This window comes from Calonectris borealis, chromosome 4 (genome assembly GCF_964195595.1).
Source record: "Calonectris borealis chromosome 4, bCalBor7.hap1.2, whole genome shotgun sequence".
Classification (NCBI taxonomy): domain Eukaryota; kingdom Metazoa; phylum Chordata; class Aves; order Procellariiformes; family Procellariidae; genus Calonectris; species Calonectris borealis.
The window spans coordinates 12189802-12261890 of NC_134315.1; the positions used below are offsets into that span (position 1 = coordinate 12189802).

Consider the following 72089-nt stretch of genomic DNA (forward strand, 5'->3'; position numbering starts at 1 on the left):
GTGTCTGCAACCAATTAAAGTGTTTCGCTCATTTCTATTGATGGCTCTGAAATATTCAGAGGGAAAAAAAAAAGGGAAAAAATGAAAAAAAGGGAAAAAAATGTTACCTGGTCAACAGTCAAGCAATTATAACAACCCCCACGTAGCGGGGGTGCAGCTGTGTGATGGACGAATGCGTGGGCACGGCGAGCGGCACTGGAGCGGTTGTGCCGTAGGGCAGACACGAAGAGCCGCTCAGCGGGATGGGGAGATGCTATGTCGCTGCTGCGGCCATTGCAAGCTGAAGAACATCAGTGACCGGCAGTGAAGCATTAACCGTGACGGTCTACCTGCAAGTGGCCTGATGCTAATGTGAAATGGCATCTGAGAGCAGCTCCATACAACTTTCTCAGCCTCCCTAAGTAATTGGTAACCTCTGAACCCTGCTCACATGAGTAGCTGGGGAGAGCTGCTCCCAGTTAGGCAGAGAGGTCAAGCCAAAGCCTGATTGTCTGGACCTTCAAACATGTGACCTTCTTCCTCAAAACTTTCTTTCTCACACCTAAAGATCATGCCACTGGCCCCCAGAACTGCACTTTGATCGGTGCTTGGAGGGCTTTGTTTACCTTATGTATTAAGCCCAGTCAAATGTGCTTGAACTGTACAGTATCAATTTTTCCCAGGTCCTTTAAGTTTGGGCAAAGAGAAACTAGCCTGTCGTAGCAAACTTCTACCTTACTTAGTGCTGATCTTGGACTTTTGCAAAACTGACAGTATCACTAATCTAATCCTGCTGTCTGCAAAGAGGTTTAACACTTGGAACATCCAAATGAAGTTTAACCAGAGCAATTTACTGAACTTTTAGGTCCAGCATTTTTCTGGGGCATATCCTGATTTTAGATTGAATATGACGCTATGTCCTGATTAACCCAGTGTTGTGAAAAGTGGAATCAAAGCCTCCTTCTAGGCAGCTACCAGTTACCAGGCATTCCCAATCACACTTAGCATTTGACCATGCATGCACTAAAGTTTTGCCAGGGCTTTTGAGAGGCCAGATCAAGTCTTTGTTTTTTAAACAGAAATGTAAAAGAATGGAAGTCAATCTCTGTTTAGTTCTTATGGGCTTTAAATATTTTTATTTGGAAAAACATCCAAATATTCTAGCTGCAGCACAAAATGGTTATTTCTTATTTGCTTCCACTACCAACATTTTTTGGAAATACACTTCACTGGCTGATCATGCTTCTACGTTCCAGATAAAGCTTTCGCTACATGCTTTTCTCTGGCAGAAACTCTTCTGTTGCCCAGCATCCTCAACTCTGGCTCATGTTAAATATCTAATTTCCTTTAATAATTAAGATGTCAGTTTGGAGGCAATTATTGCTATTTCCTTCCTACTTATTCATCTGCTCTACTATCAGCTTCTTTTCCTGCATTTTGATTTCTGTTCTGGTAGAAATCATTTTCAAAGCAGGTCATTAATAAACTGGCAATTGTCCTGCTCACAGCAGTATTAAGGATAACCGTTCTGGAATTCTCTGATGCTGAATTTCACATAGCAATCACTGGGAAGCCCTAAAATTGTTGCAAGTTTTACCAGTACAAAAGGACATCCCAGCACTCTAAAAATTTGGTACTCACTTAACCTAGTCAAATTCTTTTACAGTTTAGAAAGCCAGCTGCCTTGCAGTGACCGTCAATTTTATTGTACAAATCAATTTGTCTCCACTGATGGAAAATAATTGCAAAGCAAACAAATTATCCATGCTACATTGAACCCTATTCACTCCGGGGACGCTGAGCTTACAGCTTGAGAAGATTTTCCTCTGCCAGTCTCAAAAATAGAGCTTGCTATTAAAAAAAAACCCAACAAAACATTAAAAAATCTTACTGCTCTTACTCTTACTGCTGCTGGAGAACTTCAGTATATTAATTTTGCATTTGTCTAAGCATTAAGATGCCATTACATGGAACTTTTCTGAGTATATTCAAACCCAAGTCTATGATAGGGCTTTATATCCTAAATTTTCAGTACAAAGAGCACTGTTGTTGAAAGTGAAGGATTTGGAAGCTGCTGAAGGCTTACAAAGTCACTCAGGATCTTATGTAAAAGCACAGTCCAGCAGCTTTTTATATAGGCCAATATCCACAGAGGGATTGAGACTCCTGAATAGACTGTAGGATTGGAGTGCGTTTACTCAAATTTCACTCCTCAAAACCACCACCCTGTTTTCATCTGCCACTGGAAACATTTAAATTCTGTCAGCACGCCTAATCCTGAAGCAGTTCTGCTCCTGCAAACCCCCCAAAGTACCTCCACTTAGGGTGCAGGTCTGGCTGCCCTGCTTGGAAGATGGAGAACATCAGCTTGGACTCTACAAAGTGTGGGTATAGGTGTCGTTTCCCAGCAAACACCCACCAGTACCTAGGGTTTCCCAGTAAGGGTGGACAGCCCCTGGAGCTGGTCCCAGCTGGACTGCCCTTACTTGAGCAATGCCATGTTCCCTCTTTCTCCCTCTGGTGTAGCAAATATTTAAGTACTTTGGTGAAAAGTAGAACAAACTTAACTCCTCCTCAGGAAGACTGTCAGACATAGGTTTCATACTCCATGTCCCTGTGAAGTCTCTCCGAGGACAGGGTAGCCTCCAAGGTGGTGGCTCCAGCCAGCTCCTGGGAGGGTTGAGATGAGGTCAGCACCAAATCCCGGTAAGACTTTGAAAAAAGAGAGACCTACCTTTAGGGTAAGGTCTGCTCATAAGCCCTAAGGAGAGAGAGGCACTTCATCCAGCTGGGAAGTTGTACAGCTGCCAGAAGAAATACCTTGTGCCTTCAGCACTCCCTACAGGGTCCTGAAAGTCCTTGATTAAAATTTTGTTGCCTTTGGGAGTCAAGGTCATAGTATCTACTGTAAGTGCATACCATGAATGACAGTCCTAACTGAAGATGTCCAGCTTCAGACCATATAGTCTTTACAGGTTCTTGCCCTAAATTCATTGAGTAGAGAGCTCAGTGCCAGGCCTTGCAGAGTCCTCCAATATCCAGTGGAAAAAAAAATTATATCCAGTGAAAATAAAAATAATAATAATAAAAAATATATCTTTACTTCCATCTGCTTAGATTTTGGGTGCTGAAGGTGAATCTTCTCCTCATTTGAAATACTTTCTCATTTTCCAGTTCTAGCTCTGTGGGGCTATTTATAACCAATATTTGGTGGTATGGAAGAAAAAAAACTGGGTACTTTCAGTATTCTCTACTATCAGTAAATTTCAAAAGAATAGGATCACCTTACTTATTTTTAAATAAAAATGAGAGCTATATAAGCAGGGCTCTACTGCTGGTGTTTCCAGTCTGTCCCAAAAATCACCTGGGTAGTAACTTCTTGCCCCAGTCATTGAGGCTGCATTTCATTCCAGACGTAACTATTTCATTTTACTGCCTCAGCATTTCAAATAGAGATGCCACCCGGTAAGAGATGCAGCAGTAAGCTGCATTTTTCCCAGAGATGACATTGAATATAGCATTTGATGAAATACATCCCACATGGCTTCTGTTTTTTAAAGGTGAGGTTTCTAAGAAATTAGTCCTGTGGTGTCATTCTAAGTGAATATTAAAGCCTATTGGATTGTCCATTTTTCTTTATCATTTAGTGGAAAATTTTAGCAAAATATATCAAATTGTATTGATATAAATTTGTCAGGGATAGGTTGGAAGAGATCTCAAATTTTCTAAATTGTGGAAATAGGCACTCATTATTAGAAAAAAGTTGTAAAATTACCTCTGCTGATGAAATAGTTATGGTAAAAACCCTACTTCTTGTTTGACACTGTAGAACCTACATGAAAGAAAAGCCTCAGGAAAGCTCTAAATGCACAAAATGGGGCATGGACTGGGGTAGAGCTTCCTTCTTCTTAGGTGTCAAAGCCAACAAACCTTTAGACAAACAGCAGCCAGACTTCCTTAGTTCCGATGTTCATCAACAACCTCAAGCTACTTACCAGACATGAAAGAAAAAGAGAGGCCAAGAAGTCACTGGAGGGAGTTACAAAATACTTGGTATCATACAGCCTAAATTCTTTAACAACACTTTTAGTAAATGTTCTTGCTGCCAAATGCAGTTTGCTTCACCATCAGATCTGTCTTCATTAATAATGCGTAATTCCACTTCAAAATTATTCCTATAAAGCAGTTTCTTAATAGCGGGCATTAGCTTTGTGCATTGCTACAAAAGTCAGTAGAACTTGTTTTTTGTGAATGTATGGAGTTCTTTATCTGAACATTTGTAATTTAAAACATCACTAAGAACTACGAGAATTCCTGACAGAAATCCATCCCGAGAGAGGCTAAAGTCAAATCACTGGAGACACATTTCTATGATCCTGACCTGGGAAGAACGTTGCCCAATCTAGTCTATGATGGGAAAATATTTGAAACAGGGACAAATTTCTCATTGACCTCCTCTTCCCCCACTGAGCTGACATTCTTCACCTCCACTTCATAATTTTTCATGGAAGCAGAAGAACAACACGTATTTTCTCCATATGTTTCTGTTCAACCTCTAGTTGCATTTGCAGAGAGGTTAACTTTCCAAATAAGAACGGGCAAGAGTATAAGCTCCACATTTGTATAAGAAATAAGAACGGGCAAGAGTATAAGCATTCAGATGCCTGGAGGAGTAGGAGGTCTGAAAAAAATGGAGAGGTTTTAAAGAATACACTTTTCATGAGATTTCCAGGAGATCCTTCAACTGCTCCCCAAATAAAGTGAAATATTTTTGCCTATCTTAATCATGTGTCACTTGATATCTACTTTCTGCTGAAATTATGTGAAGTTTTGGAAATTAATATCTGGGAAAAAAAAAAAAAGTGTGAAGAAAAAAATAGACAAAAGGATTTGTTTCACCCACTCATTAACACCCCAGGAATGGTCTGTGAGCCACCTTTATTATCACTGTAAGCTAATACTAATTATTATATATGTTAAATTATAGATTAAATATCATAGAATAAAACTTGGCTCCTACTGGACATTTTAGAAGAATTTCTATTTAATCATCAGGTATTTCTCTCTCTCTTTTTGCATCTCATTTATCTGCTAAACACTAAAAACGTTAATTATGTGGTTATCATAACATCATTATGTAAAAGGAACCAGGATGAACACTAAGCTCAATCATGTATAAAGTAAACAAACCGCAAACAGGCAGATGGCACATTTGGGACCTGACTCTGCCCTGTGAAGTAATTTACTGTTTTAAAACTGAAAGAGCAATGTCTGCATGGTCTTTGTCACTGGTTTAGCAAAACCATTTTAAAACCACCTTTTTGCTCAAACTGGTACAACCCTGCTTGCAATGGCCATGCTTCACAGGCTCTGTACATAAATTTATGAAGCACAGCTTTCAGACCTATGCTGATTTAACATTCAGGTAACTCCTTTACCTTCAAAGTGTTTCCTCCCAATTCCCACCTGCAACTCTGAGGGCTAAGGAAGCCCATTGCACTCATTTAATATTTCATTAATTGCATTTTAAGTCCACGGTATAACCACGCACTGCTAGTGGGAGGACGAAAGGAAACACTGTATTAAGATAATATTGATTCGTTTAACCAGCATAAAATGAAGAAAAGGTCAAATTGGGGCAAAGCTGGTGCAAACAAATACATCCCTGGCAGTTAACTGTTGTGATTCAGTTACCGGCAACTGCAGGAAGGGCATGGGAAAAGACTCTCCAATGCTCACTAAAGTGTGCCATTAGTCTGTTCTTTGGAGTCATCAGACTGCCTCGAGTTGGGTTTTGCCCCCTAGGCAATCATCACAATTAATTGGGCATGCAATTTATCATACACTAATTAAGTGTCTTCTACTGCATTTATCACTGCTTGTAAAGTGAAGGAGCTCATTCTGGCTTTTTGTTTGTATCACTGGCAAAGCAGTTTAAAGCACATGAATTCATCACTTCTAGATGGGTATTAGATTCCCAGCGACTGAGCACCCCTGCACCCAGGAGGTAATGGCCGTCCACCCCAGTGGTCTGGGGCAGATGTGTTTGCATTTGCAAGAGTATTAGACTGGTTTATGCAGGAAAAGACGTTGGTACACTTACGGGTGTGTGGCGGCGTGTGTGTGCATGCATGCTCATGCAATTATCTCTACTTTCCACTCACTTTTGATCAATTGCAATCAAAATTTGAGAGAGGGAGAAAGATCTCAAAAGAAAGGAATCCTGTTAAGGCTCCCACTGAGAAGGTGACTTTACAGTGAGTTTAGCCATGCTTGGACATGGGGGGATCTTCTTGGGAACTCTACCTTGAGACACAAAACAATAGGACACCAGACATCTTGGTTCCCGTGCTCCCAGAGTTATGTGTACTCGCCGCTGCTCCTCTGTGCTGTTATAACTTTCTGCTGCCCCAGAATATTTGCTTTGCTCATGCTGATCTGGGAGTCATTTTGCAGTCATTAAAGAAGATGGCAATTTCAAAGGAAATCTCCCTTGAACCCGACTCCCTATTTACAGCTATGTCACTTTTAAAGACAAGGCAGATTAGTGGTACCTGTAGAGTCATGGTGGGGTACAGTTGCTTCTGAAAGGTGTTTTTTCACCAGAAAGCTTTTGAGCAGAATCTCTGCTGGCTTATTCCTACTGACATTGCTAGTTACGCCAAGAGCATTCACATTTGGCTGCCTTTGCTGGTGCAACACATCCTACAATGTTGAGCCAGTATAGACATCCCAGTCTCCCCACCATTGTCTAAGAAAATAAGACCTGAGCCAACTCCTTGGCCCACCACTCCAAGGTCAATGTTGATGTAGCCAGTCAGACATTTGAAAAGCTCCAGGGAAGTGTGTACAATATTTTCTATTATTCCAGAGTTTAGTTGTGTGAAATTGTCTACAGAGGAATGAATTACATAAAGTGATGAAGGATGGAAGAATTTGAATCTAAATGATAGAGGAAAAAAAAATGTTTAGCATTGTTTCTGTAATTGGCATAAGAAAGCGATCTATTCTCCAGCAAGATAAGGCAGCTTAGCTACTTTATTTGATTATTAGGGCATCTTAGCAAATACTTCTGAGTCCTCATAATGACTACTCCCATATGCCCCAAAGGGTTGTGTGGTCTCTTCTCTTAGTCTGCGCACTGCAAGGTTGACTTTACACACAGAAAATCAAGATTGCAAAAGCATTCCTCAACAAGGAGACATTTCCCATTTGGTCTTCAGTTCCTCATTGTATTTCCCACCCACTTAACCACAACATTTATTTTTATAAACCAAACCGCCAGGAGCATGCCTGCACCACCCTTTTGCATTTTTAACATGGACTAAAGAGAACGAAACTGTCTTGTGTTATGCCAGCTTCAAATCTCTGTATTTACCTCGCAGTTCAAATAGATTTTCAGTCATTGTTAAGGGTGGAGGATGTATTTAATGGTATAGCTATACTGCACACTACTATGTTGAGTGGTGATAAGTTGCCCAAGTTACCTGTAAGCCAAGTACATGCGGGCACTGGAAGTTGTCTAACCATAGCCGCATTGAGCTTTTCAAAGCTTTTTTCCCCCTCATTTTTTGACATGCCACAAGTTTCTCCCTTTTGCAGCAGAACAGGAGCTGAATGGATACTAGCAACAACAGGAGGAAAACAGAAGAGTCCTTGACTTTTACTCCACCCCAAGATGTGTCCCTAAAGAAATACAAGACTTAAAGTTATCACACAGGCTAGTGTAGCCTGAAAAACTTTTTCACAGCCTAGGGGCTAATATGCAGTATGTGCTCCATGTCCACCCTTTGCCAAAATCCAATAGCCCATGCCCACTCAAGAAAGCATTCAAGCTTACATTCAATGAGGGGCAAGTGGCCAGTTCCCACCAGAGGGATTTCTGCATCACAGTTTCTGAAAGTTGTTCCTAGTCTCAGCAGTGGGGCTTAGCTTTATTTAGGTAGTAAACTACAATATCATCTTAATAAAGCTAAGAGCATTAAAATGTCTGCAACTATGGAAATCACTGCCTCAGAGTAGAATTGAAGCAAAGTACTTGACAAGAGTTTAACATAACACTTGATATTAAATAGCTCATGAAGACATCCACAACTATATAATATATTAAGACGTTATTGTAAAGGAGATACTGGTTTTTATACATCAGAATTGTATGCCTTTATATAAGCTCACAAGTTAAGATTTTCACCACTATCCATTACTGCATTTTTTCCTGTAACGGAGAATTTCTGAGAAATTCCTGAGCAGACAGATGTTTCAGAGGAATGAATGTAGTATATCATGTTGCCATTATTTCCCATCTATGAAGTAGGCAGAGGCTGGATGAGAGGAGGGCGGAGGGAGAAGCAGCAGGGAAAGCACTGCAGAGCAGTGTGGACCTGCCTGGGAGCATATTTACTGCATGGGTGGTGTTACTGGTCAGCAACCCTTAAGGAAGTCTCCCCTCCTGCCTTAAAGATATTGAAGCAGTAGCAAGATACACTTGAAATTGGAATTCTCTTCTGGATTTTATAGAAAGTTAAATGGGTGTTCATGATTGTACCCACAAACTTAAAGGCTAAACTCTTCTAAAGGGCAGACATTTTAGGCCAGATGATTGTCCCCGTCTCTAACAGATTTATTTATCTATTTGATGTTTCAATGTACAATGGTCATCTTTGTGTAAAGAAAAGCTAAGCACAATAGCTGATACACCTTCAGGATTCTGTCAAAGAGTATCTGCAAAAACAGCAATATTGTACCTCTGCTAATTGAAAACTTGGCTGTACAAGACAGTAGCCATGCAATGAAAACATTGCATGCTCCTTGCACAGCTCCTTCCCTGTCTCCTGAATGTTTCTACTTGTCAAGTCTTACCCAAAATGCTTTTCTAATCAATCGTTTAGGGTTTTCATAAGAAATTACACTCCCTGAGTTGTAAAATATTCTGGACTCAGACTAAGTACCGGTCTGCATGTTCATAAAAAACATCATGGTAAGCCACAGAGACTGAGGTCCATTCTGTTTCTTCTTTTTGTGATTGAACCAGACAGAGCTCTGCTCTCTTACCAGTGCATATATGCTTCATACCTGCGATTGGATTTTGGCAGAGTTTTTACATATAAACATATATTTCTACATGATAAAGCGATATAAAAAGGATGTGAAATGGTCCTTGGTAGAATTTGCCAGTATCCTTTAAAGGGTGAGATCCTCAACTATCACTTAACCCTTGGGTATTTGAAGATTTCTTAGTCAGTAAAGTTCTCCAGTAACCTACACACCTGCTTCTATGTGTGCAAGAATTGTGCCAGAAATAACCCTTCTGTTGCAAAATGTCTTATCCCCCACTTGGGATCCAGCTAGAGTTGGTATGAAGATGTTTGCATCTAAGGTAGTCATCTCATAGCCAATGGAGAGAAATACATGCAATTTTGGGACAATCCATCCTATTTCAAAGCAGACATGAAGTAGACTTCTAGTTTAGATGGATAATGACTTGAAAGTGCCTAATTCCCTGCATTAGCTATAAACTAGAGCTGTTGTCTTGGTTGCATATATTTACATTAAAGTCTAGTGAGATGAAGCCCTCCACAGGTGGTCCACCTTTTCACATGTCCAGTCTGGTAAGTGTATTCAATACACTTTAATAAGAGTGAGCTACCCCCTGAAAACAGAGAGCAGAGCCATGATATAACATTCTGTCTTTTTATATTTTTTTTAAATGAAAACATATTTAAACAAAAAACATAAGAAATATCAAGCAGCTTACCCAGGATGGCTTAGTGATCAGAAAATGGTCCAGTTAGAGGGAAAATATGTGACCAAAGCACTTTTCATGGAGGGAGGAGCTGAACATGTAACAGTTATACTGTAAATGTTGGGCTATTGAAGACAGGGCTCTGCCTTCTCTAACTGGGTTTTCATCACAAGTTGACACAGCCACTGGAGTTTTTTGGATGAGTGCTGATTGGACCAAGCCTTTGAGGGGAGGTAGTCAGAGGAAAATCCAACTTGTGAATCCCAGCAGATACTGAAATATGAGCCGTACCCCTGAGCATGCCAAGACTGACACTTTTGAGCAAGCCAACAAGTAGACATTTAAGTGAACATTATTAACATTAAACAAAGTAACCTGCATACTTTTGGTACACAGGTTGGAGTAGCTGAGCAAGGGTTCTGAGATTTTAAAATCTGGTTTTGTTCAATTCCTATGCCTAAAATGAAATGGCCTTCTGGTCAGAAATGGGTTTTCATATGTCCTCCACACAAATAGGACAAAAGTTTTCTTAGTGATTTCAGCTGACTGCAGTGATTTATTTGCTAGAGGCAGTTTGGTCTGCATTCAGTTTTTTAAGTAAGTTTCTCCTTTCTCCATTCCTTTCTTAACATTAATGAAAAAATAGAAATTTTGTCAAAACAAACTTCTGATTTCCCAATTACGTACTGGAGGGCAGAAGCGTTGCCTTGAGCATTGCATTAGTCACACAACAGTGTCGTTTTAGCTTTCATGTCTCTCTGTTTTGTTTCCTTCCTGGTAGCCCTGACCACTAAGCCTTACTGCTGCTTTAACCTGCTCAGATCTCACCTCTGATTTCATTAGTAATTCTGTTACTGAAAGCTTGCACCTTGTGAACTGCCTAAGTTTGGTATTTTACACCAATAAAAGCAGCAGAACTAACTAAATCACTTGTACAGTGCTAATTTTTGGCAGAAAACTCACATATTCATATTTTGGCCACATCAATGTTTCATTCAATTTAGCTGATAAAAAATTAAAGAAGAAAAATACTTTAGGTTTTGTGACCCACCTGCTTTTGAAGCCTTTATTATTTGACTTGAAACAAGGCCTATTTATCAAATCTTCAGAAATCAGAACCAGTTTAAATAAAGGCGATATTACTTTTTTATTCCTAATGGCTCAAATATCTTTTTGATAGCAATAGAAAATAATAAGTAATATATTGTGTAACTTATAAGCCATTATTGTTTATATATGTATTATATAAAAATATGCCTCCATGTATATATACGTGCACGTGTGTGTGTATATATGTATGTATGAGTGTGCGTGTATAAATTAAGAGATGTTCCAAAAGAGCATTCTAGTTTTTGGAGTTCTGATTTGTGACCTTTTAAATTTAATAAATATATAATCCCTTTTCCAGTCTAGCTTTTCATTTAGAGGATTGTCCATGTGGGTAAGAAAAAGAGTAAAACACATTGTAGTTAGTAAAGGCTCCTGGCATTTCTTAAAGCCTAAGGAGCACTCGCCCTATGGGCACAGGGATGCAGAGACACCTGGGGACCTGCCTCAGTGCTGTCCCAGCCCTGGCAGCAGGACATGATGCCATCCCAGAGCTGAGCCCTGACGAAGAGGCTGTTTTATTTGTTCAGTTGGGCACAGACACAACCATCTTGCTTTATTCCGCTCTCCCCAAAGTGCTGGTAAGATACCAGCTCAATTTAAGCATCTTTGCTTGGGGAATGTGGCCAAGGCTGCGTTGAGAAGCACTTTGCAGCACTGGAATTGTGAACCAAATGCAACCACATCACACAACCTTTGTCTGCCTAACTCAGGCCCTGCCTAAAGCTGCTAATGTCCAGCAAAACACTCCTATGAAGGTGAGGGCTCCCTGCTATGGCAGGGGAGGATTAGCTGCCAGCCACAAGGAGCACCGCATGGAGGTGACCACCAGTCTGATCTAGACCAATGTTTCCTGCATTCCTCTCTACTGATCTATCTCAGCTGTGGGTATGACTTCCAGTTAGTCCAGCAAGAGTTTTCCTGTGGATGTAGTTGCAGAAGTGCATTTTTTCTTCTTCTCCCAGGGAAATAGCTCTACTAGCCTTTGGACTAGTTCCTTCATTCCTCTTGGGTGACAGCTGTGCCAGTTGAAGGCCTCACCACCCTCCTGCCTTGTTCACACCACCCTGCCACCCAAAAGGTCACCATGCCCCTGGTCTACTGATCACCTGCCCCGGCTTCTTTTGGTCAAAAAGAGCCAGCCTGGAAAACAACTCTGTGCCAGCTTGGTTTTTGTAAGAAAGGTTTACATTTTTGCCTGAACTGGTTGATCAGAAAGGATGATAAACCCAGCCTTATCCATGTCTGATAATCCTTATCATCAGATGAATTTACTTCATAGTAACTCCTGTGCAGTCCAGTTTCTTAATTTCTCCTTGAAGTTTGTAGTATATTTATGATTAGACTGGGTATCATTTTCTCTGGACTGCACAGGAGATAAAGTATTCTCCAAGGTTGAGCAGCAGTCATACCATCCAGTCCTCCAATATACAAGCTATTGTTTTTAGAAATCATCTTCTCCCTGCATGAATACTACGGCACAGAGCCTGCCTTATCTGCCTAGGCTCAGCGGCAGAAGGAAGCAACAGGCAAAACTAATTTGGGATGTTCACATAATGCGGTGTGGAAGGGTCGCGGTGGTTGCCCTGCTACAGAGTGGGCAGTGCCGTGTGTGCCAAGCAGCAAAGCTCAAACAGCTACAGCACATCGCTGGCTGTAAGTTAGGAAATACAAAGCCTTCAAAGTTAGACAGAGGTTTAGAGCCTTTACTTACCGAATTTCTGTGCCAAAAGTTACAATTATGTTCTTAAAGTGTCTTGTAAATTTACCCCTTAAACTGTTCAGGGTTTAATTTCTAATTATTGCAACACTGCTGGTATTTTTATACGTGTAGCTGTAGGATAAATGGTGGTACCCAGCATATATTGCATAGCATGTATTACATTGAATAGTCTGAGGCTGCTCAGTGAATTTTTAATGAGAAATTATTTTGCATTATTGCAGGAAAAAACCTTTCCTTAAAACAGTAAACCAAATCAAATACTGTAATTTAAGACTTTTATCTGATTATTCAAAATAACAATTACTAATGAGGTAGAAAAGAAGAACAAGCCTGTTTTTTACACACTAAATCACAGTTCCTAAAAGGCAAGGAATAGAAATTAGAAAGATTTTCCTTAAAATGTAAGTGGGTGCAAGCTGTAAAATGAAGTTTCCATTCTGCAGGAAACTGATATTTCAGAATTGTCCTTCTGTGTGAATCATGAAAAGCTAAATATCCTGACTTCATCAGAAAGGATTTTTTCACTGCCTCTTTCTTGTAAATTTCATTGAATTACTATTTTTTAGACAAAAAATATCCTAAAAATGCTTAATCAGATCCAGCGTAGAGCAATGCCAGTACTAATTGCATGAAAATAAAGAATATGTATCTTGTGGCAGAAAGAGAAAAATGAAAGGCATGCATGTGCATTACATTACTGAGTGAAAAAAATTAAATTCCATTTTGAAAGAAGGAAATTAAAAACAATTTCAGCATCCACTATCACTATTCTTTTAACTCTATTGTTAGAGAAATGTTTAACTTCTAAGTCTCTTCTCCCATCATTTAAAATAATCCCTGATAACAAAGATTAGTTACAGATGTATACTGAGGATTTTTTTCTTTTGTTCTTGCCTCCTTTTGAAGTTAGGCCCTATATACTGAAATCATGGATGTATTTCAAAGATATATATGTAAATTTATAAAAATATTTTTAAAATGCTACATCTCTTTCCATAATCCAGTTCCACACAGACACTGCAGTAGCAAGCACCTGCCAAAAATTCCTATATTCATAAAATTATTTATTTGCCTGTTCAGTGATACGACCACACCTTGCCAGCTGGCCTTATGCGCTATTAACATCTCTGAAATGGGATGGGAAAGTGGTGTTATGCTTCCAAGCTCTGCCCATAAAGGCAATCTGGGTCAGACCCAGTATTAGAGTGAGATGCTTACCGACACTGTGCTGCAGAGGTGGTCAGCCTCTTCCCTTATACCCCATGGCCACACCAACACTAGTACTGCTGTACCAGTGTGACACTGGTGGCCCCTGGGAGCCAGGATGAGCTGCCAAGCTGGGGGGAAATCCCCCATTCATCACACACTCATTTAAGCAGACCTGGAACCAGAAATTACATGGCCACCAAAAAGCCCCTATAGAGAAGCCTGTCTTCCGGTGTCCCACCACGCGTGATGGGTGGCTGGAAGCAGCACACCTCCTTGCTGGTGTCTGGCTGCCCCATCAAGAAAGCCTTTGTGAAGCCCTTTGGTTGCACGACTTGAGACTACACAATGTCAGAAAAGACAAACGTCAAATGGGATCTCTCCTCTGACGTGCTGTGAAGACAAAGACAGCAGGGGAAATATACTACAACCTCCCCATCCAATCCTTTTCCATTGTGGTAGCTTCAAAAGACAGATCTTACACAGCGAAGGAAGACAGCGTGGGAGTACCTCTGACAGGAGCTTTGTAAAAAGGTGTATCAGCTTCGGCTCACATTTCCATTTGAGCCACCCGAATGGCTCCCTTCCCTGTTGTTCCTCATCTCCTGAAGGCTGAATCTTCAGTGCTTTGCTGCCGCAGGGGGGCTACCCACCCATCACAGAGATCTTCCAGTCTGTCTGTAGGCATCACCACGGAGACATACAGTCTTGTCTCACTTTGACAGCTGCTTTCGTAACAGTTAAAGACATCTCTGGCTTGTTTTTGAATTGCAGTGCAATACTGGAGTGATGGACACAAAGAAATGGCATCGGCTTGGCAAACTCTGCTCGACAGCTGGTTTGCAGGAGTTCAGAACAGACTGCAATGTTGTTTTGGAGTGCTTCCCTTTAGCTGCTAAACTGAGGCATGAAAAGGAGAAAAACTGTATAAGCACTATGAAAAATGATGGCAGGAAGAGCTTCTATTAGCAGGGATTTTGACTTAAAGTTTTGTTTTCAGGCAATTGGATTAAGACACCTTTCTCTTCTTTTCTATCTTTAGGAAAATAAAGATGGTCCTTCCTATACGTGGGTGGCCCAAGACCGGAACATCATTTTGTTACAGTAGATGAAGATGTCAACAGCTGCAAACTTTTCTGCCTTTGTTTATTATTGTTATTTTTGATCTAAAATGTTTTTATGAATGGAACAAACAGATCCAAAGCTTCTTTGGTATAATGCATGCACACAACTTGTAATTTATCTCCTAATATTTTTTGTACGTGTTCTTGAATTTTTTCTGCAATATGAATGTAAAAGAAATTGCACATATGACATAAGCAGATCTTTCTCTTTGCTCTTTATGCTTGTAATGTTATTAGTTAGGTTTGTATGCTTTGACTTGTTGGGAAGATTCATTGCTGGCAGAGCGATGAGGTCTGGACTGTTGGCAGGTCAGAACGTTTATTAATGTGATTGCTTTGTGCAGAAAAAGTTTGGCTCCATGGTAGAGAAGATCCCCTCTGAAACGAACGTGGAGACTAGGAAATTAATTATTAAGGAGGATGTTACAAAAACATACATCAATACTATTCAATATGTGGTTGGAAGGTAATTGAAAAAAATTATGTAGACTCTGACTTAAAAGGAGAGGGAGTCTCATGAACACACACTATAATTCCTGACAGCACCGTCTGGCTGCTGAACCTGTCACGCTCCAAAGTAGCACTGGAAAAAGGCCAAGCCCAGTCTGTAAGGCATGGTTTAAGCATGATGGAGACTGACAGGGAACTTTGGTTGGTTTGCACTTCTTTCCTATGTTACTTGTACTTCAGCTGTAGGAGGGCATGTTTCACTGAAGCATTTCAATCCTTCTTTCTATTCAGAAAGTATTTAATATGCTCCTAACTTTATATTCCATTAAATCTGCACCTGAGCATCTTCCAGAGAGGTGCATGAGAGAGCTGATCACTGTATTCATTTTCGTGCAGTAATTACAGAGCTGCCTATAGCTGCTTAAATTTCACTACCACTCACGATCCCTTTAAACATATTATAGTTGTGGAGTGGGTTGTTTTGGTTGGGTTTTTTTGTTTGTTGGAGTTTTTTTGTTTGTTTGTTTGTTTGTTTGTTTCAAAACTATCTGATATTAAACACACATTTCTTGATTGAAATAAATATTGAAGAAGATTTATGTAATCCATTCCAGGATACAAATTCAATACAATACTTTCTCTCCCAGATAAACGTAGAACTAAATCTCTATTAATCTCAAATAAAAATGGAAAGGTGATATTAATTTTGGTTGCATTGTTATTAGGCTGTTTTTGACCAATTTCTTTCTTTCTTTTTTTTTCTTTAACCTCAAAGCACCAATCAAGATGTCCTAAATCTAATCTAAACTCATATGGATTTCTGAGAGCCACCCGGGGAATTCTGGCAGTCTTTTCCACCTCCAAGGAATTGAAAACTGAAGGTTTTGTCTTACGAAAAAAGGAAGTCGTTCCAGAAGACTGAGGCACACTTTTTCCCAAGAGCTTCAAAGTTGCTTCAATGCACTTTAATACATCCCATCTATACAGGCTGTTGTTGCATGTGAACTAGTAGAAGTCTGATCTTACCTTTCTCTCTGCTGGACACCTCTTTGTGGATGAGGTAGAGAGACACAGGGAGGTTACTCTTGCTCTATCATACCGATTTCATATTAGTGGTATAGTAGTATAGAACATTAGTATTTCAAACTCTCTCAAACATAAGACATCTTTACAATCTTCCCAGAAAACCATCTTTCCCCAGTCTTGACTACCATCTGCTATTTCAACTCGGGACTCGGAAAAGAAGTGGATTTTCTGCACAGTCACTCTGTTTTGCATTTCAGTTGGCTTGGGTTTACTATGATTACTTGAAAAAATTCTAAATATCCCTTGTGAGAATCTAGGAAATACTTATAGGAAGCATCTTTTTAAGTGTGCAAGACATTATGTGCATAAAAAGAGCAGGTAATAGCCAGCAATTTGACATATTGTTCTGATTTTGTTAGATTTACCACTGTTTTCACAGGATGGTGGCTTCAAAAAAATGACCACAGAAAACAGTAGTAGTACCTATTACCGGAAATAAAGTCTGGAGGTGTATCTCTTGCTCACTTATCTATCTTTGCCATATTTAGGATTCAGGGTTTCTTTAACTGATCAAGCCTGGACAAGGAACACTTATCCATGTGCATGCAGTACATTCACTCCCATATAATTACTTTCTGTTAATGCTATGAAATTGTTTTCTTTCATTTTTACATAGTCTCCAGACCTGCAGACATTCGAGCACATGAATAACAGACTCCTAACTTCAATCAGATTACAACTGGGAATAAGGTACTTAGGCATGTGCAGCATCTGGTTGCAGAATTAAGATCATTCATCTCTTGGGTCTTAGGCAATTATAGTATGAGATATGTGCACATGGACTGTAGGATTCATGCAATTTGGGCTTCTTTACCTAAGATGAGCAAAAAAGTTTTTAGAAATCAAAGGGCAATCCAGACAGCTAATCCAGCAGCTCCTGCAGTAAATACATCAGCTCCAAACAATCACCTTATTCACGCACTGCGGCATTTAGATGAAGAAATACTGTGAGTATATAGGGTTCATTAACCAGTTCAAGCCAAGACGAAGTGTGGGCCTCTCTGTTTCATTAAAATTAAGGATATTTTTTTTAATCACCCTAAAAAAGCATTACATCTGATGTCTGAGAGAGGAGAGCGTCTTGCAAGACCGCTGTTCACCTAGCTTTACCCAACTATCTTGAAAAGAAGTTTGTGATTTCTTCGGTGTCTACAAGTTTCATTAACAAGTACGTAGACTCAAAACAGTGCATGATGTTAACAACCTTAGTGTAATATGTCACATTTTAACTTTAATTCCTCACAAATTATCTCATGTATTTTTCTATGTCATAGGATGTGCATATTTCCAGCAGTAAAAGTATTTTTCAGTATTTTGCTGAAATAGATTAGAAATCTATTTGCTTAACAGATTAAAAACTGTTCAAATTATATTAACATTTAAATGTCATAAAGATTGGATATTCAGACTCCTTGGAACAGAGTTTACTTGCCAAGGATTTTTCTTGATTTGATGGGCCTACTCATGGTGCAAGAGATTCAAAGGAGGAAGGCTGTAAAGATTTAACACTTTTAATACGTATGTCTCCAAAGGATAACTTCTGAAACTTTACTTGGGAAAATATTTTTCCTGCCTCTGAGCAGCCCATCCTACTGCACATGTTACTTATTCAGATGCAGACTTATTTCCAAATTCCTAATACCTAATGATTTTCTTCTTCTGTCCGAAATCAATGCTAATATCAATAATGAATTTTAAAAAAATCATTGAGAGTTGTATTAGAAGAGTTAATGAACTGAACTTAATATGCTAAAATAATGTAAAAAGAGGAAAGAAAAGAGTTTCCTGAATGTTTCTGAAAGTTGTTTTTAGTATATAGTCATTAATGTGTTAAGACATGTACAAAAATGCATTAAAGGATCAGGAATATTTTCCTGCAGGTACTTAGAACCTAATAAATAATGAATGCGATGATTAACTACATGGGCAGAAGTACAGAGCATTACCAAGAAAAAAACTGCATAAAACCTGGCCTTTGAACGGGGGTGCACCATTGTTTTTAATATATAAAAACACTTGAACATACTCAGTTGTGTGTGAAGAGAAAACAAAAGAAGTAAGCGCGCTTAGATTAACATTGTATTTTCAAATGAAACAGATTTAAATATTGCCAAGAGCAGTGAGGGTGTCTGGAGTCGGGTGGAAGGGCAGCAGAGCCAGGTGAGCAGAGCACCGTGACGCCGTTCAGTGCTGCTTGAGTAGCCACAGAGGTTTGTGCAGGTCTAGAGAGCTGAAGTAAGACCACCACCAGGGCTTCTCCCTGCCCGATGGTGACCCGCCTCGAGCCTCGGGCTGCCCGTGTTGGGCGTGAGGGTCAAAAAGTTCCAGCGGGTCATACGGGTCGTACATGTCTTCCATCGACCGGCGGAGGAGCTTGTTGGGCCAAGCCTCAACAGGTCGCAATACAAAGTCGACTCGCCCAGCCCGTTTCATCCTGGCAGGGAGGGTGACCCTCTTCATCACCCGGCTGTACCCTGCCGCTTGGGCACTGATGATGTATGTCCCCGGAGGCAGGAGTCTCCAGTAGTCTCCATCAGCAGCTTAGGAAAGGTAAAGGCACAACAAAACTGAGCTTAGTTTTCAGTCTTGCATCCTTTGTAGTTACATGCTCACATACACGTGCATGCTCAGATAGCACAAGCATTTAGGGGGCAGGTTTTGAAAGGATCTCAGATTTTGATTCAGATTTTGAAAAAAGTTCAGATGCAAACTCTTGAATGACAAAAAGAGACTCCACCCATAAAAATCTGGCCTTTGGGAGCTAATGGAGTAAAATTCACATACAAAATGTCAGTAACTGCTGTGCCTGTATCACGAGGAAGGGAAGCTTTCCTTCATGCTGCTTTCCCAGGGGTACAAGGAATAACTCCAAAGAAATCAAACGAATTTAAAACTATGTGTAATTTAAGAAAGTGAAAGCAGAATCCAGGCTGCAATATATAAATATATATATAGCATGTCTAAGGAGCTAAGAAATCCCTGCTTTTATTATATTACATTCAATTACTTTGCAGACATTATAGCACATAAGACTATGGAGTCAGCGCTGCAGCTGGTATAAATTGCCATTAGTGTAAAACGGGTGTAAATTTCCTCCAGCTGAAGGTTAGAGCCTCCAGGCAAAAGCAGGGAGTTTTAAAACAGAATATTTATTCTTCATTTTATATTTCCTTTATTTTGAATGGTAAGTTTCTCAACTCAGTTAACATTGCATTAGTGTTATTTTCTCATGGAATTCCTCAGTCTTTTTTTAACACTGAAATTAAAAGACATTTTAATCATATGACATTCTTAACCCCATCTAACCCAAAAACAAATACTCCTTTTTCCTTCAATGTAAACACATTTTTTATTTAATTCTTAATTCTTTAAAGGTCCACTGCCAATGGAAAGCCATTGTCTGGGAAGAAGTTTGAAAAAGACCCTAATTCATGCCAGAGTCTCCCACCAGCCTCAAGAATCTGTATCATCTCCACTATTGTATCCCCTCTAATGTTAGTTTTTTTGAAAGCTGGAAAGCATCCACTGCATTATAAACCATTCTGGCTTTCCGAATTGATTCAACAACTATCATTAGAGCAAAATGTTACCATTCATGTCTTCTATTTTGCACTCCTATGGCCTACCCTGTTCTCACTGAAATCAATAATAAAATGAGCATTGATTTCAGTGAGAGCCTGAAAGCTCAGAACTTTATGACTGTGAAAATTAACAGTTGCATATGCCTCAATACATGTTTATCAGCTGGCGACAGGTATAAAGTGAACATAATTCAACGTTCTAGTTTTTTTGCATTTAATATAACTGCTGTCCAAAAATCACATATATTTATGCTTTTCCACATGAACAAAAAACATTGCCTGCCCTTCAATCACTGCCATTATTCCTGTTGTTAAAGTCAGTGTGCACCCTACTCTAATGTCTACACCTCATGCTCACAATATTTCAACTAACTTATTCTATCAGGGCTCTGTGCCTCCACATGCTGAGTTACAGCCCCTGAGCAGAGCTATTGCTATTTTCCCCCAACCATGAAACTTAAAGGTGGATTTCTGAATCTCATTGAAGACACATTGGCTATGATGGACAGCAGACAGTTCCAGGTGGAAGTTTTAACAGCAAGGACTGCATCATCCCAGAGACACGACAGACTTAACAGCCAGTTTGATGTGTCTTCTCTCCTGTTATTCTAGAAACAACCCCACAGCTGAGCCTTCAATTCCCTATTAAGATGCCATTTTCTATCAAATACGACAAGACTTTTGCAGGTTAAGCTCTCAATGCTTTCACCTTGCCCCAGGAAAAAGCTCAAACTAAAAATATTACCTGTGGTGACATCATGTTGGATGCCCCTGACTGAAATACGAGCATTTTTTATTGGGTTGCCAAACTTATCAGACACAATTCCTTTTATCCCCCGATGAACCTGGCAAAGCAAAGCAAAGTTAGATGGGAGTCATTTATTACAGTACCACCTCTTCATCTTCTACAAGGAAACCCTTGTAGAGAGGAAACAACTTTCAAGAGGTTCAATCCATTAGAGAGGCTCTCGGCGCTAATGCCCCTTCAGATCACATCCTCTATTTTGGGAGCTCCAAGGGGGCTGAGGGAAAGGGATAACTGAACAAGAGTTTTTTTGGGCTAGGTATGTGGCTCTGCGTTGAACGTCCCTTCTCTGCACAGACCACTGGCACCTCATGATCTGACCACACTATTTAAAGACTGTTTCTGAATGTCTGCCCTAGACCCAGAACCACAAAGAAATGAAAAGTTAAGGCTTTAAAAAACAATCTGATGCTCTATACACAATGAGAAGGCATCACTGGTGCTAAGAGTGAAGTTAATTCAGCATGAAGCAATGGCCCTTTAATCTATTCAAAGTGCAGCACTAAAAGATTTGTGAAATAAATCAGAATGAAGCAGAATAATTAGCTTTCAGACAGTACCACTTATCAAACACTACACTGCCATCCTGGCAATAGACTCAATTAATGCGGGTTGTATAAGGAAACCAGGTCTTTAGTATTAGTTGAAATACACAGTTTTCATTTTCTTTCACCGCACCTAAAAGGGTCCCAAACTGTTTAGAGATAAAAAACCAAAACTGAACAACTGTCCTGTGGTAGACACACTGTTAGTAATTTGAAGTAGAACAGAAGCATAAGAATAAAATAAGATGGATACTTCTATATTAGTATTATTTAATGTACAATCTTTAACACAATATTTGTTAATAATTCTCAAATACACTGATGCACATTAATCAATATATAATATTTAATAAAATTATTGATTTCTTAATGTTCTTATTTAATATCAGTGAATAGGAATAGGTGGGGCAATTCTTTAGCTTTGGGACTCATCATCGCTCTGCTGCCTACACTTCACTACATGTCAGAATGTCATGATAGCAGTGTGTATAATATCCGTTTTCCCTTCTCTCCAAGCACAGTACCCAGCTGCTTGAGCTGATGAGAAATGTGCTTGGTGACAAACTGAAGAGTGGTGTGAATTCTGTTATACAAGGAGGTGCACAAACAGCTCACTATATTTGAAGTTCAATAAAAATCCAAGTATTTAAACATTAAACCTCTTAAGGTTCTTTTTTTGCAACCTTCTGAAATGAAAATATTTTCTATTGGAAACTCTATATGACCTTTTTAAATGAAAAGCAATTCCATTTTGATTTTTCCCCTGAACTGCTATGATCAACTTGAGCTGTTCTTCACTTCACTTCCCCCACCCTTCTTTCTCTTCCTCCCATTTTTCCTTCCCCATTATCCTTTGTCACAAAAGAAGAATAGAAAAAAGAACACAGCATCAAAACAATGGAAAAAATATGTTTGCTTTTCTGTTGGAATATAGAGATGTTTAAAAATAAACATTAAAATATCTAACTTTACAGTAATTCTTAATATGAAGCTGGGGGAAAAAAGTCTAGTCTAGTGACAGCAGTTTTTTACTTAAGGTGAGGCTGTGTTGTCATTGCTCTTGTTAAATAGCTATTCCATACTGAGTTGAGCTATTCATTGGAGGGTTTACTCAGTATAAAGAGTTGAAAACTGTCCCTTAAGAACTATTATGATGAAGCTCTGCAATTTGCTTTTCAGCATGGACTTGAGGATTTATCATATGGATAGTGGATAAATCTGGTCAGAAGAGTCATTTCAGACCCAAATTTAATTTACAGTGTAGACATACTCAAAGTAGTATGACCTCATCCAACTTCAATAATAATTTTGCAATTACAACATGATGGGATAAAAATGACAAAATAGAAATTTCTTTAACAATGTTGATTTGTTTTGCTTTAGTAAATATACTGGTTTTGGTTTTCCCTCAAGTCTGTGCCACATAAGTTTGGGAGAGTGTTTTGATACCACTTCTGATGGGGAGAAGAGATCGGCGTTTATGAAAATGAATTCTACTTCTGCATGTTAAGCCAAGTAGATTTGTACACACACCAAACAGCCTGGTATATATCAGAATAAGAAAAGTTTGAATTGGCTGTGGCAGACTTAACCCTTATCTGGAGTAATTCAGTCATCCTTATCTACAAAGTTGTTTTGCTTACTGTCCTGCATTTACTCAAAAAGCTTTTCCGGCACAGACTTCTACAGTATCTCACACTATAAAAATCTTTACATCTTGAAGACTTCATCTGCAATATATATGGATTTAACCCAGCTCCATTTGGATTCACTAAAACTCATTTTCATCAGACAGCTGTAAAATGAAATGGGTTTGGTGGTCTGTACTGTAGACTTTATTGAATGATAATACTTACCACAACTAGCAAGAGGTTGCTTAGAAAGGCCATAAAAACACTCCTAACAATTTTAAATTATTGTGTACTCTATCAAAATAAGGCATGACAGAAAGCTAATCTACTAATGGCTGAGAGAAAGATGAGCAACTTCTGTTTCTGTGTTCACTTACTTATTGTCAGTGAGGTATTTGTTTTTGCTGAGCTTAAACTTATTATTAAAAATGACTCTTAAATGGCATGTTTTAATGCTCAGAGACATACAGTTGTTCCTTTAGATCCTTCAGATCTTTTTTAACTACTTTCATCAAGAAATCAAGCTGAAAAGCTTGATTTGGCATTTCTGGCAAGATACTTAGAACCTCTCCATTTCAGCTGAATCTAAATCTCCTGCTGCTGTGCAGCAGGGTTTGGGCCACAAACGTAGAATACGGAAAGGAGAAAGTTCCAAGAAGCTGTCTGGAAAGTAGATCGTGTTGGCTTATTCTTCAAGAGAAAGGTTGATTCATATTTTTCTGAATATGTGGGTTTTCTCTAGCATTAAATTTTGGACAGTTGATTTATAATGTTGCACAAAGTATTTACGGACAAGTCCCTTTTTCACCATTTTCAAGGCCTTTACTGTCCTCAGTCTCCATCATTCCTGTAAGAGAGGCAAAATATTATCTGTGTATCCTGCCAGACAAACTGAGGCTCTGGGGTCCCGAATGGAGTGTGATGATCGAGTTGGTGCTATGTCGTTGATAACTAACCAGGGAAACCATAATGAAGCGAATATTGACAAAGAATAAAGAAGGAAGAAGGTAAGCACAAAGGTCTGTAAAAGCAGAGCTGTACCATTTCCATGTAATTCAGAAGGGCATCTCTGTTTTCATGCCAGATTGTAAACAGTTCTTCCTCCAAAGGAAATTTTTCGCATCCTACCTCCACGGTAACTTCAAAGCAATTTGTGTGAAGGTAATTAAAATCTGCCATACCTACAGGTTTAAAAAGAGAAAGGAGAGATCATGAACAAGCCATTTAACCCTTAACTGGAGATATGCTGTTGCAGTCAGCTGAATGTAATCCCTGGGGGTGTGGATGTACTTATTGCAAAGAGTGTGCATGGCCAACATATAAAAAGTATTTGACAAATTCAGAATTCTACAACTCATTTCAACTGCAAATTAACTAATGACAATGACACTTCTTTCAGGCGAAAAAGCATCATTTAAAATTATTATTCACCTGACGACGAAGTACTGATAGAGAGATAAGGATTGGTTAATCATGGTAATTGGATAATCGGCTGTATCAGAGGTGATGCCAAGGGTCACCAGCAAAGATACGACCTTTTGCCATTAGTATGTTCAAAACTGTTTCTGTACAAAAGACATTATAATTTTCAGAAGAATGTAAGCTGAAGATATTTAAACCTAATTCTCACTCATGCCCCAAAGCTCTCTAAATGCCTAGTTTCAACATAATTATTTGGGGATCCAGCTGAGTCCTATTTGAAAACACAACTGAAGCACTGCTGAAAATTTTACGAACACTGGTATTTCATCCATGCCAGTATTTTGGGAATCCTGAAGGAAACTAAATACTATTATTGGGAAAATCAAATTAGCAACCTAAGCGCAAATGAATGGGATGTTTGTATCTGTTGTAGTTTTTCCTGAGAAAGAGTTTATTTAAACTGCACTTGCATAGTCTGCAGGATGGATTCAAATTCATGCCACTAAGGAATGAGACCATAGCATTAAGCATTTATTTCTACATTTCAGATTTTAAAACTAGAATGATATTATATGCAATAACAAATTCGACCCTTGTATAACCTGTTAACTTTTCTCAGGTCGTATCAGGGCTGAATGCATCCCATGGTACCTGAATATAAATGTTACCAACATACATTTTTCTACTTAAATTCCTTTACAAGTTACCTTTTGCAGGGGTCTGACCTAAAGCAAACTGAAATGAATAAAATTATTTCTTGCAAACCCTTGTGTCTCATAAAGGTCATATAGAGGTTTTACCTCACTTGATATGATGGTAAAGTGGTTTTACCTCCAGTGAAGCTGTACCACTCAGCACCATTTATAATACCTCCACGTTTTACAAAATTTCCACCACAACGAAGTTCGGATCGGTCCGAGATGACTGGATGTGCATCTGCGTAGGCTTTAGCCAGCATTTTAAACATCTGTAACAAAAGCGTTTGAAATACATTTGTTTTTACAAACTGTCATTGCTGCTAGTCACTACTGCTGTTGCTAGCCCAGACAATGAGCCACCCTGCGTCCTCGAGGCTGATGGAGGGGGTGAGCCTCCCTGCAAGGATATTCTGCCAGGAAGTTTTCACTTGTTGTCTTCTCCAAGGTCCTTCTCTTCAATACAGTACATTTAGCCAGAGATAACCAGAGATAGCCAGTGGATTTTGTGATACTTGGCTTCAACCTGTCACCTGGGGCAGGAATAAAGGGCTTGTTTGGTTGTACTTCAAGTCCCAGGTTTTAATGCTGAAATTAGCTCTCCCTGTTATGTTTTAGCTCTTGCTATTTTTACCCTTTCAAAAATACTTACACCAGCCTCAGCCCAATCATATCCTTGCATTGGCCGCTGCTGTTCAAAATAGACAGTGTCAATTTGCTTTGCACTTATCACTCACACAGGACAACCTGCCAGTTTGATCTCAATGACAGTTGCTTCTCTGTGGGGCAGAAACCATTCCTAAAAAGCAAAGGACAGGATGTGGTGATGGAGGATGTCACCGCTGATTTCCTAAGAGTTTTGATACAGATGAAGAGCAGAGGAGTCACCACCCAGAAGGGAAAAGTGACAAGTACATGTAGTGAAGACAGAAGAAACAGCAGTGATCTGCAGAAACCATTTCTTTGAATCAGGTTTCTGCCATTTTTCTCCAATGTTTATTCCAAATTTGTACAGAAATCCCCCCTTTCCTTTTTGTTTATTTGAATCTCATCTACAAAAGCTATAATTTCTGATTTCAACATTGAAATGACAGCAATTATCAGATGCTACTACATCCTACTACTCAGCATCATTGCATATTGCTTAAGACAACATGTGCAAGAAGTTGGGTGGCTAAAATCCTATTTTTAGAAGTGATCCTAAAACTTTATTCTTGATGCTGTCATCAAGGATAAAGACCAAAATGACCAAGCACACAACTTTGATCTAATATTTACAGATGTTTCTAATAATCACGAAGCTGAGCCAATTATGGGATCAGGTAGGTTACCAAGGAAAGGTGGAAAGAGAGTGACATATAAGTGTAAAGACAATTTACCAAAATACTTCTGATGACCAGACACTAAAAATCCTGACTTAATACAAAATGCTTTTGCATCTCCCTTGAGTTTCTATGTGTCTAAGTATTGCTCAGCCCAGACAATTACATCTCCTTCAAAGTTCTGCTGGAAAGAAATGGATGTTAATTAAATATGTTAAGAAGAACATTTACTGCCAATATTTTGGGGCCAGTCCTGATATCTTTAATTTCTACAGGAATTTGGGTTCCAATTCTGAACCTTCTGTGGAAGATATTTGCTAAAAGTTTACAAGGTGCCTATGTGACTTAGGACTGTGTTCCTCACCTTTCCCAAAGACATTTGCAGATGTTTTATTTCCAATGACCAAGTCTTTCTTCTCTTGTTTCACACTAAGAAGCATAAGGCTTTTGCCTGGCCACTGGTTCAAGTGAACAAAGATAGGTGGTAGTGAGAAGAGAAAGTGAGAAATCCAAAATCAAGTGAACTTGATTTAAAAAAAAAAGTTAAACTTTTTTAAAAAAAAGTTAAAATGTGCAATACATTTATTATCACTTAGCAGCTAAGGTATGACTAGTCATGATCTCAAAAAAACTTAGACATTTAGGTGTAATACAGTGGAACAAAAAGGGAAGGAACACAGAGGATTCCTTGTGACTTTGGAAGCACGATGCTTGATTTCGTAAAACGGGATGAGTGCTGTTACCTTGGCCAGCGCTTTTACCCCACTGACTGTCACAGGCTGGGTTTTTCAGGGGGAGGGAAGGGAGTGTTTCCATTCACCAAAGGGAGTGAACTTGATGTACACCTTTCTGCTCCCGTGAACACTGGCATCAATGCAGCTTCTTGTGTAACAGAAAGCAACAAGAGCCTGCTAAAAACATCCATCTCCACAAAAGCCAAAAAATGGGAAAGTTCTGGATTAGGTGAGCTGAACCAGATTAAGAATGTGAGTGTAAGGACATGGTCCAGCTTTGAGACTCCTTGGTCCCAGCAAGTACCAACCCAGGCTGCGATGCAGGCTAAAGAGGCTTGAGATCTGCAGTGTCTTCGATCTTCGTGCTACCACACATACACCGTGAGGGACACAAGGAGGTGGCAGCACCCACATGCATTTTCAAACGGGGCAACCTGGTTTGAATGTACTTTGCAGAATTTGACTTTTTAATTTCTGGCCATCATCTGCACTGCAGCATTTCATCCTGGGCTGCAGCCAAGGATGCAAACTTGCCTCGTTTCCCCTTGCACAGCAAATTCAACAGGTCAGCGGTCAGAACAAGGGTTATAGCTAATGTATGGCAGATAAAACAAGCTGCTATATTTCAGGATGCAGGTTCCCTGGCAGCAGCAGCTGCAGATGACATTACTTAAATGCAGGTCACTTCACAGGTACAGGTTTTATAACTTTCTGGGCAAAATTTAAAGTGATATTGGTAGTGTTGTTAAAGTTCCTGTGCTGACTCATTTGAAAAATTGGTTTTATTTGAGGACATCCCCAGCCCTCCCCTGTATGTTTTAAACTTCCAAGTTTGTAGCTATCTTCCCAGGCCTTGCAGCCACTGACTCTGCAGAAGCCACTGGTGTGAGGTCCTGTGTTGTACACTGTCGCAAACCAGGGATGCCATTAGAGCTTGCCCAGCTGTGCCCTGCATTGGGATGGACCACTTTCTACATGCGACTGCATCATTTCACTCAAAATTCACGTGCTGTCCCTGACTGGAGATGATGGAGCGACTGCTGTCCTTCCATCCCTCAGGTGAACTGCTTGATAAGGCGCACATGGCCATATTCCTTCACCATCTATGCATAAATCAAGATACCCCTACCCCAGGCGATGGGATATAAGTGCACAGGTTTATGATTTCCTCTAGTCCTCACCAACAGCTTCTATAAGTTTCATTACCACCCACCAGACATTTCTTACGTGGGCTTTTTACTGTGCAGTGTCTGGTCTATTTTACTGCTAATTCATCATCACACATGCATAGACACTAGGTATTGTACAGCTCAGAAAAAATGGATTGATATAGAAAATGTTTAATAGCCATAAATATTTAAATATTTAATAGGTGCTGGTGAGAACTGTCACTTTAGAAGTCAGCTGAGAGATATGCTCAAAGACAACGCACACTTCAAAGACAACAGATACTTCTGACTATTTTCAACTGTTATTCCTCATATAATGAACCACTTTTTCTTAAGAGATCAGGGACATTTTTAACATACACTAGAAGGCTGAAAAGCTAGCTGTTCTCCTAGTGGGCATGTCGGCAATGAATACTAGATTGAGGAAACCAAAGGGAAATAGGAAAGATGGCAAAAAATTTCACAGAAGATTTACAGTGAGTCCCAAATGGGGAACTTTCCAGGGACAGAGAGGGAAAAACCATTCCTGTTCATCTGACCTGGAATAAATGTTACAAGGCTGCCACCATATGGCAGCCAGTTTTTTGTTTTTTTTCCCCCCCCTACAAATTTCAACAGAAAATAATACTGCTGTACTGCTGGTCAGGCTTGTTCCTTTTCTCCTGGAAATCAGTGGTACAAATATCATAGCCTTCACCCTTTCAATAGTAAAAGCTTGGCTTTTCCTAACCTGTGCCTTGTCAAATCATATTTGGTCTCACAAAACATGGGTAAATCTTTACAAATCAAGTTGATAGCATGTAAATGATCCTATATTTTAAAGCACATTAAAGTAGTGTATAAATCATATTATATATATCTATATGTACATGCATTATATATATAAACATGTGATTTATTACACATTTAATATATATATGCATACATATACACATATGTATACAATTTAAATAAATCAAAATTTGTTAGTTGTGAAAAGAAAAATTTCCATAGTTCCACACGTGGAAACCATGCTGATATGCTCACTCTGCAAAACCAATATTACCTTCTCATCGGGTGTGGGGGAGAACATTTTTTCTTCCATAGGATGCCTTGAATAGTCATAAGGATAGGTGACAACCAGCTCACCCCCATGGAGGCTGGCAGAGAGCACGAACGGAATAGACCTCAACCACTTCATGACCGCTTTCGTCTCAGGGGCCACCTGAAATCCAGGAGAAAAAAATCTGTGAGCAGCCATGCAGCTCTGAAGGGATTTGGTCCTGGGCAGGATGAAGCCCAGCAGAGAAGGGAGTATGACAGACAGGAGAATCACGAGGCTTTTGGGCTCTTCCATCCCAAAGGTTAATGGGGGAAGAGTGTCAGTTTGCTCCAGGGAACAGATGAGACACACTATTCACTGTGAAAAAAATGAAAAAAAAAAGAAAGAGAAACTTTGACAGAAGAATAACTTTTTATTGCAGTGACATTTTCAGCAGTTCAAAGTGATGATGGCAGCATTTTAGACTTGAAAAATCATGGTGTTGTACCACTACTTGCAAACCAAACTCCTTATCTAATTTCATTTCTGAAACAGCAGGATTGACTTTGGATGGATAAACTGGAATGCGGGGATCAATTTGTAATTCTCAGCACTTGTTGGAAATACATCGTCTCATTTGCTATCCTTTGGTCCACGTTCATCTGCAAATAAATGAAAACTAATGCATATAAAGCACAGCAATGACTGCAGTTTCCCTGCAATGAACTGCTGTAGAAAAGTCACAAAATTTGTCTTTCTGACAGTCCACGCTCAGTAACAGCTGCCGAGGGAGTGGGCACCAGCATCCCAAAGATGCTCATCTCCCCTCGACATCCAGGAGGCTCCTTCATCCCCTTTTTCTGAGGAGTAATTTCAAGGACCTGCTCCAGTGTTAGTTAATTCTTAGGGGTAACAGTGTCATCTGGTGGCCGGTCCCTGCAAGCCCAGACACAGGCCAGTGCCCTTGGAGGAGGTGAGGCTCCTTTCTTTGCAGCTTGTGAAGTTACCAGGGGAAAAGCGGGTGAGAGCAGAGGCTGCTAATCCTGATTCTGCTTTGCACAAGTGCAGATATGCAGGTTTTAAAAAAATGAGCAAGATCTGTTACGACATACTTAGTCCAGCATCTATATAGGGCTGCTAACGTTGCATACCACCCTTTGCTTTGATTCCATCACCTGTTAGAAAATCATCTAACCAGGATCCCACAGTGGCTAATGACTAGTAACAGTGAATCGTCAGCAACGTGCAGGAAAAAAAACACAAAACAAACAAACAAACAAACAAACAACAAACAAAATAACCAACAAACTAAAAAACCTAAAGACCCATACATTAGGGTTGCAATAATAGTAATTCCTGTTTTCTTTGGATCAGTCCCTATTCTGCTATTGGTAAATCACAGCTTTGGGGATGCAGTGGGTAGCACAACTTAGCTGGGGAGCAGAGAAAAACACTGTGAAGCAAAGGTGCACCATAGATGTATTACAGCTCCCAGCAAAGAGGTAGAAAGCAAAGGGTCTCAGGAAAAAGCCATGTCTAAATACAGTTTTACCTGGAATGATTTAAGATTATATCACCCTGCCCATTCCTGACCTAGGCAGGAGGCTACCTCCCTTCAGATGCCATAGTTGTTAACTGAGTCCCCCTAGTTTTCAGGTTTCCTTAAAACGCCCTTCTGTAGTCGTTGAGCTGAACTAATGCCTCCAGCCACTGCAGCTGTGCTATTTGAAAAGGCTGTACCTCGTACTTGGGAAGAAATAGGAACATGAAGGTTCCCACTGCTGCAAGATGAATCATTAAATCAGTACTTTGTGGTTACCATATGGACACAAGTCAGACTGTGCCACTTGTCCTCAGGAGAAACAGGCCAGGTCCAGCTTATCTATCAACATAATGGTAGCCTCTGAATCTCTGTGTCGCAACCCTTTCAACCTCGGTATTATAAAGAGGCCACTTAAATAGAAGATGGGATGTAACAGGTAAAGTCTGACCAACTCAGGAACATACAGAATGCACTTTGCACACCAGAAACCTAACCAAGGTTTTTTGTATAATTGGCAAGATTAGACACGGAGTTTCCAGGAAGGGCATGACCCTTAAAAAACATTTTTTAAAAGGTAGATAAAGGGCACTCTGAAAGGAAAGGACAAATGCTCTGCACTTTTTGCAGTCTCACACACCCACTCACACAACACAGAGGTGAGAGAAGAAAACAGCCCACCAGGTTTTGTGATAAGGAACCTGGCAGTGTCTGAAGAACGCTACCTGCAGCGGTCAAAGTATTTGCTTTTCTGGTCTTTGTACAGTGCCCTGGGATGGTCTGATAATGACCTTTATCCCAAGGGAATTTGGGACTGAACTAGCCACACTCAGCTGAACCCTGAAAGAGCTTTTTTCATCCTTTGAGCCCATCTCTTCTGAAGAGCAGAAGACCCCAGGTGGCTTGTAAGGGGCTGCGAGCGGCACTGCCTGCCCATGGGCCCCTGCTTGGGTGTTCGCGGGGTGGCTGAGAAGCTGGCAACAAGCCTGCATCCTCCAAGCCCCGCAGCACCAGCACTCCCCAGGAGGATGCTGCCCCAAACTCTCAGCAGCTCCCTGCCCTGCCTGCAGCTGCCCCAGCTCCCGCTGCCCAGGCAGAGAGGGCATGCCTGACGCCAGAATCAGCCCTGCTTTCAAACAGGAGTCTCGGGCCTTGATAAGAAGATTTTTAAGTTGCTTCTGCAATTTAGTGGGCAAAGGTGAAATGCACAGTTTTACACAGAAAGCTCCTAAATTCAATCCCTCCCCCTGATTAGTCAACTTGCTCACTAGATACCTGCACAACCCACAAGACACCGCTGTGTCACAGAGCCAATATCTTATTGAAGCGAACGTTGTGGAAAATCAGGAGTTTCAATGTCACTGTTTTTATCTTAATAGCATTTCAGTGCCATCATGTACAGTGATTAAGGCTTTGAAATGTGCACATCCTGGTTCAGCTCCACTGGATGATATCAGATGCTATCTGTGTCACTCTGGCCTTTGACTATTCATAGACTTTTCCTTTAATGTGGGTTTTGTGGGGTTTGATTTTTTTTCACCAGGGCTCTTGCTTTTTAGTCAGAGGAGATCAATTTTAAAGTATCCATCTCACAAGAGCAATTTGAGGCACAATTAGAAAGCAGCTGAATTATTTCCACATAAGTACAGGGAATGGCCACTACCCTTTTTAAACCTGAATCTCATTTCTGTCAATTATACTGCAATTAGTCACTGTCTCCATGGTTTTCAAAGATTTCTTTTTTCTCTTTTAGAAGCAACCAGACTCATTTTCCTAAAGACTATGCCAGCCTCCACTGGCACAGACTTCCAAATTCTGTTTGAATCAAGCCAATTTAACTGACTTCATTTCAGATGAAGCCTGAAGTCTCTCAGTCTGAGCCCTCAGACCACTTATTACAATAATTCGTAATAGCGGGGAACAAAATGCGCTGTACAGCAAGGGTTACAGGGAGGCAGGAGCTCTCCTGAAATTATGGGGTTGGCTGGGAGCTCACTTTCCATTTTCTGATCTTTATACAATCCCCTGCAATACTCAGATAATTACTTTAATAAGGCAGGTAATAAACACTATTAAGTAAATGAAAGCTGAGAGGCTGGTGTTGAAACATCCAATCTAATGCTTTTGCATGCACAAAGCCGACTAGTGTAAGAGCCACGGGTTCATCTGCCTGACAAAATTGAAGCTCGTTATGGGAGAGATGATTTGGTTGCCCTGTGATACCACCGGCGGAGGAGAGGGACTCGAGGCTGTGAGACCGCTTCCTGCCAGGTTTCTGAACCGTGTGAAACTGCAGTCATCAAGGAGATTTTGTGGTGCCATCCAGGTCACAGGCAAATTGGTTCCCTCATTTGTTCTGCAAAGCACATAGATTTGGAGATGCTTTGGGTGTTGTTTAGGTCAGGACCCACTTTGGGGTCAGGAGAACATCTAGAGGTTCCCTGAGGCTTGGTGCTGTGAGGAATGGATCATTGGACCATCACCCTTATTTCAATTTCTTTTTCAAAAACAAGAAAAGATTTGCAGGAGAAGGGGTGTATTTATAACCCCGGGTCTGCACCTACTGAGGCAGAGCTCAGACAGAGGTGGTTGTCTACCAAGGCTTCCTGGTCCCTTGTCTGTGGTGACAGACACCCTGGGGTGACCAGCACGCCGCAGCGGGGGCAGAGCTGGCCGCAGCAGTGGGGGTAACTGTGGGAGAAATGTTAGGCTGTCTCCATCCAGTCCTCTATAAACTGCTATGATGTTACACAGAGCCTAAGAAAGCTAAATACATGGTTGTAAAAATGACTTCTGCAAGTGGCTGCCTACCACTGACCATCCAAGGACCGTCAGAAGAACCAGGGCAGAAGCAGGACTCAGAAGAGGGAGTGGGGAGGTTAGAACCAGAAAATCCAGCGAGTTATGGGAACTCTGGGCTGCACAGCGTGAGACAAGCTCACAGCTTGTACCGGGCACTGGCACAAAGAGGGGTCAAAGCCATGTTTGTCCTTCCTCAGAGGTGCTTGGGCCTTCAACCCTGCACCTCTGGATGCAGAGAGAGAGTGAGCACACGGCTGGAGGGAGATCTCCATCCTTGCCTTTGTACCTCAAAGTCTGCTGCACAGTCACTACATCAAGTCCGAAACGGCAAAAGCAGCTTTCCCGGATACCTCCACGGAAAACCAAAGGAATTTTCAATGACTTTTTTAGTCATGCCAGGCACTCCTGTAGACTGTCTGCACACAGCTTAGGGGTCAATACAGCCCATGAAAGAGCTCCCAGGAGACTGGCACCCTCACTACTGATTCTGCAAAGGGCCATGCAAAGAAAGGACTCTGCCCGGTAAGTGAGATGTTGCAGACACAGTTTGACTCATCAGCCATGTCTCTGTGGACAGGCTGGTGGCAGTGCTTCATGGCTGAGCTATGCAGCCTTGGCAAGAACTGAAGTAAGCGGCTGCGAGTTCATGTTTCTAAGACAGGGAATATTTCCCTGTAAGCATCTACCCCAGGAAAGCACATACATTGATGTGGGTCAAAAAGCCTGGCAGGTAACAGACCTGCAATTTCACAGAATGCCCAACCTTGACAAAGTAGAGAGCAAGACAACACTTGCTCTCAAATCAGAAACCCAGTGAGAAGCTGTGACCAAGAGAGACGGGCTCTGCAAGAGGGTCTGAAATAGCACAGTGACTCCAGTAAGCTAGAAACATATATATATGTTTGTAATGACTGTTGGTTTGTGATATATTTTTGATTTAGCATGTTCTTCTGAGTAAACGTTACTTTATGTTACAAAAGCTGGCAGGTACCTGACTAATCTTGTTTTGCCCTGTGGGAACAGGATGACAGACACTGAACTAAAGTGAGCCATCTTCAGAGAATTGCTGTGAAACAAAGGCAGCCCCAGCCAAAGTCCCGGCTTTAGAGGATGAGGAAGAGGGTTTCCTAAAAAGAGAACAGGGATGGCTCTAAGCCTCAGCCCTACGTGGGAAAGCAAACCTGCTGGGAGACTCCGCAGTGCAGCCAGCTCAGAGCTCACACCTGCAGTGCTCAGGTCCCCGCTGCAAACAACGTGGTTTCACGCCAGGTATCTGCAAGGCTGGGCCTAGCCCCGCTCCCGAGATTCTTCATATTTGTTCATACACCATTCATTTGTTGAAGAAAACTTGCAGTTTGATAGCTACACACGGCTCTCAGATGTACAGCCATAAAAACTACTATGCACAAATGGGGTGAGCCAAAACTATTGTCTCTCTAGACTTTTCTCCTAAAATCCTCTTCTTTTTCAGCTGTTTTCATTTGACCTCAGGCTTTACTCCATGTGCTCTTAACTCTTCTTTCTCATCTGAGGTTCTGCACTCTACTTGCATTTACTGCTCTACATCTCTTATTATTCAGACAAAATCTGGAAACTATTAAGCCTGTGACTTTATACTCATGTATAAGGTGACATAAGCTGGGGTCTGTACGATTACATGCATAAATAGAACAAACTTCTTGAGCTTAATTATGTCAAAAATCAGTGGTCTAATGCAATGTGCATTACTGAGCTTTTCACAGCCTTGCATTTTCATATGCACATCATCCTGAGAGAGTGAGATGTTTTATCCAGATTTCACTACTGTGAAATGGGGTACCAAAACACTGGGGCAGCATCAGAGATGCCTTTGGGATTTAGACCTGGCCTCATATGAGATACCTGTAGCAGAGTGGAAAACTGAAGTATGGTCTCTCAAATCTTCTGCTAATACACCAGCTGCTGAAACAACCCTGTTCCTCACCTGTCTGAGGCTTTGTGCTAGCAATAAAAATTGAATTAGAATAAAATGCGTTTAAAAGCAGAAGAAATTTGGCTTTCTGTGTTTCTTCTTTTGAGAACTAAGTTCCCATGCGAGTTGCTAGTGTCGGGGGCTGTCAGGCTGCCAGGGACACAGGTAGGACTGAGCTTTGCATTCCTGGACATCACATAACATGAAGTTTAATGATGATGAGCGCGAGGCCCTGCAGTGCTGCCTCCATCCTGCTCCCCGGGACTGGAGGCAGCAGCAACTCTCCCTTCCAGCACCACTGCAGCCTGACAGGCTGTTTCCATTGCTTCAGCTGGTTACGGTCATTGAGAATCATCCTTTTTGTGGAAAGCTGATGCTGCACAACTTCGTGTGCAGCCTTTGTATGTTTTCCAAGGCAGAAACCACTATTGCATCAAACCTGTGCAGAGCTTAGTGCAATGACAGCCAAGTCCATAAAGTCTTTAACATGCTACCAGAGTTTAAATCACTAATGATTAATCATTACATACTCATGACCCTCTCCTAACAGTCATTATTCTTAATCTAAAATAGAAAAATCCAAATTATCCACTAAATTTCCCAATGATTTGTGACACCTGCCTCTTTGGCCAGACCTACACCATGATTTTTCATGCCAATTCTGAGCCTGTCCAGTTTAGTCCTACTTATAAAATCTGATTAGCAGAGAATAACTTCAGACCAAGCAATCTCAGTTTCTTAACTCCTGAGTTGCTCTGCAGCATGTGTGATTTATAAAATCTGTAATTCATACCTTACCCCACCAGTAGGATTGTGGAATGGGGATGTGGTCAAGACGGGCCCCACGAATCCCAGCTCTTCTGTAAGCCTCAGACGTCAAATCAGGGAAATTTCTGTTCAGGTCCAAGTTCTGAGCTGTCTGTCGTCCAATGACCCATCCATTGTAACCAGCTCCCTAATTTGTAACATAGAACCAACCTCAGAATAACTTCTTGTCTCAAAATATCACTTTGTGGAAATTGTTTAAAATGCCATTTTAAACAAGGGGTGGTTTTAAAAGAAGTAAACGGAAAATGTCTATGCTGTTAAAAACCAACACTTCTTAATCATTTTTTATCCCCATGATCACTAACGCACTAACTAGCACGCAGGAAGCATTTCACTCACCAGTGATGTGACTCATGAGAGGAACACAGCAGCTCTTACTCAGCACAGAGCAGCATGCAGAGTGGATTAGAGGAGGAGAAAAAGAAAATACAGCTGATGCTCCAAGACAAGATCAGGCAGAATGCAATAACGCCAGACATACAACAGACAGAGCTCACCACATGAGCAACACAGAAGAAGGAAGGTCTTATTTTCATGCTAATGGTGCTGGTGATAAAAGTGAGGTGAAAAGAAGAATGTCAGGTAACATATAGTAGAAGTTTTGCTTTCACAGGTCTCCTTCAGACACCAGCTGATCTCTGAAAATTGCCGTCCATTATGAAAGCGTGATAGTACAGAAAATATTCACATTTTATTATACCTGCTCTTCTACAAGAGGAAGAATATCTATTTCACAGTATTAAACTACATTTCCCTATAAAATAATTTAAGAGTCATTAAAGTGAGTCAATGGGCATTTTGTTCTAGAAATGAGAGCAGAGTGCGCTAAATGTGTGAAAAAGTAACACAGTCATTCCCACGTCATCACATGCAGGGAGCAAAAATGACAAACATGGCTCTGATTTCCTCTTAGTTCTGTTCACATCGCCTTTGGAAAGCAGCCTACCGCCAAACCAGGCTGGGATTCTGGCTGCTGATTATTAACACTCCCTCCCATATGTGACACTCCCCTCCCAGTTTGTCCTTTCTCATGGGGAATTTTAGAAACATGAAGCACGGAACATTTCCTTATAAAAAGTCTTTTACCTCTTCTGCAGCCAGTTCATACCCATCAGGGTTGAGTGAAGGTAGGAGATGAATTCTGGTGTTATTAATCAAGGTCTGGATGCGTGGATTCCCAAGAAGATACTCCGAACACAGATATTGTGCAAGGTATATTAGCAGTTCTTTCCCCACAACTTCATTTCCATGCATATTGCCAATGTACTTAAATTCTGGCTTGACTGTGAAATATGAAGAAATGAGATGCTTTAATTTGATTATACCTGGATGGCTTCCAAAAGCAGAGTAACACAAATAGCTTACTGATGAGTCAGAATGTTTTATTTACACTAATTTAATGCATACATTCCTGTAAATAGCACACCAGTTCCAGGTGGATTTCCCTCCATTACCAGTCAGTTCAGTGACAATTTAAATAGTATGAAATAAAGTAAGTCCATGCTTTCAGGATCCCAAACTATAAGAGGCAATTGTTGCTCTAAGCTTTTGCTGGACTCATCATTAATTGTGAACAAAGAATGCTGCAAAAAAAGAAGTCAAGCCATGGCTGGGAAGGAACAAAATACACCCCGGCACTCTTACTTATCTTGGGCAGCTTCAGGGCCTCATATTGTCACAGATGTGCAATATATTACCTCTGTATTTAGAAGAGAAATTAGTTCGTGCATAAAAAGTGGCTTTTAGGCTAAATAGCCTTGGAATAAGACTATTAGAAAACTTCACCATTCCCTGTAGTTCTTCTCTCCATTTCCATCCTTCCTTAGACACTAATGGAAAGTAGAAAACAGATGCACTTTGGAGCCACCCTTTCCTGTCTATCCCTTCATCTTCGTCTTTGATCCTGGCCAGCCTCGAGCCCTAGACACGGGAGGAGGGCTGGCACAGAGCTATTATGCCAGCTTGCTCAGGCTGGCAAGATCTCCAGCTCTAGAGCTATTTCCATCTTCTTTTACTCTGTCCTGAGCAGCATGAAGCAACAGATTCAGAGGGAAATCCTAGATAATGTATTAAACTACCACCTTTTATCATGCCATATCACCATTTTAATTTAAAAGCCTGATTCATAGGCTTTGTGTTTTCCTGGCAAATGGAATAGCAGCTTAAAAAGACACCTGCAACTTCTTTTCTTTACACAAGAGAGGAAAGATGATAGGCCAGGAAATAGTAATGTAGGTCTTTGCTTTGTTAAAGACATCTACTGGGATCTTGATCAAGTGTCACGGCACCTCAAAATACCTCTACGCCATGCAAGGCAGCGTGGCCGAGAGTAATCAAAGCTGACACCAGTCTTCACTGTCCTCTCTGCCTCCCCTGCAGCATAGCACACAGAGGACCCAGTAGTTTGACCTGAGATGATAATCTCAATAAAGTATTAAGTCAGATGCAGTTCAGTTCTACTACACTGCTGAAGCTGCTTTGATACTGGAGCTAGTCTGATGAGAAGCAACCTGAGGCTCTTGGTATGCAGCAATGGCCACAGCAGTCCACCAGATTTAGTCAGGTACTATATTTGAGCTGGGAGCTGATGACTGGAAAATAATACCTAATACTCCCCAAGAAAATAAGCTGCATTTTGAAGAATTTAGAACATTTAAAAATCTGGCCCTTGCTGTCTCACTGATGAATCTACAAAACAGAGAACAGCACTGTTCCCCTTTGCAGAAAAGTTGTGAGGACCCATATCCTAAAGGTGTCCAGGCACTATAGCAACATAAATTCCTGGTATCATTCACCTGTTACACTACAGGTATTGCACTGACCTGAGTCTCTGTTCGGGAGGATTGTTTTCTATGCGGCATTGGCCTTTTTTGATGTCAACGTCCTTCTGTATCTGAGGCCTTCTCACAAGTTGTACATATTTTAGGATGTGAAGGGCTAAGTTTAGACTAGGCACAGGCATTACTTGTAGGAAGTGTGTAGGGTTTGACGTACAGTGGTAAATAAAAGGAGACTGAGGAAGTGGTAGATGATGGAGAGGGCAGGTCAGTAACAGAAAACTATCCAAAGTTCTTTCTACGCTGGGCACAAATAAATAATAGCCATATCAATGCAACCAAGCACATGGTCATACATCTAGGAACAAGGAATGTCAACCATGGTCATAAACTGAGGTCATAAATTTAGGAAATTGCAACCAGACTGTAATTGCTACAATGAATCATCAGCTATCATGGTAATTCAGGAACACAGAGGAGGAGAAATGTTTTTGAATCAATGCTTTTTACAGTTTAAGTGATATCCTGTTAAAAGGACCTGTTTTCACTCACATAATCTGGAGTTCCCTCAAGCAACCTGATCAACACTGCTATAACTCACGCAGTTCATGGTGTCCAGGCTTGGTTGAAAATTCAATCACAAAAAGATCCTTCCCTTCAAAACTGCGACCTATGCTGTAAGTTGTTGCAATATGGGAGCATTTAGAAGCAGTCTTCTTCAACGTGCTCACCATTTGGGAATACGAATGGTGTTTGAACTGAATAAAAGTTGCTGGCAAGTCTGAAGGCAAATCTTCCTCAACATCTACTTCTCCTGCAAAGAAAAATTGTAACACAGTGTTTAAAACCATGGTGTTCAGAGGATTGTATGAACGCCTGCACTTTTCTGCAAAATACCTTTTTTTAGTAGTAGAATTATAGAAAATACAGCTACAATCAAAACCTTAAATCTATGTAGTACATCTTACACTGTTTATTGTGGCATATTTTGTTTGTAAAATCATACTAATGCATATGCACACTGACAAATATTTTGTGCAACCTTGTTATAATTTGGCCTTTGGCATACTTAGCATGTTTTAGTCACAAAATGTACAGATAAAAATCTGTACATTTTGAATCTGGTGGATCAAATTTATTTTTTATGAGATTCAGCTGTCTTCAGCTATCTGGATCTTCTTCATCCAAACAAAAATCTGTGACAATCATTAATGAGATTATTTTAACGAGCTGTTAAGCTTGTCAAGTAGTCATGAATTTATAAGTACATTAAAGTTTCAGTTTTTAAATAAAATATTTCAAATATACAGACAGCTATCACACAGGGCAGGGCTTATCTAAACGCACATTGGCAGTCCAAACATCTAGTTCTGAGCTGCCTGTCTTGATGCTCTTTGTATATGAGGGAGAGAAACAGATGCTTCTTGAGCACAGTTTAATTAAGTGTTTAAAATAGGTGGAACAAAATGAATCACAGCTTACAGGTGTCTATAAAGACGACAAGCTGAGATGACAAGCAGAGAGGTTTTGTGCCATAGACATGTCAAGCTGCGTGAGATGAGACCCTTCCCACCTAGACGAGTAAGATGTGTCAGCAGAGCTTCCTTCCTTACCTCGCAGCTTTGCCAGCGGGTCAAAACATCCCTCTTCTTCCCCAGCGAAAAAGCGGTCGCAGTCTAAGAAGTAGGGCCAAGCCATGTCTATTGCATCAAAGGCAGGGAGGCAATTTTTTTTCAGGTTTTCACAGACATGCCTGCAGGGCTTTATAACTTTGTCCTTTTCGCACTGCGGGGCCAGCACCGAGCAGCCCAGGAGCCTCAGGTCCGGATTGCATTCTCCTTGGAGCAAGTTGTGCAGCACGCTGATGAGGATGTACTCGGAGCTGTACTCAATCACCTCTCGAGACTTCTGATCCAGAAAATTAGGATACATCGTCTGAGTATAGGCAACATCAGTACAAGAACTTAAGGCAATGTCCACGCATTTTGCTATGAAAAGGAGATCAACATATGAAAAATAACTTGCTTCACTGACACTCTGAATAGTTCAAAGGCAACATTACAAATAACATGATGAATGAACTTATTTTTTTTGTTCACAGATAGACTGGGGGCAGTTAGCAGTACTTTCTAATGAATTTCATGTCTAAAACCACTTATAGAAAGATGATGGAAAGTATGCTCGGTCTGGAGATTGATTGGGAACAGTTTGATGCAAGTAGATGTCATTCAGAATTCATATGGTATCTGACAATTTGATGGGGCATCAGGGGTTATCTGATTGATAAGCACTGTTCCTAAAATAAGATTTATTTTGTTAATTCAATACCTGAACTGCAATGAAAGGACAAATCCCTGGTACTGGAGTACCAGGCCCACATGGGAGTTCATTTAGCAAATAGCTTGGAAACCACCAAAATTAATAAAGCTGGTTTCCAAAGGAAAGGCTGTCTTATACTCAATTAAATCTTATCTGATTTAAATTAAGAATACAGTTTGAGCTTATTAAATACCAGAGAATCCACAAAAGAGAAAAATCCCCTGTTGAGGTGTGAATTTGCTGGTGTCTATCATGGGAAAAACTCAGATTCTTGAATAAAGTGTATTTGTGATATCACCTTTTCTCCTGTCCTTGCCTTTTAGTATGGATTCACTTCTCCCACAGCATTCTCCTAGAGAAGCTGGCGGCTCATGGCTCAGACAGGTGCACTCTGCGCTGGGTAAAAAACGGGCTGGACGGCCGAGCCCAGAGAGTTGTGGTGAATGGAGTTAAATCCAGTTGGCGGCCGGTCACGAGCGGTGTTCCCCAGGGCTCAGTACTGGGGCCGGTCCTGTTCAATATCTTTATCAACGATCTGGATGAGGGGATCGAGTGCTCCCTCAGTAAGTTTGCAGACGACACCAAGCTGGGGGGGAGCGTTGATCTGCTGGAGGGTAGGAAGGCTCTGCAGAGGGACCTGGACAGGCTGGATCGATGGGCTGAGGCCAACTGTATGAGGTTCAACAAGGGCAAGTGCCGGGTCCTGCACTTCGGCCACAACAACCCCAGGCAACGCTACAGGCTTGGGGAAGAGTGGCTGGAAAGCTGCCCAGAGGAAAAGGACCTGGGGGTGCTGGCTGACAGCCGGCTGAACATGAGCCGGCAGTGTGCCCAGGTGGCCAAGAAGGCCAATGGCATCCTGGCCTGTATCAGAAATAGTGTGGCCAGCAGGAGCAGGGAGGTGATCGTGCCCCTGTACTCGGCACTGGTGAGGCCGCACCTCGAATACTGTGTTCAGTTTTGGGCCCCTCACTACAAGAAGGACATTGAGGTGCTGGAGCGTGTCCAGAGAAGGGCAGCGAAGCTGGTGAAGGGCCTGGAGCACAAGTCTTATGAGGAGCGGCTGAAGGAACTGGGACTGTTTAGTCTGGAGAAGAGGAGGCTGAGGGGAGACTTCATCGCGCTCTACAACTACCTGAAAGGAGGTTGTAGCGAGGTGGTGTTGGTCTCTTCTCCCAAGTAACAAGCGATAGGACGAGAGGAAATGGCCTCAAGTTGCACCAAGGGAGGTTTAGATTGGACATTAAGAGAAATTTCCTTACTGAAAGAGTGGTCAGGCCTTGGAACAGGCTGCCCAGGGAAGTGGTTGAGTCACCATCCCTGGAAGTATTTAAAACACGTGTAGATGAGGCGCTTAGGGACATGGTGTAGTGGGTATGGTGGTGGTGGGTTGACGGTTGGACTCAATGATCTTAGAGGTCTTTTCCAACCTTAATGATTCTATGATTCTATGATGCACTGATGAGGTGTGAGACAATATAGATTTTTTTTCTTCAGTGGGGAAGGTATCAGTAAGATATCTCTCTTCTTTGCTTGGCCCCACAAACTTTGTAAGACATAAACATCTCTGAAACTCCAGCCCCTCTGTGAAGTTTGATTGAAATTAGAGATCAAAAAGTTATTCTGGGACTTGACTCACAGGCAAGCAGGCCTATAAATGTGCTTACATGTATATTCCCATAAACCTAATACATTTTAAGAATTCAGGTTAAGAGGTCTTAGGAAGGACAAATGTTGGTAATACCTTCAATGCGCTCAGAGGTGAAAAGGGAGTCTTCATCAAGTGACTGGCTACTACAGTAATGGGCCTACGTTTGAGCCTCCTTCTCTTGCTAATGTCTCTGGCTTGTAACAAATACCATTGTCACAGCAGCAAAATCCTACCTTGTGTGAAAGAGATCATCTCTCTAGGAACAAGACCTACTATAGCACCAACATGAGAAAACTTGTCAGGAAATAATGAAGAGGTACTTAAGGTTTTGAGATTCTCCAAGGACAGCAAGCAAAGACACATCATACCTTTCTGTACAGTTTGGCATTGACCTGCAAATAAAGAGGAAAAAAAAGGATTATGGGGCAGGTATCCATGGTACCTCCCTTGTGTTAGAAATTGTCCAATCTGGTAGCCCCACAGAGGCTGCTGCAGCTCTATGTCCTGAGGTCCAGCCGTACCAGGGACAAGCATGTATTCCCAACAGGTACATATTACATATATACACAAAGAGAAAACACAGTACAGGCAAACACAACCAGCACCAAAAGCATCATCCCGTTCCCCTTTCTGGCTAATCAGGATGAAAGACCATTGATGGAAAAGAAGTACAGGTGGATCCCTCCAGTAGCTCAGCTTAGACACACCAGAACCCCAGTAGCTAGCCTCAGTTTACCCAGTAGCTGGCCCTTGGATCCACTGATCTCCCAGTTGCTTCATGTGCTGACACACATGCTGGTCTCTCTGGTAGCTGGCCCAGACCTAGGATCTCACTGGTAGCCAAGCTCCAGACACCGTGGTCTTCCCCATAGCTGGCTTGGACCTCCTGGTTCCTCTAGTAGCCAACTCTGAGTCCCTCCTGTCTCTTCAATATCCAGCCCAGGATCACAGCTGCTCAAATACCCAGCTCCCAAATATTTCGTCCTGTCCACTGCTAGTCCAGCTTGGTGTTCGCTAGCAGTTGCACACACTGACATACACACATAAGGCACACGCACTCTGGTCCCTCCAGCTGCTGCACACACAAGCCCCTCTGACCTGTGGTCTCACACCAGTCGCTGGCTTGTGGAGCCTCATACATCCCCATCCACCCACAAAAAAAGAGAGACCCTCACCCAGGCAAAGAGTTGGAAATGGAGTTTAATAAGAAGACAGGATAGACTGCAGGGATCAGGTGCAGGGCATGGCCAGACAAGGACACTGACCAGCCAGTCTTTGATCCACTTTAAAAAGGGAGGACTTGACAATATATCTGAAGTGTGGTTATGTAAGAAATCAGGCCTATGTTTGGAAAAGACGTTGAGCTGCCCAACCCTGACAACCTCACAATATTTCTAGGCATGCTTAAAAACTGTAAGTTAGGTGCCTAGGAAATTTCACTAGTGAAAATATAGGTCCTTAGTAATCTGGTTTAGTCTAAAAGTCCATGTGAGTCCTTCTATACATACCAAGATGCCTTATGGATCTTCCCCTAACGAATCCATTGGTCCCACATAATGCTGTGCATACCTTTCTTGTAAAGCAATTAAGCCTTTGGTGTATATGAGGGGACGTATTTCTTCCCCATCCTACTTCATCCTATCTCTAGCAACTGCATTTTATAATCCTTTTAATAACATCTTAAAACTAATTATTTCCCTCCCCATCTACTCTTATGGGAAAGCTTTTCCAAAAGCTCACTCCTCTAATGGCTACAAATTGCCTTTTAATTTCCTGCCTAAAAGTATTCGTGGCCAGTTTATATCCATGTGTTGTTGTGCCAGCATTGTCCTTTAGCTTAAATAGCTCTCTGTGCTCCCTGGTGCATGCCTTCATCCTGTGTTTGCAATCAAATCCTCTTAGCTTTCTATTTACTAGGTCAAATAAACAAAGCTCTCTTGATTTTGAAGGAACATGGTCTGATGACCCAGGAGAGGCCTCTTTTGCCCCTGTAGCCAATGATTCTACATTGCCCTTCGCCCATACTGGCAACTAAAGAAAAATATTGCTACCAAGGTATCGGAGCTGTTTTCACCAGTGCTGCGTAGGAGCTGAGCCACTCTGTGCAAGCTTTTAAACACCATGTCCTGGTTTTGGCTGGGATGGAGTTGATTTTCTTCCTATTAACTGGTATAGTGCTGTGTTTTGGATGTAGTGTGAGAATAATGTTGATAACACACTGATGTTTTGGTTGTTGCTAGGTAATGTTTACGCTAGTCAAGGACTTTTCATCTTCCCATGCCCTGCCAGGTGTGCAGGGGGCTGGGAGGGAGCATGGCTGGGATGGCTGGCCCAGCTGGCCAATGGGCTATTCCATACCATATGACGTCATGCTCAGCATATAAGGCTGGGTGAAGAAGAAGGAGGGGGGACGTTCGGAGTGATGGCGTGTGTCTTCCCAAGTAACCGTTACGCGTGATGGAGCCCTGCTTTCCTGGCGATGGCTGAACACCCGCCTGCCGATGGGAAGTGGTGAATGAATTCCTTGTTTTGCTTTGCTTGCGTGCGCGGCTTTTGCTTTCCCTATTAAACTGCCTTTATCTCAACCCGCGAATTTTTCTCACTTTTACCCTTCTGATTCTCTCCCCTATCCCACCCGGCGGGGGGGTGAGCGAGCGACTGCGTGGTGCTCAGTGGCCGGCTGGGGTTAAACCACGACAGTCCTTTTTGGCGCCCAACGTGGAGCTCGAAGGGTTCGAGATAACAACAGGTTTGATTGGAATGTGTTAGATCGAATTTATAGCTGTTACTGCTGTTTAGCTATTAATTCGCAGGCTCTTGTGCTTGCCATGGGGTTTGCTTGCCTTAATGTGTATTAGAGTCTTGTGCTCGTTAGTGGCTGCTTTTTTGCTCTCGCTGCTTGCTGTACTGCTGCACTGCTTATCGTCTTACTGTGCTGTGCCTGGGAACATTCTGACAACAGCAATGGGGATGCGCCTGGGCTGGCAGATGGCCAGGGCATCGCTGCTGCTTCTGTGCTGCTGCACTGGACGGGCTGGAACTGCAGCGTGAACTCGAGTCGAAGGGACTGTGACCTGTGGCTGAGTCCACGCGGGAGCAGGACACCCCGAGGCGTCTGTGACCGAGGATAAGCCCATGCCCAAGCAGGTACATCTCAAAGCATCTGTGGCTGTGATTATGTCCGTGCCGCAGCAGGTATACCTCTGAAGGGATTGTGGCCTAAGGATAAGTCCACACTGGAGAAGGTACACCTTGAAGCATCTGTGGCTGTGGATAAGTCCATGCTGCAGCAGGTACACCTTGAAGCATCAGTGGCTGTGCATGAGGCCATGCTGGAACACCTCAAAGCGTGTGGCCGTGGATAAGTGCATGACAGGGGAGGTACACCCCTGGAGAGATTGCAGCCATGGGTAAGGCCATGTTGGAGCAGGTTTACTTCTGAAGGGACTGTGGCCCATGGAGAAGGCCACGCTGGAATCGGTGCACCTCGAAGCGACTGTGGCTGTGGATAAGCCTGAGCCACAGCAGGGATACCCCTGGAGAGACTGTGGCTCATAGGTAAGGCTCCACTTGGAGCAGGTACACCCTAAGGGACTGCAGTCTGTGGATAAGTCCAAGCCGGAGCAGGGCAAGGGGAGGAGTTCATTGCAACGTTAAACCCGATGGTCTGGCCCAAAGGGACCAGGGGTGGAGATTGTAATGGATATACCTTTAAATTGTTGTAACCCATGATTTGAGTTGCATGTTATAGGAATTACTATAGCAGGAACCACCTGAGCCAATGGAGGACAAACTTTACAAGAAGCAGCGCAAGTGCAGCAGTGACCCGACCTGAGCCGGCTTTGGTGCCCAGTAACTCCACGCAACACACCACTTCTGCTGACCTGAGTGACCACCATAACAGATGGAGCCCAAAGTCATGGACTAAATGAACGCAGTGGACATTTTGTGGACATTTATGGATATTTTATGGACATTTCACAGGGGTGGTCCATAGACTTAGGGAATGATATCTGTGTATTATATCAAAGGATGGGAAGGGGGATGGTGGGTAATGAGAATGTACGGATACTGTGGGACCTGAGCATGATGTAAATGGTATGGAATAAGGGGTGGATACTGTCCTGGTTTGGGCTGGGATGGAGTTGATTTTCTTCCTATTAACTGGTATAGTGCTGTGTTTTGGATGTAGTGTGAGAATAATGTTGATAACACACTGATGTTTTGGTTGTTGCTAGGTAATGTTTACGCTAGTCAAGGACTTTTCATCTTCCCATGCCCTGCCAGGTGTGCAGGGGGCTGGGAGGGAGCATGGCTGGGATGGCTGGCCCAGCTGGCCAATGGGCTATTCCATACCATATGACGTCATGCTCAGCATATAAGGCTGGGTGAAGAAGAAGGAGGGGGGGCGTTCAGAGTGATGGCGTGTGTCTTCCCAAGTAACCGTTACGCGTGATGGAGCCCTGCTTTCCTGGCGATGGCTGAACACCCGCCTGCCGATGGGAAGTGGTGAATGAATTCCTTGTTTTGCTTTGCTTGCGTGTGCGGCTTTTGCTTTCCCTATTAAACTGTCTTTATCTCAACCCACGAGTTTTTCTCACTTTTACCCTTCTGATTCTCTCCCCCATCCCACTCAGCTGGGGGGTGAGCGAGCGGCTGCGTGGTGCTCAGTGGCCGGCTGGGGTTAAACCACGACACACCAACAGGTCTGCTTTCCTTGTGATGTATTGGGGACCTAGCTATGTCGCTATTCCTTCTAACTCTCACTGGGGGGGTAGGCATCTAGCTTCTTGCTCAGTGAATTGAGCATTTGTCCTCATAAGACCAAATTCATTATGTTTTCTTTTTTTCCCACTAAGGAAAGTTCAAACTTCTACTCCTGGCTTATTTGTTTAAATGTAATCATCTGCATATGTGTTGCTAATCAGTTGATCATTCCTTAGCCAAAATAAAATCATTATAATGAGAACAAAATTAACCCTGGAACTTTATCTTGGAGGGAGACATTTAATTGGAAATGAGTCTGGTTCTATATTATGAATTGTCATTGATCCACATTACCTCATAAAATAAATGAGGCATCAGAACTAGCAGAAACAGCCCATCTCCAATACCAGCAAGTTCTAGTAAGCAGCAAACTGGAAAAAATTATATCCATACAAACTCCTTTCCTGGCTTGGTACATTATGCTAATAGCAATAAACAATACCTGGTTCATCAGCAGTGCCTTCCATTATAGGATTTCAGAGTTTCCCTTAGTTAGGCACAATCCCCTCAGTGAGTTAGTTATTAAGGTCAAGGCATTTCTAAAAAAGCTTCACCTCAGCCAGATACTGCATGGAGTTTTACACCTGGGGATAATCAAGGAATAGCATTTTGTACAATGCTAGCGGGGAAAGAGAAAGGAGTGATCTCTTGATAGTAAGAGCTCCAGCAATTAATCCTGCTGATAAAATTGGATGTCACTACCTCCCTGAATCTGGATAGTCTTATATGCTAATGCCATCACACCCACAACTTGTGAGGCCTTGGACACAAGTCTGGAGCCAGCCAAATATTCCATACAGAGGGGAAAATTTGGTGTGGATGGCACTGGCTTGAGTTCAGAGCAGAGTGACACTATCTCTGGTTATCACCAGGGTCGTTAGCAATGAATCCCCTTCATTACCTTGAAGGATAGCTAAGAAATATTGGACAATTTTTTTTCCCTTCTCAGCAGAAAATGACTATATTGTAGCTATTATTGTAGACTAGAGGGTCATGTGTGTGGAGTGCAGTTCTTCATGGGTTCATCTGGGGAGTATGAACGGTCTTTCTACAACGGCTCACGTTTCCTCAAAGGTAAGAGGCACTTCCCCTCCTCTGGCTCCATGACCAAGATACAAATGTCCTTTTTGTTTGTCTCTCTGACATGCACTGATCAAATAATGAAACTGAGGCACACACAATCTCCCAGACCACTATGACCGTGCAGGAGTGCTATAGCCATCAGTCAGTTTGATACGTGGCACAAACCTGTTCTCAATGGTGTCTCAGTATTCTGCTTATTCAGCTGGAGCAAAAAGGTATTCTGGCAACACGCTGGAACAAGCAGAGGAAACCAAAGGGAAAATGCGGCAGGCGGGGTCTGGGCACGGTGCTGCTGCTTCCCCCTGCTCTGGCTCTCCGAGCAGCAGCAGTCTTGCTGCGTTTAGCAGATGCCTCTTTCTGCCCAGCTGGCCAGAAGGAGAGGTGTTGGGAAGCAATGGACAGCTGATGGAAGAGACATGCAAAATTTCGCTAAGTCATATGCTGTAGCTGGGTTCACAAGAGGACTGGATCGTTTTTTAAGCAGGAATAGATGCTAGCACAGGAAAGGTAAAGACAGCTCTGGTTTCAGACTGTCTGCTACCTAGGTTCTACACTTTGTTTTTTTACCATACTTACAGGGAAAGGCAATCTATTAAGCAACGTGGCTATTACTCGTTAACAAAGATGCTGACTGAAGAGGATAGATTTATTTTTTAGATGAGGAACCCAAATCCATATAAACCTTTTCCATGGCAACTGAAGTTGTTCATCTCAGTATGTGACAAGTAAGGGCGATACTTCAACACGGGATAAAGCTTTTCCACTACTTTTGGCCCAGGATGTCCCTCACAAACTCAGAGCTACCAAGACTCACTCATTGACTAGCAGCAAAACTGACTCCCTTCCTCCCGGGTCCTAAACCTAAGCTCACATTTTTGCAGCACACCATGCCGTTTTCTCCCTGTCTCTCTCTGCCAGAGATATCTATACAGCTTCTTCTGCTGTCTCAGAGGCCAGCTCTGCCCAAACTGTAGCACCTCTCTCCACCACAGCCCCTTGCAAGCTGTATGTGAGCCATACATCAGCCACAGCTCTGTCATGTAAACACCCAGGAGTGAAGCAGCTTGAGCTTTCAGGTTATCAGGAGTTAATATACATAAAAGGCAGAAAAAGTCTGGTTTATACCAGACCTTGCTTTATAGCAAGTCTTAAATGTGTATGTGTGCTGAAGTGGTGTTTGGACTTTTTCTGTTTCCTAATGCCAATGCTTGCATATGTTTTGGAGGGTGCGGCTCTGCAAGGGCCAAAGATAATTCTCCAGTGCATGTACTTATATAAATAAGAGTGGATGCACGTAACTGGGCCAGAGCCTGCCTGCCTGGAGAGCAGGCGGCAGGAAACTCTCGGAGGCCAGCTCCCGAGCTGCAGCTGCCGGATCTGCTCCTGGAGCCCTGCACCCGCGGGTTTGGGTCTCTGCACACAGAAATGACCAGCAAATCTGCATCCCCACCCGTTACAGCTCATTTTGTCGAAGCTCCGGCAATGCCAACTAGAAGAGTTCAGCCACTCCCTTTCTCTTTTTCGTAAGAGGAATGACAAGCAATGATATACAGAGTTTCTCAGATCTCCAGAATAACTTGGCAGGCTTCAGTCGCTGCTTCTTCTGTGCTTGAAAGAGCCTAAACCTCTTCCATTTTTTGAGCAGAGGTTTCTCTGGGGTCTGAGGAAGACAGTGCTGCCTCCTCTCACAGTCCCATCCACAGACAGGTTGGTACAGAGAGACCTTTTTTTTCCTGACCCAGAAGAGCCTTTTCAATTTTTTATGTTTATTTTTGTACTCTAGCTATTCCACCAGAGCTACAAAAGTCCTTTCAGTAGTGCAGCTTCTATTTAAGATTATGGATAAAATAACTTATTGAAGAGGAGAAAAGCCATTTCAAGCTTTTCTGAGCCCTCTCTATAATATACGCTTCTGGTTTTAATTTGCAAAGGCAAGCTTGAAAATCTACAATGCAGCACATACATATTTTACTGCCAAGCTTACATTTTTTCCCCTTGATGATTCAGCACTGAAAGAAGCAAGCTGCTGTGATTAACCCTAACCCAGACAATAGAGCTCAACAGCTACTTCCAGTGCCATGGCTTGGCCGGTTGCCTTTTCGAGAGCAAAGCCAACAGGAGACTTGTGCACTTGAGGATATGGAATAAGCCCAAGGGCCAGTCTTAAATTCAAAATATCTAAATCATTCAGTGAGGCTTACACAATTGCATTGTTATGACTGACAGATCGAACAAGATTAGATAATTTTTCTTGTACAGACCAGCACACCCCCTACCAGCTTTCTGGGTTTCTTACAATACTGTTTTAAACTGGAAGACATATGTATTCATTTTAGTCTGTTTATAGTCAAAACCTCTGTTTTTCCAAACAAAGCATTTCAGTTTCTGATCATATTAGTATTACTCTCCTTGCGGTTCTACACGGTTCATCGAGTCAGTCTTTGCAATGATAATCTGCCTTGTAACACTAAAGAGACAAAACTTAATATCAGCAGTAATATGCAAACACTGCTGAGCTGTACCGTTTTGCAAAACGTTGCAACAGCACCTGCAAACGACAAAGCAGAGCCTGCCTCTGGAGCCAGCTCCCGGCTACAGCACAAGGACAAGAGCAGGACAAGATCCATTATAGAATACTATAAGGGATCAGAATCGCCAGGAGGAGGGTGCAGGAGAAGTGGAGAAGTAAAGGGACTAGTGGCAAAGGAACAAGGCAGTTGAGTAGCTTGGCTAGGGGGGAAATGGTTGAGCAGAAAGCCCAGGAGAGAAGGCAGCTACGTATCTGAGGCATACATGCAGGGGCAGAAGTGGAGAAGATCTCTAGCCACAGAGAAGGAATTCCAGGAAAACTGGAGGAGACAGGAGTGGTTGCAAAAAGCAGCCCACGTGGTTAACTGCTTTTTCTGGATACATCAAAGCTTTTGTGAGTAGAGGACTGAATTCCTGTTGCTAATCTTCCACTCCAGCAATTGCTGTAACTGCCCCAGGGGTGTGATGTGTTTGCAAAAGGGCAGAAGCAGTATACAGGAGCCCGATGTGCAGGCAGCGAGACAAGCCCTGGTTTAGCTCTGCTCCCTTACATGAAGAAGCCTGAAAGCACCTGAAAGAGATTAATGCCTAATCTGCCTTCACTTTGCAGAGCAAGATCACAGCAGGAAGACTCAAGGCCAGTATTCCTTATTAATCACGCTTCTTTCTAACCCACCTGCTGTCTGGCATTCAGCTAAACACCTGGTTTTATTGAATTACTGAAGGTGTTCCCACAGCAATGACACTCCAGTCGCTTTCTCCAGGACTGTCTCTCTCAAAGGACTGGTCTGGGGCCTGTGAGAAGATGCTGAAGCTTTCCCTTGGGTGATGGGCGTTCACACAACCTGCAGACCTGTCGTGGTTTAACCTGGCAGGCAGCCAAATACCACGCAGCCGCTCACTCACTCCCCCCGCCCCCCCAATGGGACGGGGAGAGAATCGGAAGGGTAAGAGTGAGAAAAACTCGTGGGTTGAGATAAAGACAGTTTAATAGAACAGAAAAGGGAGAATAATGATAATAAATAATGATAGAATATACAAAATGAGTGATGCACAATGCAATTGCTCACCACCCGCGCTGACCGATAACCAAGTAGCGATCGGTACTTCCTGGATCACGCCTACCCTTCATATACTGAGCATGACGTCACATGGTATGGAATACCCCATTGGCCAGCTGGGCTGGCTGTCCTGATTATGTTCCCTCCCATCTTGTGTACCTAGCTCAGTCAGTAGGCACGGGAGCTGTCCTTGGATTAGGAGGGCACTTAGCAACAACTGAAAACATCAGTGTGTTATCAACATTTCTTCTCATACTAAATCCAAAACACAGCACTAGGAAGAAAATTAACCCTATCCCAGCCGAAACCAGGACAAGACCACAGGTCGAAATCTGTGCAGATGCACACCGAGACCTGCCACTCGGCAATGGCTCAAAGTCAACCTCAGTGGTGGCCGACCATTCTCCCTTGTTTTTAATAGTCCAGATGCAAATCAGACAGAGCTGCAGTTGTAGGAGCCTAAAAGAACTGAGGAAGAGTATTGCTGTCTGCCTGTCTGTCCCCACCGCCTGTCTCAGTGCCTCTAGTGACAGGATCCCCGGTGCCACCCCAGCTGTGTCTCTGGACAGTAAGTGCTGCTCCAAGGAGTCCTCGCAGCTGAAAATCCGGAACAGCAGCATAATCCCTAACCAAAAAACTCTAAGTGCCCTTTTTTGGCCTCATCTAAGATGTTTTTCCAGTTGTGAGGGGAAAAATTACCGGTTAGGAAAACAGAACACAAGGAAACAACAACAACAATGTCGACAGCAAAATGGCCCAGGAGTTGCCAAATTGGCTGAAGACTTGCTGGGCTGCACGTGTAGCTGGGCTGCTGCTGCTGAATATGCATTCGCTGTGCACCAAGATGATCTGGAGACATATAGAGACCATCTCTCAGTGTCTGGTCAACAAAGAAAGGAGAAATCAGCTCAGATCTGGGAAATGCTGGCGTTAAAACAACAGAGAGAAGGTGGAATAGGTCAGGAAATCTCTCCAATTATCAGCTAAAGGATCAAATTTTGGTCAGGGTGACTGGAGAAGGGTGAAACCACTTGTTAGGCTGGTAATCTGGAGCTGTGATGCCTCCATAGGTTTACTTTGAGACCATATACTCTCTATAGCTCGGTTCCCACTAAGGACGCAGTACTCTCTAAGTGCTTTGGCCAACAGCTTACCACAGAGTCAGAAGCTTACCTTTGAGTAAGTTCAACTCTGTTGAATGCCACAGGACAGACGATCATGGCTGAAAAATTGAGATTTTTATCTTTGGTGCTACAAACCTTCCAAAATATTTGCCAAAACATTATTCCATCCTCTTTAAACACAGTCTATGCAGCTCCCTAGCATAATTCTGTCTTTTCATTAGTTTAGATGTATGAGAACTATTGTGATTAACAACACATCTGGTTCTTCTGTAGGTAGTTGAGTTTTAGACAAATGTGGTATTTTTATTTATATAAAAATATATATTATATATATATGAAAATATATTTTTGTATATATAAAGATTGGCAGTTAATTCAAAAGCCTTGACTAAAATAAATTTTAAATCTGTGTCAATCTCATATTATAACCCTGTAAAACTGAAATGGTGCCAATTAAATCAATGGAGTTACAACAGGATAAATAAAGGGACTGAAATTTCAGTTTTATTTCTGCAATGAGCAGAGCAACCCTAAGTCCTTAAACTCCATTGACCTGTGACAGCTGTGTCCAACTGGGAGGGTGACTCTGTCCAAACAAGATTCAGCAGTCATAAAAGCCCTGGGTCATAAAAGCCCAGCAAAGAGGCCAGGATGTGGCTCACCAGCTTCAAACACCATGTTCACAGCAAGATAAGTGACTTCTGCGTGGTACCTCCATGCTCAGCCCCCACTCAAACAAGGGCACCTGTGACATTTATCCAACATTTGGTACAGGCTTAGGGAAAGGATGGCTTTCACATGGCCTAGGCAGCCCAAAGGGGACCACAGTAGCTGCCAGCCAGCCGGCACCCCCAAACAACCACTAATTGACTGTGTGAAGGGAAAGGCGATGTCCAGAAATGTTAAAGGGGATCAACCTTTAGTGTTACTCTATCTTGCTAAAAGCCTAGCTGTGCCTTAGGGCAATGGGTTTTTTGTTCAAGTTTTGACTTCTACGTATTTACACACCCACACTTTAAAAATGTCTGAACAAGTATTCTGAAGAAAATTTTGCCTTCAGATTAAAATCATGCATAAACTATTTCAGCAGTATAAAGGTTATACCCATGTATTATATTTTCAATATAAACTTACTTTCCCCACATAAGTGGTTGTTTCTGATCCCATTTCCCATGTTAAATGTAGCTGAAGATCAGTGTTGCTAAAATAATAATTGAGTGGAAATACTAGAGTCAGTGGCAGGAATCCAGAGCAGCTCACATGACTCGGTGATGACAACCGGGTTTACAAGAGCTGGAATTTCTCATCTTGTGAGTGTGTATGGTGTGGACGGTAGTTCTGCATTTTTTTGTTTTGACAAGGCTTGGACACATTCATCTCGGGTGCAGCAGGCGAGATTCCCACAGCTTGGGCTTTTCCACGTGTGCTGTGGCTACGCTTGTCGTCTGCGCCTGCCCATGCCAGCCACAGCAGGGCAAGGGACCCAGGTGGCACCGCTGGCCCTGGGGCAGAGGAGCAGACCCCAGCCCACTGCCAGGTCACCCAGTGCAGCCACACACATGAGAGCAGCAGTAGCTGGGGAGGCTCTGCCTGTGTGTGTGCACAGCCATGGGTTTCACCAGGAAACAAGCATTAGAAATGTCCGCAGCAGGTGAACTAATATGCTCGGGTCCCATGAAGCTGGGACCAGCGTGAAGCTCATGGAAGGAAATGCCTTTTCCCTGTTTCCCTTTCACTTAGCAAAAACCATTGCACACTATGGAGATGGGAATGGCAGAGAAGGAGAGGGGAAAATTATAGCTTCTATATGTGAAGCCACTTTTTCTGTCAGTCTGACTTTCCAGAAGACAATCAGTCTTACTCAATGCCATAGCTTAGAGAAGAGCCAGTGCCACAAAATCCATTCTGGGCTTCAGAAGAAATACAGTGCCTGTGCCCTGCCTCCCCCCCGGTGTTTTTTCCCTCCCCAGCTCTCTTCCTTATACCTCCCCACTCCCTCCCATCCCCAGTGGTTAAAAGCTGGGAGACTCTCGGGATGGGGCAACGTCTCGCCCAGGAGCAGAGCGAGCGAGGATGATGGGAAATGCCAAGGAGGGTGGGAGAAAAGGAGGCCCAAGATGCCGAGTGCCAGGCAGGGCAGCCCTGGGAGCAGCGCTCCAGCTGCTCTCCCACCTCCGCAGCTTCAGATCAAACCGCTCCTCAGCGGTCCTCAGCAGTGACATCCGACGGGCTGTCCCATGTGCCCCACTCAGGGGCTCAAACAGGGAGCGGGGCTGGCAAAGGCTCAGACATCCCTTTTGCCTTTAAACTCAATCCAGCCCCGGTCTCTCACCAGAAGCCGTCTGTACAAGCCGAGGAGCCCACACGGTGGCACCACAGACGGCGGCGCGGCCCCGAGCCGGTGGCGGGGGCTGCGCTGCAGCGCCCAGTGCCCGCTGGCGCCCGGCCCCGCCCGGAGCGGGGACCCGGGCAGCGGTAAGCGCTGGGGTGTTGCCTCCCAGCTCACCCCCTAAGCCCTGGGGGTTCGCACACGCACTTGAGCACTGGCGTACCTCTGCCCTAGAAGTCCCCAGTAAAGCTCTCTCCGAACATGAGTGATCAGGAAAGGTTTTATCGCTGTTATTTTGCAGCCTTAGCCTGGCCCCTGGTAGCATCCCAATGGTAGAGCTGGCCCCAGTTGCAAGGACAGTCACCTGCTTTTACTATTTCAAGACATGTGACTTCAGCCTGCTTCTACTTTGTTTTTATTTTTGTTGTCAGTGACAGTAAAGTGCTGCATTTAACTAATTACCACTAGGAATAAATCAGTCAGCAGCAGAGACATGGCACAACTCAGATAAAACAGGAACCTGTACTATTAGCTCCCTCCACCAAAAGCTGGCCACCTTTCAGGGGAAACATGCTAGGCTGTACTGTCCTCACCAAACTAGAGGCTAAGAGGTCAGTAAAACTCATCAGGGTCTGGAAGTGCTGCCTCACAATGGGGCAATGTAGCATCTTAGCACCGGGGGAGACAGTGGCTTACTGGTTCTCCAAGGATACAGGACACAGCTGGGGAGAAGGGATCTGTCCTGTCTCAGTGCCATGGTTCCCAGCTGCTGTTCAAAAAGCTCCCTACAGTGTGTGTGATGCCTGTGCCGTATTGTAGGGCTGGTTGACAGTAATCATCTCCTTATTTTACTAAACAGAAAAGCACGAAGTCTTTTGTAAGGATCTTGGTATTGTTAGCCATGTTTCATTTTGGTTTCTTATTTAAAAAGAAAAATGAGTCACAGCAGAGCAAATATCACCGGGAAGGCCAGGCAGCCTGCAGAAACCAGCTCCAGGCTTGCTGGGAGTCAGACAGTGGCACTGGTTCCTGCTGCCCTTCTCTCCCGCATGAGCAGCTCCAGGCTGGTCTTGTCCTGCAGGGCACCGCAGGTCTGGCCACTGAGATCCACAGAGATCTGTACAGGGGATCCCAAAACAGGGGAGAAACTCCCACTGCTGCAGCTGAAGACATAACCTACTGCCCTGGATGTTGAGAGGAGACCCCTGCAAGGTCTGTTTGTGAACATGTGCAGCACTGCAGTCCCCTTTCTTTTCGTGTGGTCTGACATGACCTTATCTCCCCTTCAGAAAAGGAAGACGCTTGAGAAATCTGGCAGGTCTCTCAATGTCCAAACTGCTACTTTATTCCTTGGTCCAACATTCCTCCAGGGTGAAGTGTGCCCCTTCCTCACGTTGCACACCATGTAGTGACACTAGCCATCCCCCTAGGGCCATACTCATATGCATATGGTAGACCAGTCCCACCATATGCAAGGTGTATTTCCACCGCCTGCCTATCCTCAAGCCCTCCCCTAAAGACAACACAGTTGCCAAAACACACAAAACATTCTGCCATAGCAGTTACCCCTCAATGATCCCTACGTTTGTGGTTGCCAGGATTAATACCCCATGGCAAAACTTTAATCAGCTGGAACCGGAGCAGAATCATACCTCACAGAGAAAGGGCATGCTGCAAACCACACAGTCTTTTCCTGTAATTGGCTGTAAATAGTCTACAACACTTCTCGTTGTGCAGCTTTATCCAAAAATAAAATCCCTTCAGGCTGCGGTAGACCTCACTTTGATGTTCATGGGAATAGCACACTCAAATTATATGGAGTACACAGCACATGGACTGCGTTGTGTAGCAGTTCAATGCCAGTGACAGTCTACAGCTTATATTTAAACACTGAAATATAGCTGAACTTCCTCGGGTAACCTTAAGGTCAGTTTCAGGTTAACTTATCCCTTCCTGTATTCCCATAAAATAAATATTTTTCTGAATCACTTTGAGTTTGAACCCTCTGAAAATAGTTTTCCTGGAATAGACCTTGTCACTGTACTGGAATTCACCTTTCCACTGTCCCCACATAAATGAAATCTGAATTAAGTCCACTTGATTAAAAACACCACATATTTTTAAAAGGTACTGTTAATATTTTTTATTAGTCAACTGGTTACTGAACCAAAAACTTTCAATTCATTTAGCAGCATGTTCCTACCTAACCTTTACTCTAATGGGTAAATCTGCTTTTCCAGCCAATCAACTCATACAAATTCCATATTGCTTATAGCAAGCTAAAACACACCCTTCAGCTGTCAGATCCTAATAAATCTTCTCATACTTTGGACTTGAAATAAGTGACCTAAAGCTGAATGTAAAGAGAAAATTTTTTCTTAAGCAGAAAAGCACACAGAAGGTCGAAAGTTCATCTTCTTGCAATCTGACTACCACATTCCTCGAAGGCAAGGCCAGAGATGGGGCAAATCCTCTGCATTCCCCACGACAGCGAGGGGGATCCTACCGACTGGGAACTCCATAAATTGACAGAAAGACACATCTACATGTGACCTTAAGAGACGGTGATGGGGAAGCATTACGTTCCCTTACATCCCAGCCTTGTTTTTCTGTTGCAGAGCCACGCCACCGCCTGCCTTCCCATCCACGCTTCCCAAGCACAACCCCAGTTTCATCACTGGCAATCTGCAGGTTTCCAAAGAGCTGATCCCCTCGTCTCTAGAGGAGAGTGACAGCTCCTGCCTCCCTCACCTCGAAGCTGGAGCCCTTTGCTCTGCTCATCTCCAGGAGAAGGAAGGAGAGAAGAAGGGAGACTTTTGGGGTGGTTAGCCTTACCTAGGGTCTCCTGGCCGGTTTCACAGCGGGGCGCCGGCTCGGTGGCCCTAAGCAGCCCACCGAGGAGGAGCAGGAGCCTCAGGACCATGCTGGAGCCCCTTGCGCAGGCAGCACAGTGATGTGGCACTCGCTGCCTGATGGAGCGGCTCCTCTGCTGGGAGCCTCAGCGAGGCTCTGGCTCTCCAAGCTGCGGAGGAAATCAGTGCACTGCAAGGGCATGCCCACGTCTCACAGTATATGCAGTCCAGGCGTCAGATTTCAGCTAGCATTTGAGCTTGGAAAGCAAAAGCCTTTGAGACAGAGAGGGAGGAGGAATGAGCTCCCCCCCTCCCCTCTGCCTCCCGACTGTCTCCTTCTTGCAGCCTGGTTTACAATTTCACAAACAGTTTGAGCGAAGGGGGGTCCCTGCAGGGATGCGCCTGCCTGTTCCTCAGCCACGGGTCTGACGCCTTTGGTCTTCATGCAGCAGTTTTCCTAAGGGACATGGGAGCCTTGTTATAGCGTGTCTCGCTGAAGCCGAGCGCGAGTGCCTGGAGAGAGCAGGGGGAGAGAGGCAGAGAAAAGGAAACAATCGAAAGCAACTTTCCTTCCAAAGAATGGTATTTCATAACCCACTTAACTGCAAGTTTAAAACATGACACGACAGCGAAGGGACTCTAAGCTGCATTCCCTCCAGTATAGCGAGAATGGGAACCCACAAAAAAGCCACCAGGATCCCTCTCCTCGTGCTCCTCCTGGGCATTTTACTTAACATCCAATTTACAGAAGCAAATTTGGAGGGATACCAGTCTTTTCTGTCTATTCTTAAAAGAAATAACTTCACAAAGCTGTAGATAAGATCCCAGAACAACAATACAGGCTTTAAGTGGATGATAAATCTAAATTAAGTTTATCTAAAATTGATTTTTTGTTTGTTTGTTTGTTTTTGGGTTTTTTTTCAGAGAAATATGCATTGTACATTTTTATCCCTATGCAACGGGTATGGTGGAGAAGCTTGCCTTAGGTAGGATGTGAACTCCTCATTTCTTACCTACACATCAAAAAATATCCTGTATCACAGGAAAAGGAATTTTTCTTCAAAAATCTAGACCAAAACAGACCAAAGCATCTTATCTTTCCAGGCAGTGCCTGTTCCTTTGAGGACAGATACCTGCTTGTACATGAGAGCAGAGAATCTGTCCTTGCAGTGGGAGCACACTGGCTCCTGCTGATCACTATCAGAGAGATCAGTAGGGAGTTACGGTGCTATATGATAATGTAATCAAATAAACCCCCCTATAGGGAAACACACTAAAGAGGCTGACAGGGCAGGAGAAAGCTGTATGCATCTCAAAAAGCAATTGATGTCTCATCATATTTGGAAGTGGTTACACTGCTAGATGGATTGGGAAGCTCAGCAGTAAAGTACAGCCTCTGCTGCCGGGCTCTGCAAGGGAGGGTGGCTTTTCCTGCCTCCAGGATTTCCTACTAGATCCAGACACTCCAGAGTCTGCCCTGGGAGTAAACAGCACCAAAGCCCATCAGGATTCAAAGAACAAACTTCAAAAAACACGAGTATTATTTAGCTGCCTTTTTTCTGCCCTGATCACACAGCAGCATATCTGGGCTCTCGAAAAAAAGATAGTACCAACACAAATCTGAAAGTGCGGTCTCCGAGGGCAGGAGTACTTCACCTTCTGCCCAGCTCCCCGGCAGCCTGCGGTCAGCTGCTCTGAGTACCAATCTGCCACATTCGTACCTGATGTGCTCAGGTACAGCCGAGGGTGCGTCCGAGCCCAAGGGTTGCTGTGTGCCTGGGCCGTGCATTTTGTGGTAAAGGGAAATTACAAGGCTGCCCAGATCTAACCTAAGTGGTGTGGCTAAATTCCTTACAGCAAAAAAGGCTGCCGAGATTATACCTACAAACAGAAGCTGACCCCCAGTCCTTGGAAATGTTGATGTCTTTCTTGTAATTTTCTGCATCCCTTAAGAGTATGGAGTGCCATCTCCCCCATACATCCCAATGCTTTCTGAGGTGAGCTCCGCTGCAGAACTAATCCTTCAGTAGCTGTAATCCCGTCAGCTTTCCCCTTTTCTGTCTTTTTCTTGTTGGCATTTTTTTGTTTCTGCAATTTCTCACTCGATTTCCCATCCTTCAGCCTGGGCACTATATCCTCCTGAGTGTCTTCTCCCCTCCACCACACTTCAGGCCACCAGCCCCAGTTTAGATGACACATCTTTTAGGACTATATATTTTAAATACCAGCAAACCTAAGTCCACTCTACCAGGATCCCCCAAAACATTTTGCAAAGCACTGACACCTGCTTTCACCAGCACTATTAGCCCTACTATGATACTCCACATTCATACTGTGGTCCATACTTTCTCTCAAATACTAATGAGACAAAGTCCCATCACAGTGGTTATACTGATCTGGTATCATTTGGGAATATTGTTATTTCCCTGAATTAAATGATTGCAGTACACATTATATAATTTCTTGTTCTCAAGGTTATTGTATCCCTCTAATATCCATTATTGTATCCATCTAATATTATTTATAGCTTGTCTATGCATTGATTTCCACACACACACCCCAGATCAACCAGTCTTTGGGCCATTATATCATATTCGTCGGAATCAAATGGAGGCAGTATTTTCTCTGCCTTGCATAGGCAGTACAACCTAGTGATTAACTTGGATGAGCTGTGGAACAAAAAGAACGTTGTGTCTCATCATCATAGCAATATACTCAGCCTAATTAGCCTTGCCAAGGGTCAGGACTCCTTGGCCTCAGTGCAGGCTTTCCAGAACCAGAGCTACCACCTTTACACACCGCTGCAACGTGGTACCCTCACTCCTGCAGGTCACCTTGGGTTTCTTTATGACACTGTCTAGAGCTACAGAGTGACTTTAAGGGGCCACCATCTCAGATGACAGGAGCAGAGCTCTGCCCACTCTTTGTGCTTCCAAGGCTATATCCTGCCCCATGCCATAATTGTGCACACCGGGCTGCCTAGGAGCCCTTTAGAGCTCTTGTCTTTCCATTTTGATTTTTCTTGACTTCCTTAAAGGATCAAGAGAAAGCATGGGGCAGGAGGAGAGACAGAAGCTTTCGGCATTACTGTCAGAGATTACCCATACCCGAGGTTTGCACATTCAGGTTTGTTCCAAACATGACAATGGGAGAACTGGCCTGGCTCAGGGTTAGCTCATCCCCTGCAACACCTGGGGTGTGGTGTGCTGTATGGCTCCTATACACACCAACATACTGCCGAGTAAGCTCTGCATGAGTATGCACAATGAAGGAGCACTCGGTTCAGTAAGTTATCTGGTTAAGGACTATTCAGTATAACAGAATAAACAAGTAACAAGGAAAGTGATAAATTAAACCCACAGACACTCTGGAATTAACGAGCAGGTGATGAAGGAGATGTTAACAGGGACCAGAACATGTTGGTCACTGACTGATGGGCCATTAAAGCCAGGATTCAGGCACAGCCTTGAAAAGGGTCAGCCTGAACTTTGTCACTGATAAGAAACATTAAATGTGATTATCATTAATATCATGGGATATTAGAAGTGACTTCAGGGACCATGCAAAACTTATTATGGCCTGCTTAGGGGAAGGAGCAAAGGGAAGGATCAGAGTGGATCAGGGAGGCACAAGAGTAGGAAAATCAGAGAGGAGGGGGATAAAGGGAACGGCTGCATGCAGGCAGGCTGCCAGGCAGTATGCTCATCTGACTGAGTCCTGTGCCTGGTCCCTGCAATCTAGTCTATTTTCATATTCGATCCTTTCTTAACTTTTTTTTGCCCCTATGTAACCTCCCACTCTGACCTAGCTGTGAGTGCTGAAAGGTCAAAGTGCCAGCAGCTGGAGACACCAAGGTGTACGCTGCAAGGTCTAAGTGTCAGCGACTGGAGAGACCTGGATGTGTTTATATTTCCCAAGTGAATATAATCCTATGTCCATGTGTGTGCATGTGTAGTTTGTTAGCAAACTTCAGTCTGGATTAGCAGGCAAGTAGGAGAAGACTTGCATCTGGAAAGACTCAAGGTCTGAATCATTGGCTGGGGAAGGGGGCCCAGGGTGCAGACATGGCCTGAGAGCTTGTGCCGATATTTGAGGGATCTGTGAAGGCGAGCGTACATGTGAACCCAGAGAGCAGGAGCATGTGTGTTTTCACTAGTGAACCTCAATCCTGAACAGCCAGAGAGGGGCAACAGGACTGTGCTCTCTGTATTTACATTTATGTGAGTGCTGTTGGTAAAGACAGGGCTCTTCTGGCATCGTGCATATGTATACATGTGTGTGTGCATGCCACTGTGGGACTCATCCTCGCTGCTGGCTGAACCTGCAATTGGGAACAGCAGTAGGTGCACCCACAGGTTTGGGACAGAGAGACCCCTGGGCATCAGAGCACATCCAGGAAGGGGGAATCCCCAGGTCCCGATTGCCTGGATCTGGCACCCACAAATATCACATTCTTAACAAGCTCCACTGCACCAATTAAATAAAACCCTCAATAGCTGACATCCAAAAAGCTCTTAACTTCTTTGTTTCTCAGCTTCCACAGACCTTTTACATTCAAACAGGATGTCTATTTAGTACCAAGATAAAAATTTTACAGCATTAAGAAGGGTAGATGGGGGCCTAAGAATGACATTAAGGTAATCAGCAACAAAGGTAAATTTATCCGTTTGTCACCACCATCTATAAAAGTTTCCGTGGCTGTATGCCGTAAGGCATGGAGAACAGAAGGTTTGGAAGGGTTATTTCATTTACTTCTACCTTAGATTTCCTGTTCTTTTCCTCCCTTCCAAGGGATTTGATCCAGGGCTTTACAGTGCGTCTTTCTGTGAAGCTTTGTTCATTCCCCTGTTTCTGCCTCTGCGTTCCCCCGTAGACCCGCACCTTTCCGAGGGGAACAGTAGTTCAGCTACTGCTCCTCCCGCCCATGCAATATTTCCAGCCACCCAGCATTTCTACCTTATTTGCTATTTTCCAGCCCATTTTTAGTACTCTGTATATATCACTTGCCCTTCTCATATGTTTGTTGTGTGTTAACACTGACTATATCGAATGGGACTACTAGCAGGTATTGCACAGGTGCGTGACCAAAAGCCAAAAGCATTAAAAGCAGCTAGGGAGGGGATGGTTGGGAATAGCAGGACTTCCCCACCTCTGTCTTTTCATTTCTGGGTTGTAGTAAATCTTGTAGGCTTTCCAGGGAGTTTACATCAAATTCTGGTTTAGGTTTAAATTGATATATTCACCCCACTTCTAAAAGAATCTTAAACATGAACAAACAAATCCCAGAGTGATGAGCAGATGTAGCAGCATCAGCTGGATTTAATCATTTGCACTTGAATCACTACAATAAATTTAAATAATTTTACTAGCTCTTATTGCTGACTACCTCTTTCCTGATCAGACCTTTCTGTTAGCCTGCAGTCCACAGTACAGCAGCAATCCAGAAATCCTCAGACAGGACTAAATACCAAAACCGGTTTATGTCTTTGGCAGGTACTCAAAGTGGGATTAAATACAGTACATTTAACTTGCTTGCATTCTCATGATTCTTACTATTGTCAGAGAAATTTAGTGGAGGGATATATCAGACTCAGACTGGTTTTCATTACGTGGTTCTTTTTATTTTGACTCTGCTGATAGGAGGTTGAACAATAAACAGAAGCAGTGCTGTCTAGATAACTGTTTTCGGAAGGACATAAACCGACTGAGAGCAGATCAAAATGCTACTTCATGGCTTGTTATTCTCTCCCCCACTAGGTGCTAGTGAAGCTGGCAGAATGGCGTACAGCACCACATCACATCTGCTCCAGTACAAAGTCAGCAAGCGTAGTTTTAGGACTTTACAGTAATTTAATCCAGGAGATATTTTCATTTGCACAGCAGAAACCAATCCCCATCTGCTTTTTCTTCCTCTTTCAGTTTCTGCAGAACAGGGCAGAGAAGAGGATCTGCTCTCAGGACAGACAGGCAGGGAATTAGCAACTCCCTGCAAAGCAACTTTTTTAAAAAAAAAACAACTATTCTGTCTATCTTTGCAAGACCTTACCCCCCTATGCCCTGATTGTGCTTCATGCAACAGCAGAGATCTGAGAAAGGCCCACGAGGGATTCTCTTTCAGCTTCCAGGTGCTAGGTTAAAAGAGGAAAACACATTTGTTCTCTAAACAAATATTTCTAATTCAAATTAACATGCATGTGGATAAGAGAAATGGGTATTTTACTGTAAAGATACACACACTATTCTGATCTCTGCATTTGTTGAGAGAAGCAGATATTTTGGGATGTCTCTCTGTGTCTTCTGGGACCATCTACATTATGCTTGGGGAGCTTTTAACTTTTTCACAGAGAATTTTTTCGGCAGTGCCTTTTATGCCAACTTTCCATTTGTTGCCCTTATGACCCACAAGATTAAACCAGCTTTAGAAATTGCCACACATAAACATTGAGTACCAGAAATTTGGTGGAGAGGCTAAGAGTACAGAGTAGAGAAAAAGACCACACAAACAAGAGTTTTCCTGTTTTCCTATGCGGTACCCTAAGAGTTTAAACTAGAATGGATATGGACTGCAACTTTCTACGTGTCTCAAATATTTCACAAATTCCTTGTAGTATCTAGCAGTTGGTTTTGATCATTATTGACGAAGTCCGTATTTGCACCAGCGCACTAGGGAAGGAGGAATAATGTCCTGGTAGACCTCCCCAGAGCAAACCAGTCTAGCCATGCTCCAAAAATTAATTTTCCTCTTATGGCTCCAAAATTGGACTTTAATTACTTTCTTTTTATTTCTGACATTTTGGCATGTTTTGCCAATTTCTTTCCCCCAGTTTTTCCTAATACACCAGAAGCAAAAGAAACTAATGAGTGGGTGGGGTTTTTTCCCCCTATTAATGTTAGGGTCATAGATATTTCTTTCCTCCCTGGTTAAATATAAGAAATACAAATAAATACATTTGCAGTTCTTGAAAAAAAATTAAATAATTTAAATTCAATACAAGTACTGCCAGTGATAATTAAATTCTGTTCTCATCTTCTGACTTGTCACAGATTAACTAAGTCAATGACCCACAAAATTAGTTCCTTATACCACTTCCAGGTGATCCACTGAACTGATCCTATCATAATGCAGAGAAATGCAATTAAAGTAGGAGAAGGCCTTACCATCCTAGAAAGATTGAACCAAATACATGCCTTTCTTTTAGCATACCCTTCATGTCATCTCTGTGCTTACTTGGGCTAATCAGTAAGAAATGAAGCCACTCAAAGTTTCTTTTTATGACAGGAGAAAATGATGTCTAGTTAAAATTCAGCCATGATCAAAGGCACAAGTGATACAAAAGCCTGGAAGGGAACCTGGCACCAGATGGTAGAATGAGACCACAAAGGGACAACATTAATAAATATTATACTATGTCCAGGAGAATATGGGCAAAATAACATGCACCGATCACCAAACCCTGCTATAAGCACACAATATTATTTAAACTTAATCATTAAAAAGATAGAACTGACATGAGGACCTTGTTATTCTCTCAAAGGCTCCCTCTTATTGCTTCCACATGTAAAGTAGCAAAGGAGGATTACTGTTAAGGGGCTACTGATAATGCATTTTGTGGTCTTAGTTCAAGATGAGGCCCAAAGGTAACTTTGCCTGACTCCCATAAAGCAAGAAAAATAATACAAATAAGTCAGTGAATCATAGAACTGAATATATAACGGCTACAAGGAAAAATAAGTGCGCTCAAAAAAGATCTGTGCTGAGAACTGAAGGTCTTTCTTTTCTTCTGATCACAGATGGAGTATTAAAAATTAATGTAAGCTCTACCAGAAAAGAACTTGACAGTCCTATTTTGAGACTCATTTCACTTCGTCTCTTTTCCCTGTCTCACAGAACATTAATGCCAAAACATTCAAAAGAAGTCCTCTAGGACTTGCTTTGCACATTTGCAGAGGTGCTGGGAAGCATTTTGTAAAAGTGACTTTGAGTGCTTTAGTTCCCCACTTGATGGGGGAAACACTTAATGGACCCCAATTGGTTGAAGGTAGATCCTCCGCACTTTCCAAGAAATCAAACCCTCCAGAGTTGACACTCCCCAGAAAACCGGGTGTCAAACTCAGACAGCAAGGACCAGTAGCCATTTCGGATGATATTGGCACGAGAGCTCTGAGGATTTCAACTTCACTTTCAGAAATAAACTCCCAAGTCAAATCAAGACCCAAGCCTCACAAAGTCAGGAGAAATAGGCTGTTAAACTAGTTAAAACTGGATGGCTTTAAAGGTATTTAGGCACTTTAAAATTACATATCAGTATACTGAGAGTCTACGTCCAACTAAATATCTGGGCCGTGATCATTTTTAAGTGTCTTAAGATTTGTTTTCTACATCAAGGCTCTAAGTCTTCAGAGTGGTACAGCCTAAATTCCTCCTAAATAGAGAGTCTTTTAACAGATAAGGAATTTTACTTCAGTTTTTATTTTCTTCTTTCATTCAAAGAATTTACAAACCATCAGTGGAAACTACAGAGACCAAAAATAAAACAATTGTAAGGTCCATTTTTTCCAGACAATCTTTAGAAGACATTATCTCTGGCCTGTGGTATTCAGGCAAGCTCCACTTGCCATGCTCGGATTGAAGATGTGCTGAATTGCCCACAAAGGACAAAAACCAAAGGTGATGGATAGGGACAGCAAAGGTGAAGAGACTGTGTTGGAGACCATCCTTGGGATCATGCAGCCAACATATTCAGCAGCATGATACCCAGCCCCACAGAGGCATCACAAACAGCCTGCCTGCTCTACAGAAGGCAAGCTGACCTCAACGCTGTTCTCCCAGCTTTATCAAAGTCCACACGGGCATAACCCATGCCAGACCCATATGCAGCATCTCAGCTCCCTAAGTTATTTGTAAGAAAGTCATTAGTTCCTAGATATGGATATCTATTTCAAATGTAGTTTGTAACAATATCTGGGGGGGGGTCACTGGTTCAGGGCTGCCTCATGTGACTTGTTCCAGGGTTCAGCTAGAGAGCTAGAGTTCCACACAGCATTGCTATGTGCCACCCTTCTGTCACGTTATTGTGCATCCAATGACATTAAAAGTATGAGTGTTTTCATCTCAGGAAAAGCATTAACAAATTGGAAGGGATTTGGAGAGAGGTAACAAATAGGATGGGGGCTTAAGCATTGACTCATCATGAGAAATAATTTGAGCTGCTGAATATGTTTTTTTCTTGGCCAAATAGTGACTAATTGGATATTCAGGAGTCTGAAAAAATAAGTTATATAGGACAGGCCAAGCCACAGTTATGAAGGGTCAAGGAAACAAGAACAGGGCAGTTGGGGAGAGTAAAAGAAAGGCTATAGGGTCTTAATTACTAGCCACAGGCTAAACTCTGGGAACAATACCAGCCATGGGCTAAACTCTGGGAACAGCTCCATCAGTTAGTCAAATCCTTCTCTCTGCTTTTCAAAAAAGGCAGCATTTTGGATTAAAACCTCTGCCCGTGTAAAGTCAGTAAAGTATCTAGTGCTACTGATATCATGATGTTGCTCTGGTTAAAGATCTGATCCAGAACTGCTAAGTTTTCTACAGACATGAGAAATGCCTTATCATCCACATATCAAACTAATCTCTAGGGGAGAGATTTCTTCAGCCTACAAGACTTCAGGACAAGACCCTTAGCAACTCAAAAGCTGTCATCGGTTGTCCTAGCCACGCGATTAGCTCCCTGAGCTACTGCGACAGTGAGCCCACTATGACAACTGGGGATTTGTATTTTTCTAATTTCCCTCAACTGTTCATTTCACTGAGTTATCCTCTACTCTTTTGCTATGATTAGGGAAACAAAAAGAACCAGTGGCTCATCAAAAAGATTAACTTTACTTGTCAAAATTTTGATTAGTCAGGGCCTTCCTTTAAACCACTGCTAAGCAGGACACCTTTGGAGCACAGCTAGCCAGTGAAATTCTTGCAGGAGCTGAATTTTTCCATTTTCCTACACATTATTGTGCTAGACATAGCTCTCAATAGCTCTTCTTTCTCCTTGAAGTAAACTACGTTGCACCAGGAGGCAAGTCCAATCTCCAGCTTTCCTCTGTGAGGAAGTCAGGATGTCAAGAAACCTTGCTAGCTCAGAGCAAGCCATTTACATACTCCACCTTATGTTGGACCTGTTTAGTTTCAAGTTGCCAAGCAACAGCTACCCTCAAGACTCATCAAATCAATGCAGCAGCAGTATGGGAAATTACAAGGCAAAAGGTCCTGGGATCCATTTATCTGTTTTTTTGCAGGTACATATCATGTACAATTGAAAGTCAAAAGGTGACTGACACTCTAAGGGCTGAACCTGAGAGCATCAGCATTGGAATTAGAGGCTATGAGCTGCCAGGGCAATAACAGACATTTAGCCCTTGCAGAACAAGCCCAGAGAAATCCACTATGCATCCGTGTTGGGTAGGTTGCATTTCCATCCAATCTTCCCTTCATGAGGCTTATTGGGACAGTAGGTGGGACGTTTTCTTGAAGCTCCGAAAATAAGAATTTTATTTTTATGAGGAATTCATGCTGAACACCTTGATTCAGCCATAAATGGATATCTGGTAATTTTATCTGAAAGTGAAAATGTGACACTACTCTGTGTGTGCCACCGACTGCAGAAATTGGTAGGCTGTAATCCCAACAGGCAAAATAGATTCAGTAAGATTCTTGGTTTGATTCCTTTGCCTGCTTTCTTTGTCGAGCACAAAAAAGCAAGGAGCACAGCTTTCTTTCCAGATTATTTAATTTGCATGTTACCATCCTGCTCAGCTGCACAAAATTAAAAACTGAAAAGGCTGTCAGTGGAAAACTAATTAAAAAACAACAAAAAAATCCACAGAAAACCAAAACCATAGGAAAAAAAAAAGTGAGAATGACACTACCATAGCCTGAGGGAATGCATCAAGGAAAGCAGTCTGGCTTTCAGGTGACATGAGAAACCAGAGGGCAGGTAGAGACTTTAAAAGGTGATGAAGGTGGAGGAAGCATGGGGATTGACTGAGCTTTCAGCAGTTGCAAAGGGAGCACAGGTTAGCAGAGATGCAAAGAGCAAATGCTGCTGTTCCTGTGTCTGTTCAGTTCTAAGCCCAGAGATGAAAATAACTGAGTAGATGGGAATTTAAGAATAAACAGGATTTTTAAGGAAGGGAAGAACAAACCCTGGGTTTGAATCACTTTTCAGAACCACTGTCACAGTGCTCCTCTGGGTCTAAAAGAAAGGAGCTTACAAGTGCCAAATTCAATTGGCTGGAGTGATTGTAGATGCTCAGCAAGCCACAGGTATCCATCAGAGAGAGGACAGCAGAGACACAGAGAGACATGAGAAAGCTTAGGAAAAACCAGGGCTCAGAGGTGTGAGCGACTGTCAGATGACTGGAGTGCAGCTTCCTCTTATAGCCATACCATCTGCATTTTCAGTCTGCTTAATATCTTTATGTTATCATTTGAAGAAAAACTTATACCTCTTAGATTACATTTCCATTCAGTGCCATTAATGTGTTTTGCTATGATATACAAGAATCCAAGGATTTTTTTTTTTTTAATGTGATTAATTCAGTAAGTAGACTTCTTAACTGAGCTGGTCTGAAATGGTCTTTTGGAAAGATTTCTGCAAATTCAGACTTGGACTCTGATGAAAACCTTCAAGTAAAATCTTGGCTTACCTCCACCTGAAGTCAGTGAAGCCAGGATCTTACCCTTAACATATTTTCCCCTTCAGTTATGCCTCTGCCCACTAATAAAATGAGTGGGATGTAATACATAGATCGGATATAGGCAACCCTCAGAAGAGGAACAAGAGCATCATCTCCCCCTTTGTAATAAGTGCCCTACCCACTAAATTTCACCATCATGTACATGGAGTCCATGCTGTCTCATACACAGAATCTCAAATTCTTGTTTGTACAGAGGGAGAGCAGGACCCCTTTCCACCTAGCTTCCAGCCTGGCCAGGGTGACACTCTCCAAGGAGAAAAGAGATCCCAGCCTGAACTCTCACACCCAGAGAAGACCATTGAAGGTCCATCTAGAACAGCATAAAAGGGAGCTGTGACTTCAACACATGCAGCTGTGTTTTATGAGTAAGGGGTGTCTGTCACTCCTTTTTACATGGCCCTGGTGTGGCAAGCTCCTCAGGATGGGAGGAGGAACATCTTGTTCTTGTATCCTAAATAGTTTTCTCCCAGAAATACAGCTCCATTGTCAACTCTGAGGTATCCCCAGCCATCATGAGAAGCACATTTTTAAACACCTGAGAAACTTTGAGCAAAAGATCAATGGACAGGTTCAGGATGAAAGTGTTTGTCTTCCATTCCTAGGTATCTTCTAAACCGTGTTTCATGCTATTTGATCTTTTCTTGGCTGTGTGGTCTTTCATCTGCCTGTGCCTCAGGTCTCCTGAGAAAAGCAGTTCTAGTACTTCCCTGGCTTCCAGCAAGGTAGTAAGAATAAAAAGATAATGAAGTATTCAGACTACTGTGTGGGGAGCCCAAAAGATATTTTAAATGCCTAAAGCGGGCTTCATCAGCAATGACAACAATAAGAGCCTGATTAGCTGAAAAGCCAGATTTCAAGCTGAAAGCCAGTGTGAGCTATGCACCTGTAAGGAGCGATCAGCAGTCATTTGTAAAATGAAGGTCACATATCACCAATCGATATTTTGTTTCACCATGAATAAGGACAAATATGAAACAGAAGACCTAAAACATGTTTAAATATTCTCGTGAAGATGCACACACAAACCCAGTCTCCAGTCCCATGCCGTGGAGCAAGGGCACTGAGCAATTTACTTGGTTTCTATAAAATATTCTGAAAATGCGTGTCAGGGCTGACAGCTGCAAGCAAAGAGAACAGAGCAGTTGGATATGTAAAGACAGGAGTTATAGAAGTGAAAAGAAGGTGGTAATGAGTCTGCCACTTAAGGTCAGGCTTCACTGAAATACAATTAGAGTGCTAAGCCTTCAGTTGAAAAAAAAAATTCAAACTGAGAAAGTGAGTGAAGGAAAGCTACTCTAGGGTTAGGCATGAGGAACAGGGGTCTTCTTGGAAAGCATTTCAAGATTTCAATCCATTTTTCAGGAAAGGAAACTTGGAAACTTAAAC

General features: G+C 42.6%; 1 protein-coding gene across 1 annotated transcript; it reads right to left on the reverse strand.

The window, feature by feature from the left end:
• Positions 1-18387: 18387 nt before the first annotated feature.
• CPZ (carboxypeptidase Z) lies at positions 18388-59168 on the reverse strand. Its single transcript, XM_075150523.1, has 11 exons — positions 58939-59168; positions 43579-43602; positions 40854-41228; positions 39842-40054; positions 37550-37746; positions 36429-36590; positions 29367-29525; positions 25233-25368; positions 24021-24160; positions 20744-20843; positions 18388-18957 (listed from the first exon to the last, which is right to left on the reverse strand). The coding sequence occupies exons 1-11, from the start codon at positions 59024-59026 to the stop codon at positions 18602-18604; spliced, it is 1950 nt and encodes a 649-aa protein (XP_075006624.1). The 5' UTR covers positions 59027-59168; the 3' UTR covers positions 18388-18601.
• Between the last annotated feature and the right edge of the window lie 12921 nt (positions 59169-72089).

Excerpts from the sequence above, each read along its gene's own strand:
- CPZ (XM_075150523.1), bottom strand. The coding sequence starts at position 59,026 with ATGGTCCTGAGGCTCCTGCTCCTCCTCGGTGGGCTGCTTAGGGCCACC. Across the intron at positions 29,526-36,428 it reads AATCCTACTGGTGGGGTAAG|GTGGCCCCTGAGACGAAAGC; the intron begins GTATGAATTACA and ends CCTGGATTTCAG. Across the intron at positions 18,958-20,743 it reads CCAACATGATGTCACCACAG|CTGCTGATGGAGACTACTGG; the intron begins GTAATATTTTTA and ends ACCTTTCCTAAG.